This window comes from Nicotiana tabacum, chromosome 20, assembly GCF_000715075.1.
Source record: "Nicotiana tabacum cultivar K326 chromosome 20, ASM71507v2, whole genome shotgun sequence".
Lineage (NCBI taxonomy): Eukaryota > Viridiplantae > Streptophyta > Magnoliopsida > Solanales > Solanaceae > Nicotiana > Nicotiana tabacum.
The window spans coordinates 161,781,504-161,853,592 of NC_134099.1; the positions used below are offsets into that span (position 1 = coordinate 161,781,504).

At 36.5% G+C, this 72,089-nt stretch overlaps 3 protein-coding genes and 1 pseudogene across 5 annotated transcripts; 3 read left to right on the plus strand and 1 right to left on the minus strand.

Moving 5' to 3' along the window:
- Window positions 1-6,032, plus strand: part of LOC107818929 (CMP-sialic acid transporter 5-like) — a 6,533-nt pseudogene extending 501 nt beyond the window's left edge.
- Window positions 6,033-10,223: 4,191 nt separating this feature from the next.
- Window positions 10,224-13,783, plus strand: LOC107818928 (chitinase-like protein 2). Its single transcript, XM_016645012.2, has 3 exons — window positions 10,224-10,875; window positions 12,508-12,667; window positions 12,976-13,783. The coding sequence occupies exons 1-3, from the start codon at window positions 10,479-10,481 to the stop codon at window positions 13,388-13,390; spliced, it is 972 nt and encodes a 323-aa protein (XP_016500498.1). The 5' UTR covers window positions 10,224-10,478; the 3' UTR covers window positions 13,391-13,783.
- A 2,261-nt stretch (window positions 13,784-16,044) lies between these two features.
- On the plus strand, window positions 16,045-22,492 carry LOC107818926 (PTI1-like tyrosine-protein kinase 3). Of its 2 annotated transcripts, none has more exons than XM_075240978.1 (8): window positions 16,045-16,247; window positions 17,423-17,600; window positions 19,289-19,542; window positions 19,629-19,755; window positions 19,857-20,130; window positions 21,508-21,640; window positions 21,750-21,833; window positions 22,040-22,492. In XM_075240978.1, exons 2-8 carry the CDS (start codon window positions 17,507-17,509, stop codon window positions 22,160-22,162), a joined length of 1,089 nt encoding a protein of 362 aa, XP_075097079.1. In that variant the 5' UTR covers window positions 16,045-16,247; window positions 17,423-17,506; the 3' UTR covers window positions 22,163-22,492. The 2 variants fall into 2 exon arrangements, with proteins under 2 accessions (XP_075097079.1, XP_075097078.1); XM_075240977.1 differs by lacking the exon at window positions 16,045-16,247 and adding an exon at window positions 16,269-16,586.
- A 1,304-nt stretch (window positions 22,493-23,796) lies between these two features.
- Window positions 23,797-42,404, minus strand: LOC107808313 (uncharacterized). 2 transcript variants are annotated; one of them, XM_016632824.2, is made up of 17 exons: window positions 41,829-42,404; window positions 40,433-40,527; window positions 39,625-39,744; window positions 38,965-39,054; window positions 38,775-38,890; window positions 38,457-38,556; window positions 36,015-36,086; window positions 35,891-35,938; window positions 35,738-35,815; window positions 35,407-35,526; window positions 33,581-33,686; window positions 26,675-26,838; window positions 26,374-26,508; window positions 25,590-25,720; window positions 25,252-25,314; window positions 25,064-25,142; window positions 23,797-24,137 (listed from the first exon to the last, which is right to left on the minus strand). In XM_016632824.2, the coding sequence occupies exons 1-17, from the start codon at window positions 42,139-42,141 to the stop codon at window positions 24,087-24,089; spliced, it is 1,881 nt and encodes a 626-aa protein (XP_016488310.1). In that variant the 5' UTR covers window positions 42,142-42,404; the 3' UTR covers window positions 23,797-24,086. The 2 variants fall into 2 exon arrangements, with proteins under 2 accessions (XP_016488310.1, XP_016488311.1); XM_016632825.2 differs by having other exon boundaries at window positions 41,853-42,358.
- Between the last annotated feature and the right edge of the window lie 29,685 nt (window positions 42,405-72,089).

Here is a 72,089-nt window from a genome sequence, read left to right on the forward strand (position 1 = left end):
ACTCAGCTCAACTTGCCGGAGTTCTCTGGATCTCGCCGGAAAATTCTGCAATTTTTTTCCTGAAGTATTGTATTGTTAAGACGAACTTGACGACGAACGGGATGATAATGTGCAGCTCGTGTTGTTCCAATTTTGTTTCTACAACAGAAACTATTTCAAGTGCAAATGATCAACACAGAAGCAACAAATCGTCAAAGCCACTGGCTCTTAGTGTCCTTTTGGTTGTAGGTGATTGTATCCTCGTTGGTTTACAGGTAGTAGCAGTCATTTCCTGTACGTATATTGTTTGCTTGACTTATTTGAATTAATTTCAGGTATAATTACTAAATTTTACCCATTATAATAGTAAAATCATAAATCTATATCTTCTCACATTAAAGTAACACTTTATCCATTGTAACAGTAAAATCACGAAATTATTTTCGTGTCATGCGTGTTAAAGTAACTGAACAATGTATAAATGCTCGAAGGATACAAATTATTGGAAGGTCAAATTTTCTGTGTTTTTTATTTAAATATTTTTTAAGCATCCTTTGTTCTTTAAATATCATCAGTAGTCAAAATGTTTAACGGTAGATTTTTTTTTAAAATTCTGCCATTTGTATATTCTGAGCCAGAAATTTGACTGTTCCGTCATTTGTATTTTCTGAGCAATTCACACATAGTTTAGTTACTTTAATATGTCAAAAATTGACAGGGGCATAGCCAATATATAAGTACGAGTTCAGCCGAACCCGACAACTTTGATTCAGACTTTGTATTCGTCTTAAGAAATCTATTTAATATGTATAAATTATTAATTTAGATTCCAATAACCTTCTTCTTTTGTCCATAGAGCAACATGAAGAGTCAGCAATCTGAGCAATTCACACTGTTTCTTTTAAGTATATATCTATACAAATTGCTGACTGTTATTAATACCTATATTCCTTCTTTTATATGTCATTACGTCTTTTCTGTTATGTTGCTGCGATTGATTTTCCAATGGGAAAGGCTTACTCAGTGATGCTCTTTCGTTTTCCAGCCTGTTTTGATTTATATGTCAAAAGTGGATGGAAAATTCAAGTTTAATCCCCTAAGTGTCAACTTTTTGACAGAGGCAACGAGATTTCTCTTTGCAATAGTAATTATTTTATTCCAGGTACATTTATCTTTGCTTTTAGTGTTTGCCCATTACATTTTTCATTTTATAGCAAAATGAAAAAAAAGGACAGGACTAGAATAGAAGATTCATATTGCGAACTGAACTATTTGTGATTGAGGTGTAGTTGATTGATTAGTTGATATATTTTCGTTGTTGATGCTCGTGGCTTGAGGCGGAATGAAATGGTCCAAATGAATTGGAATGGATAAAGGATTTACATAGTTGACTCCAACTAGTTTGGGATTGAGACGACACGGTTGATTGATTGATTGATTTGGTATTGGCGGAATCATATGTTCATGTTGCATTCTTTCTGCAGTCCAGGTATCAAAAAGTTGGAGAAAAGCCACTTCTTTCAGCATCCACTTTTGTACAGGTAAATGTTCTTGTGGACAATGTTATTAGTGTCCAAAATCTTGGCCCTATAGAGAGGGAAATAGCATATTCTATATGTTTTTATCGATATCCTGGCTAAGCAAATTAGGAAAGTAATGACTGGTAACTTTCAGCATTTTAAATTTTTTTTCAGGGTGCGCGACACAATGTCCTTCTAGCTGTACCTGCATTACTCTATGCTATCAATACCTACATGAAATTTGTCATGCAGGTAATAATATTTCTTGAATTCTTCTTTACTTATGAGCGCCCGAAGTGATAGTTCCATTCTTTTCATGCATTTTATACCTTGCAACTTGCTATGTTAATAACTCGAATTGCACTTAGTTTCATCTAATTCCATCATAAAGAACAACAAATCTTGCATAAGCAAAGTTATGGCCAGTGTTATCAAAGGCGAAAAGCGCAAAAAAGCTCTAAGGTTTGTTGGCGCTTTACGCACAAAGTGCAAATAAAGCGTGTGCTTTAACGAAGAAAGGCACAAATGGAGAAAAATGACAAATATGTATGTATAGTCCAAAACTAGTATCTACAAGCATGAATACCAAATATATGGACAAAGAAATTGAAGAAAATTTATGATTAAATAAAATGTCAATTGTATAGTGTCGCCTCTTCAGGATTATGCTCATTGGCAAGGAAAAGTATGCTTTAGAACCTTGATCACAATATTGAAGCGCCGGTTAAGTGAAACGAAGTGCTTAACATATTGCCTCGCTGCAGCGCTTAAGCGCGCCTTCGATAACACTGGTTATGGCCCGTGGCGGAGCCAGGAAGTCTGACAATGAGCCTTAAAAGAATACTTACACAGCACATGAATACTCTTAGCAGCAATTAAGGGGATTCGACAATTTATAAGAGATTTTTTTTACCCTATTCTTACAATGTGCTTGCTATTAGTGCTGGAGGACCTCTATGTGATGCAGATTTCTCTCTCTCCTCTCAACACTAAACAAAATTTGACTAGATTTTCATTTTAGAAGACAGTGACTATATAACATCTACTATTTAATTGACTGTTCTATTACTATTAACATATATATCAGTGAGCTTATAGCATTTAAGACAGTTTCTTAGCTAATTGACAACATGCTTGGGATTTTCTTATTCGTCAAATCTTCTTGATACGCAGAATTTTCTCCTCTCATGCATTATGATCTTAACATTTTTCTGCAGTTATATTTCAATCCAGCAACAGTGAAGATGCTGAGCAATCTAAAGGTATACTACTAAATTTGAATGTTGCTATCATCATATTTATTGGCTTCAATGATCTTTCCTGTCATGTGATTGACACTTCAAGTTATTGACTTGAAAAAATGCTGTATTCCTCTGGTGGATATTATGCTATCCTGAGTGGACCTTTAATTGAGCATATATTTTTTTGCTGTTTTCCAAGTGCAGGTTCTGGTTATTGCTGTACTGCTGAAATTTATCATGAGACGTCGATTTTCCATAATTCAGGTTAGTTTCAAGTCGATGGTTAAAGTAATGATAGTGAGCAGGACGGAGCAAAAGATTCTGTACAGTTTATATAAGTTTGATATCATTATAACTGTATTGATAATGTTACAGTTGGAAGCTCTTGCTTTGTTGCTTATTGGAGTTAGCATAAATCAACTTCAATCTCATCCTGAAGGTACCACTAGTTTTGGTCTTCCAGTTACAGCAATTGCATATATCTACACACTGATTTCTGTGAGTAATTCAATGCCCCTCTTTCTTACCAACAATTGTGATGTTTTCAATTTGAGATACTTTAGTAAACACCTAGATAGTGCTTAAGCAGTTGCAGTTTCAGAGTGAGTTGTGAACTAATAGAGTGAGTGAGTGAGTTCTTGGATATATATCACACACGTGCTTGCGCGCACACACACAATAATTCAAAGCAAAAGCAATAACAGCAAGCCGTAAACAATAACACGATAGTAGACCATCCGAAGCGAAAGGAACAAGAGTAGGAATAAGACTGAGAAACCGAAACACCAGGTAACAAAAGAGAACGAAGCACAAGAAAATACAAGAGCAATATTAATACTACAAATATGGGAAAGAAATAAGCTCCACTACCAACTATCTTTCTATCCTAATCCTCGACCTCCACACCCTCCTATCAAGGGTCATGTCCTCGGTAAGCTAGAGTTGCGCCATGTCCTTCCTAATCATCTCGCCCCAATACCTCTTCGGTCTACTTCTCCCTCTCCTCCTACCCTCTAGGGCTAACCTCTCTATCCTCCCCAGATCCCACTTGTGGGATTATGCTAGATTTGTTGTTGTTGTTGTTGTTGTTGTTGTTGTTGTTGTGTGTGTGTGTGTGTGTGTGCGTGTATATATATATATATATATGGTTCGACCCTAAAGTATTTGGTTATACAACCCGCGAATGTGTTGTTGGATGTGCCATTGTTTTTTATTGGTTAAACCAGGATCTTATATATGCAGGTTATTGTGCCTTCTTTGGCCTCAGTGTACCATGAATATGCTTTGAAGAGCCAATACGACACAAGCATTTATCTTCAGGTAACTTCATCGTGCTTGATTGTAATATCTCTGTGTGCTTTATAATCAGAATATTTGTTGGCTGTCTTGGTTTTTCCATGGGACAGTTTAACTCTTTCTATTTTTATATCCTTTGCCTTATTCTATAGTTGGTTTGAACCGGTCTTTTTTACTATAGCAGCACCAATTATCAAATTATATACTTTACCTCAGTTGAACTAAAATGTCAACTGGATTTAAGTTGAACTATGCTTGATCGATCTTGTTTCTATAGCAATAAAGATTATGCAAGTTTTTCGACAGATTTCAATTCTGTTCCTGACCATTTGACAGGTTTGTTTTTAATTTGCAGAACTTATGCTTATATGGATATGGTGCTATATTCAACTTTCTTGCCATTCTAGGGATGGCTATATTCAAAGGTCAATGACTCTTGAATCATAGTTTTATCTTTCTAGTTAACCATTTTTGCAAATAAAAAAGGATAAATAGTAAACAGGTGAATAATTAGTGGCAGTATACGAGATTTAAGGTTCAAATACGTCTTATATTTTTTCAGATGGACAATTTACTAGTATAGGATCATGCCTCAGGTGTTTTATACAATTTTCTATATTTATTATTAAGTTGCTTTTTTTGACAAGATTTAAGCAGCTTCTTGAATATTTGTTCTGAAATTTTCAGGTCCGAGCAGCTTTGATATATTGCGGGCAGTCAAAAGAAACCATGCTTCTGATATTTATTAGCGCAGCTCATGGAAATCTGTCCTCTTTTTTCTACAAATATGCTGGTGAGGTTTTTTTGTCACAGTTCTTTATGTAATTGAAAGGGAGCCTTGGCGTAACTGGTAAAGTTGCTGCCATGTGACCACGAGGTCACGGGTTCAAGTCAAGATCTGTTTTCCTTCATCACATTCTACTGTATAATTTACTTACATTATTTCTCTATATGTATCAGATACAATTTTGTAGAAGTATTCCGCGATTATTGCAACGTTATTCACAGGCATTGCATCTGCTTTGTTGTTTGGTCAAACGCTGACGATAAACTTCATTCTGGGAATTTCTGTTGTGTTCATCTCAATGCACCTGGTACTGAAATTCAGAGAAATTTAATCCTTCAGTTATTGCCTTTTTATGTATTCTTCAGGTTGACTTTAAACTTTGTTTTATTCTTTAGTACATTTCACCTCTTTCACAAGTTAAAGACGACGAACAACAGGGGACATCGAAGCTAGCGGATGTCCAAGATAGCCATAGGTATTATCTTTGACATATTTCAGTATATAAAAATCTTCACATTGTCACCGGAAGGACAGCGTTGGCGTAATTGGTAAAGTTACTGCCATGTGACCAGGAGGTCACGAGTTCGACCCCTGGAAACAATCTCTTGCAGAAATGCAGGGTAAGGCTGCATACAATAGACCCTTACAGTCCGCCCCTTTGCACAGACTCCATGCATAGCGGGAGCTTAGGGCACCGGGCTGATAAAATCTTCACATTGTTACTGTATGCTTAAAAATCCAAATAAAAAGTCGTTTCAGTAACTCTTTTCCTATTGTGCTGTTTTCAGCTCTAGAGATTCATCCTCTTTAATTATTGCAGAATTAGGAACAAATTATGGGGAGGTAACAGTCCATTTATCAATATGTCAAGAAGCTACCTTTTTGGTTGTATTTTCAAATGATAATGGACTGCTTTTTTTTTTCCAGGCTAGTAATGGAGCAATACCTGATGAAAAACAACCACTTCTTCACAAATGAAGCTATTTTTATTTTAACAACATATCTGCTGATGTTTATACACTTCTTAACCAGAAATTGACAATTTGAATTAGGTACTATTTTCTTGGGATCTTTACGCAAATAGCTAGCCACATTCATTGTTTACTTTTTTTTAATCATATACATGAATTATACATAAGTATAAGCATATAATACATAAGTTCTGCGTATATTATACCTCCGCCGACTATTTTTAGTTCAAGTGGTTGGATGAGCGGCTATTTGGATTAATTCTTTAGATAGGTATTTGCTTGTTATTGCCCTTCCCTTTATTTTTCTGGAGCCGAGGGTCTACCGGAAATCATGGGCAGATCTAAAGGTATGAGTGTGGGTTCCCAGGAACCAGTAGCTTTTGGCTAGATCCCGTATTTGTATTAAAAAATTATTCAATATATAAGAATATTTAGATGGGAACGCAGTTCTTTAGTTCGGTTATTATAATATATTAATTTAAAGTCGATATAGGAACCCATAAATTTAAAAATTCTGGATCCGCCTCTGCCGGTTATAGCCTCCGCCTTCTTAAAGGTAAGGATAATATCTGCTTATACACCAGGTATGTTGTTGTTGTCTCTTTTGGTAGTACATTTTACTTGGATTGGCTTTTTCAGTTTGTTTTTAGGATAATCCAAATATTGCTTAGCGCATTTTGGCTTGTTACAAAGAAACGACAAAAAGTTTGGTTAGTGTTAAATTTGGAGAAAATGACAGGAAGTTAATACGTCATTTCTGCATCTTATATTTTGGGTCTAGCAAGTAATCTCTGGCGAAATCTAGATGCTTCTACACAGCATTTAAACAATATGAAAAAAGAAAAAGCCGAACCGACTAAAAAAGTGACAAGAAACATTGATTTGTAATTGGTTTGATTTGATGTTGAGAGGGAAAAAAATACTCCTTCCGTTTCAATTTATGTGAACCTATTTCCTTTTTAGTCCGTGCCAAAAAGAGTGACCCTTTTCCCTATTTGAAAACAATTTACCTTTATGCAATGATTTATAGTCACACAAAATATATGTGCTTCATTTTACACCACAAATTCAAAAGTCTTCTCTCTTTTCTTAAACTTCGTACCCAGTCAAATGAGTTCACATAAATTGAAACGGAGGGAGTACTATATTTGACTTAGGTTGATATTTATCAAGTCAAATCGAAACCAAAAGAATCTTACCGAAGGAAGCTTTTTCTTTATTTTAATGGCATGAACCTTAGATTTTAATTAAGGATCGAAATATTTTGTGAAAATAGCACGGCCTAGTCAATTTTTGGGTTGATAATTAAAAAATAGTCAGCGTTTGTAAAATCATAACTAACAACTATTTTACTGCACCACAAAAAGTTCTCGCATAATATACTGAAGATTGGTGCACCTGTGTATGAACTTCCAGCATATTATACTGGAATTGCAGCACACGATAAGTTCTAGCATAATATAGTGGAGATTGGAGCACCTGTGTATGAATTTCTAGCATATAAATCTGGCTATTTTTAAAATTCATTATTGCACCATATTTAGAAATAGGGAAATTTTCGTTTCTATACCATATAGGAAACTATATTACCAACTATGTTCATAGTTTGCATATTACCCTTCATGCTAATAGTATTTCTACAAAATATAGACCATGCATTAAATAAGAAATCATTGTAGCTGTAGGCTTCCTTATTTAGGCGCGCTAAAATTGGGGGATTAAATATTCTTCCAGATCTTCCAAACGCAAATCATGCATATTAATCTTCTTCATCAGTTTCGTTTCAAATTTAGTATCTCTACATCAAACACAATTATTCTTCTACAATTCAAAAAACGAATTGATTATTCTTCTACAATTCACAAATAAAAAACGACTAAATCCTCTACAATTCTTCTACAACAAACGCAATTATGTCCAAATTTCAGTAATACAAAGCAAAGAAAAAGAGAGCAGCAATTCCACCATTGACAGCCATTAAAAAGCTTGAAAGCTTTGAATTCAAATTTGGGTTTTCAAAAATCATTATTTGTTTGGATTGAGTATTGTTGAAAATAATTGGGAATATGGTTTGGAGTTTATATCTCAATTTTGAGGGGTTTTGGTGAAGATTAGACTTGGTTTTGACTGAATTTCAGATTGAAACTCGCCGAAGAAGAAGAAGACGTATATTGCAGAAATTGTAGATAAATTGAATAAAAATTGTAGACTGTTCTTTATTTATTTTTCTTTTATTCATTTACCTATTGTATGAAAGTTGAATAACATTGTATAAAAAATATATTGAAGTGGATGATTTAGTATTGTTTTGGACAAAAATATATATAAAAAATGTGAAACATACATTTCAGGAGAAGTATGTCGAGTCCAAATATGTACCCAGTTTGTAGATATTTTGTAGATAAATTTTAGATTATTTGTATTCTGATTGTAGATGCTTTATTTTCTGTTTTCACAAATAAAAAAAATGACTAAAACTTCTACAAATTTTCTGAAAAACGCAATTATGTCAAAAATCCCAATTATGCTACAATTGAATAGGAATTGAGATATTAAAATTCAATGTACCCAGTTTATAGATATTTTGTAGATAAATAGTAGATTATTGTATTCTGATTGTAGATGATTTGTTTTCTGTTTTCACAAATCAAAAACAACTAAAACTTCTACAAATCTTCTGCAAAAAACGCAATTATGTCGAAAATCTCAATTATGCTACAATTGAATGGGAATTAGGATATTAAAATTCAGCGTACCCAGTTTGTAGATATTTTATCGATAAATTGTATATTATTTGTATTCTGATTGTAGATGCTTTGTTTTCTATTTTCATAAATAAAAAACGACTAAAACTTCTACAAATCTTCTGCAAAAAATGCAATTATGTCGAAAATACTGTTTATGCTACAATTCTGTAATTCTCCTATATGCTCTTGCAACTCCTTACGAAATTGCTATGCTAAATATGGAATCCAAAAAAATATTTCTGCAATTTTTCTTCAAGAAAAATAAATAAACAACAGTCTACAATTTTTCTTCAATTTATCTACAATTTTTCTACAATTTTTGCAATATACGTCTTCTTCTTCTTCTTCGAATTTCAATCTGAAATTCAGCCAAAATCAAATCTAATCTTCATCAAAATCCTTCAAAATTGAGATATAAACTCCAAACCATATTCTCAGTTATTTAAAACAACACCCAATCCAAACAAATAATGATTTTTGAAAACCCAAATTTGAATTCAAAGCTTCAAGCTTTTTAATGACTGTCAATAGTGGAATTGCTGCTCTCTTTTCCTTTCTTCTTATATTACTGAAGGAACCTGAAATCATAACCATCAAAAGTTATTGTTGTGTATGAAACTTTGAAGATTTGACTTCAATTTTGACTGGTTGTAGAAGAAAAAACATTGATTTTGGACGTTAATGGTAGAGGGTTTCAATTGTTTTTCTGGATTTAGCATAGGGTTTCAATTGTTTTTCTGGGTGTGTGGTGATACTTAGGTGAGAGTGTGGGGTTGGGAGAGAGAAACGTGGGGGAGGGAGGAGGGATTTGGAAGAATATACAGTACCATAAATGTAGGAGTGATATAAGGTACAATTAATGTACAGTTAAAAAACTTTATAGTATAGAATTAGTAATTAGGTATACTAAATGTAATTATATCAAACCTTAAATATTGAGGGTAATATAGTTTCCTATATGGTATATGAATGTAAAAATTCTTTCTCGATAACACAAGTATGGACAGGTCAGCAGCGTAAAAAATAAAATTGGAAATGCCAACTGTGCCATAAAAATTGTTGTGGCACCAAATATGAAATGGTGAGCTGTCATGTCGGTGAAGAGGTGATCTCAGCTTTGCTTTGTTCCAAGTCTAGAACGTTCCTCCTCAAAGAAAAATGATTTTTTTTCTTCTTATACTTCCTAATATAATATTATAAAAAAGTAGTTTTTTCATAAATAGTCTAATTTTTATACATTTCCACTTGCTTCAGTTAAAATAAGACTATCACTAAACTTTGATATTAAAAAATAATATTTGCCTTCATTTTCTGCGTTATTGTTAATTCATGGAGAAAATAGAACATAGAGAAACAAAATATTCATACAAGCCATGTTTTTTAATAGATTAAGACTTCGCTATATTCTTGCCTATATTTAGAGTGTTTATCAATAATTAATTATTATAAATTTTTGTGTTAAAAAATTATTAGTACCACCAAAGATTGTAGTGGAGTGATAATACTTTTTTATTCTTAACCGGGATTTTTGAATTCCAGTATTGGAACAAATTTTTTGGTTGAAGTGTGGATCGTAATTACTGCAACAAAAAGTGGTAAAATAATAGAATGTGTAAATATTATTGAATACATTAAAATAAAACAATCTAAAATAAAGCAAAATAAATACTTGGAAATTGGAATTGATGTTGTTAGTACTGCTTCTTTCCCGATAGAGATACTCCATCTAACAGCTTTTTCTTTCACTGGTTTCTCTTCCCTTGCAAGAAAAACTTCACCAAAAACCCAAGAAAATGTATAAATACCCAAAAAGTTTCAATTTTGAATCACACCCACATCTCAAAATTCAATTAACTTGCCCTTAAATTTCTCTTCACACATTTCCCCATTTCAATTCTCTTTAAAATCCCACCATTTTCTTATCCTAAGTCATAAAAATGGTAGCTTTAAAAATGAAGGTTTTAGGATTTATGTTAATAATGCTATCAATTGCTGCATTTGCAAAAGGGGATGAAAATGAATCATCTAAACCACCAACAATAGTTAAAATAGTAAAGGGTAAAAAAATGTGTGTTAAAGATTGGGAATGTAATAAGTTATCAAGATTTTGTTGTAATTTAACAATTTCAGATTATTTTGAGACTTACCAATTTGAGAATTTGTTTGCTAAGAGGAATTCACCTGTAGCTCATGCTGTTGGATTTTGGGATTATAAATCTTTTATTACTGCTTCAGCTCTTTATCAGCCTCTTGGATTTGGTACTACTGGTGGTAAGCAAATGCAGATGAAAGAAATTGCTGCTTTTCTTGGCCATGTTGGTAGCAAAACTTCTTGTAAGTTCTCTTCTTCTTTTTCTTTTAATTAAGCTCAAAGTATATCTTCTTTCTTTTTCTCTCGAGCATCTAGTTCTCAATGTGTGTGTGTGTGTGTGTGTGTGTGTGTGTGTTGCATAATATTGACCTGAGATGAGGTTAAATGGAGTAACGTGGTAAGCGAGAATTTTATATAGCCGAACCCAATTTGTTGGGGACTGAGCCGTGGTTGTTGTTGAAGCATCTAGTTCTCACTGGCCAGGGTAATTAGGATTCGTGCCAGAGAAATCACGTGACGGGGTTTTCTATTGCTCCCGATCCGATAGAATTTCATTCCTAAGAAAGTAGGTATATGTGAATAAATTCATTAAGCTCGAACTGGAGACCTTTGGTTAAGGGTGATGAAAAGTTTATCATCCCACCACACCCATCAGTGATGAGCTCAAAATATGTCAATGCATGGATAAATGTCAGATTTAGAGAACTTCTAATTTTATAGAACTCCTAGTTTCTTTTTAAAGACAAATTATTGAGTGTTATGCTGAAACGTGTTGTAGATTGAGTGGAAGGGGCGTAGATTCATATATCTGGCCCCGACTAGATTGGGGGTCATTGTTGATTGTTTGCCTGTTATTCATTCATTTCAATCGTATTTTATAGGTCTATGTTTTTCTCTTTTTTTTCTTTCTTTGATGCCCTTTTTTATGCTTTTGATGCTCAGAAAATGCTTAAAAGATGAATGAAGAAATGCTTAAAATGTGGAGATATTTGATTCCCTTCAGATTTGAAAGTAATATTAAGAAGGTTAACTAATGAAACTCAAGGAGTTGAGAATATTTTTGAAAATAAGAGAAGGTCATGGCAAGTTTTTATCTTATAAGGATTTAGATGTATATGGGTCATGATTAAAACTTTATTTGATCGAACGTAACAGTACTTAGAAAAGAACAATTGCTTGTGGAAAATCACCGATTGAAACCATCTTGTTTGAGGCTAGCTTGTGTCTTGAGTCTCGAGCAATGTGATTACTGATTAGGGCCTTGAGAATCTGGTGTAATTAACTTCTGTTGAGCTAATTCTACAGATGTCTGAGCAATTTAGTTTGCCTAGTCCACACTATGAGATCCAAAAATGGGGCACCAATTCTTTTGCTGTTCCAACAGATTAGCTTTCTGTTTTGATAATCTGACTAGTCTATGTTCAATTCGAGACAGTCACTTAAGATTGTCTCCGCCAAAAAATCATTTAGCTTGTTGCTTGATCTGTATCTCTCTGTGTGTTTGGACGTGTGTGTAATAGCAATTGTCGAGAAGTGCAAGTGATATGGTTCGTTAGTACTTTACCAGTTCAGACAAAAAAGTGATAAGGTTAGTTAGTTGGTAGAGTTATATTTACCTCGAAGCAGATGATATTTGAATTTTTTTTTTCTTGAGAATTATGATCTTTGAATTTACTTCTTGTCATGATCATGATTGCTTAAGTTGTTTTCAGGAGTCTGTTCGATGTTTTTTCGGTTGTATCACCATATGTTACTTCTAGTGGGTTCAATAACAGTATATTAAGTTTTAATAACCCTCTAGTTTATTCAGCGGTGCTTGCCCTTGTATTGAACTCTCTTCTCTTTCTGCCAATTTACGGACTTTATGTAAACAGGTGGTTATGGAGTCGCCACTGGCGGACCATTCGCTTGGGGGCTGTGCTATAACAAGGAAATGAGTCCTAGCCAAGATTACTGTGATGACTTCTTCAAGTTAACCTACCCATGCTCTCCTGGGGTCCAATATTATGGCCGTGGTGCCCTGCCTATATACTGGTAAACGTTGCATTACCAATTTAGATTACCTATTATTTCTTCTTTGGTATCAACACACCACTCAATCTCATTGGGTTCTCTTCTCTGTTATGGTGTTGTTCTTGTGTGCGATTTCACATCAACTTTAGCTGATCTACCAATATAGAACTTAGTTACAGGAGAAAGAAAAAGCCATTTAGCTCATCTGGTCCTTGTCACAGTATCTGCTCGAGCTGATGCCTGTTTCTTTATTTGATTAGGAATTTATTTCATTCGTCTAGCATATACAAGCACTAATGATATGTTTTTCCTTGGGTACTTCTACCTAGGAACTACAACTACGGAACTATAGGTGAAGCACTGAAGGTAGATCTGTTGAATCATCCCGAGTACATTGAACAAAACGCGACCTTGGCATTCCAAGCTGCGATTTGGCAGTGGATGAATCCAGTTAAAAAGGGTCAGCCGTCAGCACACGATGCCTTTGTTGGCAATTGGAAGCCTACAAAGAACGATACTTTGTCTAAACGAGTTCCCGGTTTTGGCACCACAATGAACATCCTATACGGTGACAATGTCTGTAACCAAGGTGATGTCGACTCCATGAACAACATCATATCCCACTACCTTTATTACCTCGATTTGATGGGCGTTGGTCGGGAGGAAGCAGGGCCTCATGATATACTCACCTGCGCGGAACAAAAACCTTTCAATCCATCCTCCACCTCAACTGCTTCTTCTTGAGACTTAACTTGGATTTTCGACAGTCTGCATTTGCTGCTTTATCCTCAACGTTTTTCGCAAAAGAAGCATAATCCAATAAGTGGAGCAAGATCGGCTTGTCCTGCTCCCGGTGTAAACTATGTGTTTGGGAGTCGTATATAAGGATTAAGGATGTCGCGCTTTCTTGTTGTGTCTTATTGAAGTGAATTTTGATCATGTAGTTTGTGCAGTGTTCGGGTTGAGGGTCTATCGGAAACAACCTCTCTACCCCATCAGGATAGGGATAAGGTCTGCATACACACTACCCTCCCCAGATCCTACTTGCGGGATTATACTGAATTGTTGTTGTTGTTGTTTGTGCAGTGTACTTTTAACAGTCTTGATATATAATATGCAATGTGAAAACTTACTCTATTATCTTTTGAACTGTTAAAATGAATATGCAAACAACAAAGGAAAAGAAGATGAGGAAAAAGAGAAGGTTTATTAGAGAGGAAGGAAGTTGTTGACAATAACATACAACTGTCCCTTTCTTTTACCAAGTTAAGACAATTCTAAAAGTATTGTCAAGACATTTTATCCACTCACTGTCCTTTTCTTTTACCAAGTTAAGACATTCAAAAAGGTTGTCAAGACATTTCTTCCACTCTCTGAGTTTTAATTGTTTATGCCACTTTTTTTTGGTGGTTTCTCACTCGGTATGGGGCCTGATTAAATTCGGATTCGCGCTGGGAAGTCTCAAATTGGAGGGTAAAACGCTCCCTAACAAAGGCGATTCCATATCCAGGGATTCAAACCTGGTTAAGTTGTTTATGCCACTTTAGTAATAACTGTGTTGGGATCAACTTGTACACACATTTTTATACTATACTTACTATCTTTAATTTTTCTTTGATTATTTCACCTATTTTTCTCGGACATTTCATTTTTATATTGTTATTATTTATGCATAGGACTGTGTTAAAATTTTTGGTCATTCTATGTCATGAACAATGAGATTATCACCCTAGAGACTTGTTCAAAGTAAATAATGTCACGAGTTTGAATCGCAATTTGCCAAATTAATAGCTTGTTTGGCCTAGCTTTAAAAATCAGCTTATTTTAAGAAGTGTTTTTTTTTCTTCAAAAGTATTTTGGTGAGAAGTAGTTTGTGTTTGGCTAATTAATTTGAAAAGTATTTCTGAGCAGCAATTAGTATTTGGCCATGCTTTTAAAAATTGTTTGTAAGTGTATTTTTTTCAAAATTGCTTTTCAAAAAAGTGCTTCTGGGGAGAAGCTACTTTTTTTGTTTCTCCAAAACTGTTTCTGCTTCCACTCAAAAGCACTTTTTTCCTCTAAAAGCTTGGCCAAACACCTCAACTTTAAAAAAAAAATACTTCTGGCTTTGAAGAAGCTTGGCCAAACAGGCTATAAGTCATTTTTCCTTATTAACTACTACTATCCTATGTTTCAATTATGTGTCTTTTTTTTTTCTTTTGAAAAAAAGAATACCACACAATTATTCATATCTTATGACTTATGGTATGATAGTCTTGTTCAAGCGTGCACTATATTTTATCAGTACACGTGCGTGGTAATTATGTCCACTAAGGCTTAGACGTATTAAAAAGAATGTATTTTTGATTTAAGACCACGCAATTTTTTAATATTCCTAAACTTTGTGTCTTGTCAAATTAATAAAACACATAAAAATCATGGACGTATATTTTAATAGAAAAAAATTATCTAAGAAGCACCTTCAACGACAGCTATATATTGACATAAAATGTAAAAATATTGTGTCTTTATATTCTTAAAATTTATCTAGTCAAACTAAGAGACATGAAATCGATAAACTATATCATAATAGGTAGTTTATGTTATAAGAAATAGATATCTAATAAAATAGTGGACCTGCACGCTCGACGCCACCACTACCCCAACAATAATAACTAATCCTCAATTCCAACGATATATATATGTATATATATTCGATTATTATTTTTACATCGGATATATAGTATCTTTTTTTCAAGAAATAAGTATTGGCCCATAAGTTGACCCGACACTACCGTCATAAATGAATAAATAAATAAATAAATAAATAAAAGAGAGAGAATAATAAAATAACTTTCACTGACAGCTAAATATACAAAAATATTTCGTAAAAATAGCACGGTATAGTCAGTTTTCGGATTGGTCATTCAAAAATAGCCAACGTTTACGAAGTCAATGAAAAATACCAACATTTTGCTGCAACAGAGACCGGTCCAGCATAATATACTGGAGTTCGGTGCACCTGTGTATGAACTCCAGCATATTATGCTGGACCGGTATACTTTGCGAACTCTAGTATAATATACTAGAGACTGGAGCACCGATGCTCCAAACTCCAGTATATTATACTGGACAATTATACTTGCTGAAACTCCAGTATATTATGCTGGAGTTCTAATGTACTTATGCTGGAACTCCATCATATTCCGACATACTTATTCTGGAACTCCAGTATAATATACTGCCGTCTTTTCCGGGTTTGAATAGTGTTATCGCTCAGATTTATCTTTATATAAAAAGTGGCTAAATTTCGATTACTTTTAAAACTGGTTTATTTTTGAACGACCAATTGTAAATATGGTTATTTTTGAATTTCTCCCAATATTTCCTATATTCTCAATCATAACCCTCGGCCCCCTGGAGCTCCCTTTCCTCTATCCTCATTCTCAACGTAACAAAACAAACAACAGACTAAAACAAATCATAACCTTCTCTCTCTCTCACACACACACACACATTGTTCTCTGTCATTACCTGTCTGCTTAACTGTATCTTCACTTTATTTCCTCATTACCCAAGAAGAAGAAAGAAGCCGAAGAAATTTTCGTTATTTATTTATCAGGTAAATGGAATAAATAAAAATAAGTCCTTTAATTTCGGTTGGTTTGTATGGCTATAATTATTCCTAATGAGTTGTTTTGTACCTCACCCTTTTGCCCTCTTTTCAATTCTCAGGGTTTCATTTTTATTTTTTGGGGGATCAATTTGAATTTGACTAAATTTCATTTTTATTTTTTCTCTCATTTTCAACTTTCCCAATTCATTTTTGGACCCTCTGGATCTAACCCTTGTCTGAGAAATTTTCAAGATTTGATTCTTTTTGTTCATTTTGTATTGTGGATTGTAATATTTGTTTAATTTGATTGCTATGGATGATAATTTTCACAGGCAAGGGCTAGTGGTAAGATTATATAAATTCCCTTTTTGGGTTTCTTGAAAATATCTGTTTATCTAATTTAATAAAGCTTCATGCTATAAAAGAGGGATTTTATTTTGTATTGGGATCGAGGTGTTGTTGATTGATTGTGTGGTTGATCTCTGGCTATGTGTGAGTTTGCCTTGAAATGTGAATTGTATGTTTGGTTTGATGGAAATGGAATTAACTTCAAGATTCTATTTTTAGTGCTTTGATTTAATGATGGTTTTGTCTAGGTTTAAATTTTGTTTCATTTTTGCCCAATGTGGAGGAATGTAACATTTAAGGGGATTCCTTAGAAGAAAATTAAATTGGAATCATTAAATTGTGACGTATATAGTAGTCTTGCATTGATATCTTGTATCTTTTGATATTAAATTCTGTATCTTTTGCTATTAATTTCATAGTGTTTTGGTGGAGAGAGGTAGTATTTCTGGTTTCTCTGCTTTTACCCTGTTTTCCTTTTTCCGAATAGGAGCTTTTTAAGGTATTCTTTGTTGGCAAGCCTAGACATTTTCCCTTTTTTTGCTTTTTGAAATATCAATGGAGCTCCTCGTGCTTTATTTCTGTTGAAATTGATTTTTGGTTCTGCCGTTCTGGAATCTGAGGGATGCATTCTTAGAGGCATCCAGCAGATTATGTTATTGACGGGTTCATCTGTCTAATATAATTTAGATTTCAAAAATATTGCAAGTACCTTGTAAATTACCCTCCGAACAAGGAGAGAGTTGTATGCCATTTCAATCAAATTATTTGGGAAATAAAGTGGTAGTATGTGTATAATGAAGTATGTTCATTCTTACATTTGAGTTACTGAACAGGCACATGCTCCTCCTCCTGGTCACTTTTCACGGTTGGAAAACAGAAGGGCTGAAGACGATCTTTATTTGAGAAAGAGAGTGAGGATGAGAAGGTGGCTGTGCTGCACCTGTCAAGTAGAGGAATCCTACCCATCAAATGAAACTGAGCACCTTAAAAACCCTGCAACTCATGCTGATGGTACATTATTGCATTTTGTGCTTAAGCTATCTTTATTGGAAAAACCAAATTGCTTTTCTCCTTTGTTGTCTGAAGATGAGTCTTTGCCTCGTCGGTGCCATTTGATTTAGCTGATTGATGTGATCATTTTGTCATTGCATCCCCGATTCCCTGTCACACACTAGAGTACAAATTTAGGATACTTTGGAAATTTTAAGAAGAAATTGAACTTCTCATGGTGATATCTGATTGTGCTCCCTTTATATATATGTATGTGTAATATTGTCTTACAAATCTTTTCTGAGGCATTACGTTTGCCTATTATATAAAAGGGTTGAAATCAATCTTAGTTCGGCTTCCAGAATTTTTGTTTGCATTCAATTTGAGTGAGTGGAGTTAATGAGGATCCTCTTAAATTCAAATCCAACTATTTTAGACATCATAGAATCCTTGTAAGAAGAACAAGGATAGGTTTTTGCTTCTTTTGGAATCTGTAAATGGTTACCAGCACAACCTTTGTGCTGGGTTTCTTTTTTTATAATACATAACTGTTACCTTTGTCAAAAAAAAAATATGAATGACATCAGCTCACACAGCTAACTGCCGCTTTCAATATTCATAAGTTTTGTCCCAGACTACAATACAAAATCTTGAAATGATACCAGACTGGCTACACTAAGATATGCTGAAATTAAGATCTACTCAAAATTTTAATGAAAAAGGAGTAGCCGAAGATTCTGATTACAGCTAAATCCTGATGTTTCCTAGCAAGATTAAAAATTTGATCAGATCAGCTTTGATCCAACTTTTGTAATTTGTCCTAAGTAACCTTGTTTATTTATTTTATTGATATTCCAAATTGTGGTATCAGAAACATTTGCTTGAGAATTGTTTATAATGAATATCAGTGGTAGGCCTCTTGATTTGTTTTGTTAATCCCTGTCTCCGAGGAAGTCAGAGGGGATACGCTCGCAATGCAGAAGGAAGATTTCATCGCTTTCCTAACAGATTTAATTTTAAAAAAGAAAAATCTAAAGGACCTAGTGTCAACTTCAAATATGAAATTTGACTCTATGTGCGCGTCTATTTTGGATTCTTTTTGGTTATAAAATACTTTCTTGATATCCTTGGAAAGTATTTCGGACGGTTCCCATGTGCTTGTTTGCTAAGGAAATATCATGTCAAAAGTGAATGCATCCTTACAAAGAACATTTCCCAACTGTTCTATTTCCCAACTGTTCCACTTCCAACCAAGAGGTTGTGAGTTCAAGTCTACCCAAAAGCAAGGTGGGAAGTTCTTGGAGGGAAGGATGCCGAGGGTCTATTTGGAAACAACCTCTCTACCTCAGGGTAGGGGTAAGGTCTGCGTACACACTACCCTCCCCAGACCCCATTAAGTGGGATTATACTGGGTTGTTGTTGTTGTTGTAGTTTATGGGTGACACATAGTCCCAGAAGAAACTTGTGATTAACAACAACAATATTTCTTTTAGAACACTCAAAAAGAAAAGAAGTATGGCATATCTTCCTTCAGTTGAGTACATATATGTTCATGCCACATTGAATCTATTTGTCTGGATCGTTTTAGGACTATTATTTATGGCATGTTTGGCTGTGCTAAATTTCTAGTGCTTCTTAGACAAGTCTCAATTTTCCGATTGGCGAGATAGTTTTGGTTTTAATTAGTTTCCTTTGGTATCTGGTACCAGGATATCAGAACGGGTCAAGAGTACCAGCTCCTGCCAAGGCTGAAGCAGAAAAAGCAATACCAACTATAGAGGTCCCAGCATTGTCTTTGGATGAACTGAAAGAGGAAACTGACAATTTTGGATCAAAAGCATTAATTGGTGAAGGTTCTTACGGGAGAGTATACTATGCTAATCTAAGCAATGAAAAAGCTGTTGCCGTGAAAAAGCTTGATGTTTCATCCGAGCCTGAGACTAATGTTGACTTCTTGACTCAGGTAAAAGTGTATTTTCTTTATGTAATTCTTTTTGGCTGTAATACATGTAAATCCCTCTGATATCTGTTTCCTCTTTTCACCGTAAGCTTGCTAGAGTTTCAAGATTGAAGCATGACAATCTTGTTGAGTTGCTTGGTTACTGTGTTGAAGGAAATATTCGTGTATTAGCGTATGAATTTGCAACGATGGGGTCCTTGCATGATATTTTGCACGGTATGAAAAAAACTTCATGTCTTTGAAATTTGAATGCAAGAGAATTTATTAGCTTGATGGATAATATATTCTCTCTGTATTTTGTATGTTCTTGCTTACAGGAAGGAAAGGAGTACAAGGGGCGCAGCCGGGGCCAACACTTGATTGGATGCAGCGGGTAAAGATTGCTGTTGATGCCGCAAGGGGACTCGAGTATTTGCATGAGAAGGTCCAACCTTCAATAATACACAGGGATATAAGATCAAGCAATGTACTCCTCTTCGAAGACTACAAAGCAAAGATTGCAGATTTTAACCTGTCAAATCAGGCTCCTGATATGGCTGCTCGCCTTCATTCTACTCGAGTTTTAGGAACATTTGGCTATCATGCACCGGAGTAATGTCTCCCACCTTTCTCTTCTGACTAACCTTTTATATTTGTTCTATTGGTACTCTGTTTCTTCTTTAAATGTTGTACACATGTTTTGCGCTTTTGAGTTTTTCTGAACTCCTCGCTTCTGGTAACATATTGCTGAATCTTGTTTTCTATCTAGCCACTTGAATAACTTCCTCTTTGGTATGATACATTTTGAACTAGGAATATACAACTTAAGTGTAAAAGTGGGGAAATTGAAGCTACTAGGAATGGGTGTGATCTGCGGTAAAAGTTGGCAATAGGTTATGTAAATGACTATATAGTAACATTGAGTCTCTGATGCATCTAACTGATCTTAAAGCATATTTGGTAGAAATTATTGATGAGATTTAATGCTGTTGAAAGTTTTCTAGAATAAGGGCCCGATGAGACAAAGCATCAGTAAGAAAAAGTAAGTTTTAGCCACTGAAATAATATTTGTAGTTGCTAAATGACGCATATACCACGCCTCAACAGGCATAGGAAAATGGTAATGCAGCAGATTTTCCGGGTTTCTTCACTTTATGTGACAAAAGAGTCTACTGGGGCTAAGGAAAGATTTAAATAAGTAAGGTGCTTCTTCGCTTCTGGGGTAAAAAGCTAAATACAACTCAAAAAGGCCAAAGATACTTTAAAATTAAGTTTTGAATATTAAGGTGTAAAAGGCGAAGAGGCTTTCTTGGAAATCCGAAAGCTCATCTTTGCTTTTGTGTTGGTTTCCCTTTTTTATTGTGGATGTTATATTTTTACGTCTATCAAGAGATAATTTGCCACTAAGTTAGCTTGTTATGGGAAAGGAGCTGGTGAAGACAACAGTGTAGCTGATATTTCGAAGTTTTCCAAATATAAACTACTTGTACTGGTGAATTTCATTTTCATGAATTATGGCATCTTTTCTTCCCCACCATACCTATAGTAACATTTAGCATTTGGATATGTTTAGACGGCAAAAACAACTAACCACTTTTGTATATGGGATGGAATGGTAGGATCTCTTGTTATAAAATGTACAAAGATAGTTTGCTGATTTGCTCCTTTACATATTTTCATTTATTGGTATAAATTATAGAACCAGTTTTCTACTCAAGGTTTTGTCTTCTCGCGAATAACCAAATGTTTAAGCTTTTGAGTGAAGGTAGTTTTGTTCTCTCTGAGTGATTCTAGTTGATAATTAAGGTCTTTCTACAAAGTTAGATAACAAAGTTGTGAGATATTTGCTGGAGTTGTTTCGCTGCCGGTTGTTTAACCCGTTGGCATCTCCGTCACCTGCTTTGCTCCTTTATTGGTGTAAAATGCTCCAAAAAAGTTGTTTTGTTTCAGGAGTATTATCTAACCCAAGTATCGTAAAAATAATTACAGATACGCTATGACTGGACAACTGACACAGAAGAGTGATGTGTATAGCTTTGGGGTGGTCTTGCTTGAACTTTTGACCGGAAGAAAACCCGTAGACCATACAATGCCTCGAGGACAGCAGAGCCTTGTTACTTGGGTGAGCATAGCTTCACATTTTTTTCGTGCATTTTTATTCCTTATGTGCTCTTCTCTGCTATATGTTTAGATCCTATCCTTGATGTATAATTGCTTCTTTAAATTTGTAGGCTACCCCGAGACTGAGCGAAGATAAAGTCCAGCAATGTGTCGATCCAAAGCTGAAAGGATATCCTCAGAAAGCAGTGGCTAAGGTCTCTTCTTCTCCCTTTCTCCAATATCTGCTCCCCCCCCCCCCACCCACCCACACACACACAAAAAAAAAAAAGAAGGCCCCCAACACAACCAAAAAGAGGGAAAAAACTGTGATTAACTAGTCTTGATTGGAAAAAGGTGCTGCAAAAGTTCCTTACAATTTCTGATTGTTGATGTTCTTTTTCTTATTTTCCGGCTCATTCAGATGGCAGCTGTGGCAGCGCTGTGCGTGCAATACGAGTCTGAGTTCCGTCCGAATATGAGTATTGTTGTCAAAGCTCTCCAACCACTGTTGAAGGCTCCTCCTGCACCTGCTCCAGAAATATAGGGAGCATATTGTCACTTCGCTTGTTTTGGATTCTCTACTGATAATTTGCACTGTTTTGGTATATCATGACAGGATTTCATTTGTAACATGACAAAAAAATAAGACTTCTCCAAAATTTTCCCCGTATTTGAAAGTGGCGTGTATGATTGATTGCTTAACTTCCATGGTGAGATTGTTGAGGATTTCCTGAGACTGAGGGTTGTCTATAATTTTTTTATTAAAAAAAAAAACCGGATTCCGTCCTGTCAATTTGTGTATTATATTTGTACTCATTGGTATTGTATTGTATTTATAACGATATGATTTATACTATCCAGATTGGACCTCTAATTTTGGAACCTTATCATTGAGAAGACTAATTACACACGCACACAATCGCTGTTTGCCATAACCTGTCTACTACCATGTTAGTTTATAATACTTCCGTACGTGAACTTATTTGATTGGGCACAAAGTTTAAGAAAAAAAAGAATACTTTCTAACTTGTGGTATAAAATGAGGTACATAAGTTGTTTCTAAATATGGAAAGAGGTTATTCTTTTTCGTACGGACTAAAAAGAAATAAGTACATAAATTGAAACAGAGGGAGTAACAAATAACATTTCTTATCGGCTTTCACATCTATGATTTGTCAAACTATATGGATACAAGAGCAAGAAAATGATTTAAACAACAAAGGTTTGTTAAGAAAGGGGTTGCTATTCTAGAAAGGTGGAGCTGGTAAAGTAAGATACCATCATTTTGGATGTTCACAGTAAGAGATTAAACCCTCTGTCTCTGAATTACTGCTTTATTTAATTCAAAGAGAGTAGGATAATCCAAGATCTTGACTGCAATTACCAGACAAAAATCACTTGACTTCTACTCCAGAGTCGTAAAGATAGCTGAGTTTGCTCAATCATTAAACTGGTCTTTGTGGAGGGGATGACACAATTAATCCTGTTGTTTAAGACACTACAACTCATTTAACTAATCTAAGTCTAGCATAAGCGGACAACTTTAGCCACCTATGCTGGATGGATTTGGATTATAATCATCCTCAGGGCTTGGAATTGGTAGGCTGTACTGGCACACTCGACTAATCCGCCAACATAGACACAATTCTTCAGCAGATAGAGGAATGAATTTAGAAAGATAACCAGAATCACACAAACTCTTGGGAACAGAAAGGATCCATGGCTCGGGAGATATACTGCTGCACATCTTGGAAGCCTATTAAAGGCTGGCTCATTACAACATAAAATTAAAAAAAATAAAAACCAGTGTACTCGCATAAATGGGGTCTGGGGAGGATAGTGTGTACGCAGACCTTACCTCCTACCTTATAGAGATAGGGAGGTTTGTTTCCAATAGACCCTCGACTCAAGGAACAGTGAAAATAAAGCAACCAAGCAACAAACAATAGTAACAACAATGTAATATGGTAACGGACGCGAATGGCATAGCATGTAATAATAAAGAACCATGAATAAGAAATTAGAAGAATATTGGTGGAGTTGGGGGGGGGGGGGGGGGTTCTCCATAACTCCATGCTGTTCCACAATATCCAACAAAGTCGCCATTGATATCAATATAAAATCTGGCAAGTTCTCAAATCCAAAAAGTCTTCTGAATAGTAAAAACAGATGCAGTGAGAATGTCAAAGAGAGCTACATTTCACTAAAACATAAGTCAATACAATGAACTGGCAGGACGGCTTTGATGACTTAGGTTTTTCTAGTGATTATTATGAACTGTCTCAGTTGTTTACTTGTACAATAACATAGCTATGCCATTGGATAGCAGATACTGGATTCCTGCAACAGCACGTTGAAGCAGGTGTGGGGTTGGAGTACAAGGGTGGAGGAGAGACGATGCCAAATTTAACATCTAATATACAACTGAGAACTAGCCATAGAGCTACAATGAGATTCCACCACTCCTGTTAATTATCACGCCGTAGATGGTCAAATGTGTATGAATCATGGGCGAGATTCTGCATGAAGAAAGAAGTACATTAGAAAGAGAGAAAATGTTGGTCCAAATGTCAAGAGACTACAGTGATTAGCAGAGAATACTCAATCTGAACTGTAACCACAAGCTCACTGTCCAACAAACAAGAAAAGATTGAAAAGAAAAAGCCACTAAATGGAGCTAGAGCTGCCACAAATGGAAGATGCATTTTAATTTACAGAACAATATTAGTGCTGCTCGATGAAATAGTCCAGCCATTATCCCAAGGGATTAGTTTGTTCCAGAACTAGCTATGTTGCAGGCATTCTATTACACCAGAACTTCAAAAAGGTTATTTTATTTTTTTGGTAAAGTAAAGAGCTTACCTTCAAAGAGAGTAATTTTATCCATCAAAAAATAAATTCTGTAACTTATTGGTGTGTCTTATCATTATATCAAAGAAAAGAAAACACATCTCAAAAAGTAATAACTATCCAAAATTTCTGGGTGACAAGACGTAGAGAAACAGGAAATGCAAACTCTCATACAAGTGAGCCTTTACTATAGTGACCACTAGAAGGCCAAGGTTTTGTTGGACAACTCTGGATTACCCCTGGATCAAATCTTCTGAGGCATGACCAAGAATTGGAAATAGATAAATACAACCAGCCAACTAGATGTAAGCATTTTGAAAGCAAACTAGGACTTGATATAAGGGGCAACCACTTATTATTTAAAATACAGATTTCCTAGCATGAATGAGACGTGCTCTAGGAAAGCAGAAAAAAGTTTCACCTCAAACCCAATTTTTTAGTTTCAAATATTCATGAACATTCCAAAACGGAAGGAGTGTCGTATTAATTCGGGCCGGAGGGAGTAATAGGTTTCAAAAGAAATCAATCTTGCTTGATGTTATTTACTAGAGAGCACTCATAATTTCATGCACAGTTACCAGCAACCCTTGAATACCTGTTCTTGGGCACGGAAATACATGAAAGGTGTATAGTGGAGGAAGTTTGAAACTCTGGAAGTATAAATATCAGCATATCTGCAGTTTCAAGTTAAAAAGATGTAAAAACAGTCCAGATACTTACAAAAATATTTTACCATCAATTAATAGGGGAAATGACATAAATTTTCACAGCACATTGACATACTTCTCAATTTGACGCATCAAGTGGCTTTTATCCCACAGACCTGCACGCGAAAGATAACCCCACCTGAAAGAGAAAATAAGGCAGATAGATTACCCTCAAGTCCAAATTCGTAAATTGAAAAAGAAACCATTCCTGTGAGCTCATCGAGAAAACATGCAGATCTGCAAGTAAACATTCCTTCAACCTTTATACGTTAAACTTGGTCGAGGTGATGTTGACTCACTCTGAACATTAAAATATCAACTAAGAGCTAATGAAACCATAAATAAAACTACTGTAAGAAATCTGAGGCTGAATTGAAGAGACAGGTAACTCCAAAAGAAAAATCTCCAAATCACCTTTTATTGAAAAGCTCTCCGTCCTCATCCAACATTGGACCAATTTTCTGGTCTAGCCTCTGCATAACGACAAGTAGCTTTTGCATGCTTTCTGTGAGTTCATTATCTTCCATATGTGTGGCAGCAAGGGTCTGATGCATAATAAGGCAATACATCTTTAAATTGGTTACATCAAGTAACAAAATGATAGGACAAAGGAACCTACATAAGTTACTAAGACATTGCAAATAGCCTTGTTAGAGAGCCAGACCTTTTTCTTCCTTTTTTGTCTTTTTCCAGATACTGGTTAAAGACTATAGCAAAACAGAACTATAACAACAGCATAAAAAAGTATATTCCCACACAACATACATCCAGTTCAATATTTTCCCCCCGAAGAATAATCCACCAGAAAAGTGAGAAAGAACTATAGAAGGGAAATTCTCAAACAAACTGCTTATGATCTGACAGAGTGTTGTACTCTGTTTCAAAGCTACATTGTAATACAATTTGCAGGCATCCATTTTCCTTTCGATGGTTTCCAGAAAAATAAGGATTAACTCTTTCTACCAACTTGTAATCCTGTAGGTTCAGCTTGCCATTGCAGTAAACACCTTCAATGAGATACGTAATACAATATCAAGAGTTAACAGGTGATACTTTGCATTTGATTTGCATAGTTCCAAGCAACATGTAAAATTGAATTTTGAAGACATTACTTGCAAACATGAAACGGGAGGAAGAATATTTAAGGTTAATCTACAAAAGAGCAAGAATATATATATGGTAGATATAGCAAACTTACCTGTGCAGGACGTCCCATGGTTCTCCTCTGAAGAGCAAGCCTAAGTTGGTTAAAAAGATCACCTAGAACCTCCTTTTGATTGATAAGATCAATCAAAGTAGCTCGATGTTGTTGACTATGAATTAAGGCATTATACTGCAGAATAAGAATTAAAAGCTTGTAAGATACTGAATAACACTGAAATAGAAAGCAAGTAAGATACTAAACTCCAAAAGATTCCACCAAATGGAACCCCCAAATCCAACTAATGGAGCCAAAAGGGAAAGACCCAATCCCAAAGATCTAACGAAGATTAACTAACCTCCTCTTCTAGTTCTCGACAAATCAAAGCAGTTCTCCACCGGAGATGGACCTTGGATACGCTTACATCCGTATATATATGATCACCAACATATAAGATTTCATCTCCATGGACATTGAGAGAACTCTCAATCATCTGAGCGCTTCCTCCAGAGTACAACCCACCTATAAGAAAATTATTAACTCCAGCAAATTAGCTGCGGCTTGTAGGAAGGACAAGTCCTGTCCATGTTCAATAGCAACTATGAAATATTATCAATGGCCAAATGTTATGGTGATCGCCGGAGAAAACTCCTGACAAGTGAAAACTCAAAGAAGCCTAACACCTACAAAATTCAGATCCTAAATCAAAAGCAAGAAACTTTTTAGAGGTATTTCAAGCACAAAGAGAATCCTACATCCAGAAATAACATCATTTTTGCATGACGAGATCGGAGGATAATCAATTTCTATTTTCTTCCTACCCTTTTTTCTGGGTCAAAATACATTGTTAGGGTCATGCTGTTGGGCTACTGTGCCAGTTCTTATGGGCCCTACGCAGTCCTTTAGTAGTTTTAATGACAGCCCATTATCGAAAACTCGGTCAGCTGTCACCATGCTTCTCCCACAACAGGATAACTACACTAGGAACATAGCTTAAACTCCAAGCGAATCTTTAGCAGCAGAATTTCTCTAACTCAAAGTTTCCCAAGGCAATTAAGTTTCCGTCATCTGCAAGCTGCTTTATTTCATCGCCGTAAAAGCAGTATGTACTCCTCAGGTATAAACAGATAAATATGAAGAATAATTTCAACAATGAGATTATCCGTTCCCCTTTCGGCCTTTCCTTCTCTAAATATCCATCTTCTGTTTCTCTTTTAATATATGTAACAATTACATTTAAGCATTGTTAAAATTAGCTACCACCCCATTAATCAGTTAGCTTGTTTCATCCTTCTTTTTCTTTCTGTTTCGGATACTTACTCCTTGAAAATCCTGAAGCCCTGAACTAAGCTAAGATGTTTGTAGGCTTTACTGGAACTTAAGAAACTAAATTTGACAAGTCTAATCCAATTATTCAAGTCTTACTCCATGGTATGCCATCCGAGGATATGGTGACCTTTAAAATCCAACTACTTTCATAATTGAAATGTATCAATAAGAAGCAAATTTCATTGAGAAATAAAACAAAAGTTACACATTAAGCCAACCATATACAACAACAACAAACTTAGTGTAATCCCACAAGTAGAGTCTGGGGAGTATAATATGTATGCAGACCTTACCCCTACCTTGTGAAGGTAGAGAGGCAGTTATCGATAGACCCTCGGCTCAAGGAATAGTGAAAAAGAAGCAACAAACCATAGCAACAACAAAGTAATAAGATAACGGAAGCGAACGGCAAAACGAGTAACAATAAACATCTAAGAATAAGAAAATAGAAAAATAGTACTAATACTACATGTAAGACTACGAGAAACTCTTGACTACCTATCAACCTGCAACCCTAATACTCGACCACTACATCTTCCTATCGAGGGACATATCCTCGGTAAGCTGAAGCAATGCCATGTCCTACCTAATTACCTATCCCTAAGTACTTCTTCGACCCTACCTCTACCTGTACTCAACCCGCCATGATCAACCTCTCGCACCTCCTAACCGGGGCATCTACGTCTCTCATTTTCACATGCTTGAACCATCTCACCCTTGATTCCCGCAATTTGTCCTCCACAGGTGCCACTTTCACCCTGTCCCTAATAACTTCATTCATATTCCTATCTTTCCTTGTATGCCACGCATCCATCTCAACATCCTCATTTCTGCTACTTTCATCTTCTGGATATGGGATTTCTTGATTGGTCAACGCTCGGTGCCATATAACATGGTCGGTCTAACCACCACTCTGTAGAACTTTCCTTTTAAGTTGATAAGAATGGACCTTAGGCCTAACTCAACCCCAAAAGCTAGTTTATGAGGTGAGGATTGCCCAAGTCATATAAGGAGACCAAAATACTCATAACCCACCGATGTGGGATACAACTCAACACCCCCTCCCCCTCCACGCCCTGGCCTGCAACTGGAGCGTGGACAATATGAATGGGGCCCAACATCGGTAACAATAAATTGGGATGGGTCTGGCTCTGATCCTTATATATATGGTCTTGGGCAATCCTCACCTCATAAGCTAGCTTTTGGGGTTGAGTTAGGCCCAAGGTCCATTCTTATCATAAACTATACGTCTTTTGCTTCTTGGCTTGGGTTATTAAAAGCGCTCGCTTCTCGCTTTAAGCGACGAAGCGAGGCGAGGCGCAGGGGTTACGCTTTTCTAGAAAAAAAGCGACTCACACTAGAAAAGCGTGCTTAAGCGAGAAGCGACGCGTTAAGAAAAGCGATAAAAAGCTCGCTTAACTGAAGCTAGGGCTTTTTTAAAAATTTTGGGCAAATAAACATACGCTCCAAAGGCATCTGTTACCAAAACATTCGCTGGTCTTCTTCTCCAGCCCAGCGAACTCCAGCGACACTGCGACAGACCACTGTTGCTGCAAAACAGGTAAGTTTCTTCTTCTTCTTCTAGTCTTCTTCTTCAATTCTTCTTCTTCTAGTCTGCGACAGACCACTCCTGCTCCAAAACAGGTAAGTTTCTTCTTCTTCTTCTTCGTCTCTTCTTCTTCTTCTTCTTCTTCTTCTTCTTCTTCTTCTTCTTCTTCTTCTTCTTCTTCTTCTTCTTCTTCTTCTTCTGTTCTTCTAGTCTTCTTCTTTTGTTCTTCTGTTCTTCTTCTTCATGCTATGTTTTCTGTATTCTTCTGTTATTCTTCTTCTCTTCTGTTTTTCTTTCAATTTTTTTCTCCAGATTAAGCGCTCATATGTTGCCCTAAATGACTTCTTTTTGTTCTGTTATTAAAAGTGTTCTTTATGCTCTGTTTTCTGTTATTAAAAGTGCCCTTTATGCTCTGTTTTCTGTTTTGTTCTGTGAATTAATTATAATTTTTTTTGGTTGTTGATTGTAGTAAATTTAATTTGATTATTCAATGGCATCAAGCCAAAAAAGAGATCCAGCTTGGGCGTATGGAGTTGCAGTTGGCAATAATAACTCAAGAGTGCAATGTATCTTTTGTCAAAAAATTTATAACGGTGGAATACATCGTCAGAAGAGACATCTAATCAGTGGTTTTAGAGATGTCAAAGAATGTCCAAGTGTTCCGGTTACTGTTAAGAAAGAAATGAGAGATTATGTTGAGAAAAAAATGAGTTAAAAAATCCAATGAGCCATGGAGCATCTATGATTAATCTTCTTGGCGAAGATAGTCAAATGGATGAGGATGACGATGAAGTCAATGATATAATGAGGCCACCTCCCTCTAAATCTCAAAGAAAGAATTCAACAAGTGGAAGTGGATCATCTACCACCAGTAGCAATGTGAAAGGTCCTCTTAATTTTTTTTCTCACAAAAACCAAATGAAAAGAGAAAGGGTGAAGATGTTGACTTAGAATCTTGTAGGAAGAGTTTGAGGGAGCGTGATGTAGATGCTTTTGCAAGGTGGATGTATGATGCGGGGCTCCCTTTTAATTGTGTGAATTACACCGATAGTTTTGGTGAATTCATTGAGTCCGTTGGCCAATATGGCCCGAGAATGAAGCCCCCTACAAATCACGAAGTAAGAGTTCCTTGTCTAAAAAAGGAGGTGGAGAAGACAGACAAGATTGTCGAGGAGCATAAGGCGCAATGAAAAGTTTATGGTTGTTCCATTATGATGGACAAATGGACTGCAAAAAATGGAAAAATGGTCATTAATGTTTTGGTGAATTCTCCGAGGGGTAGTGTGTTTCTTGAATCTTATGATGCTAGTGACTCCTCAACCAATTCCAATAAAATGTTCAACTTGTTTGAGAAGACAATATTGAATGTTGGACCGGAAAATGTGGTTCAAGTTGTCACTGATAACGCAAGTGAGAATAAAAAAGCGGGTGACATGTTGAAAGGAGTTTTCCCAAATATTTATTAGACTCCTTGTGCTGCACATTGTATCAACTTGATGTTTGGTGACATTTTCAAGTTAGCCCCATATGCTACAGGTGAACAAGCGGTTCTTATTTTCTATTTTAAATTTTTAACCTTAATGTTAATAGCTTATACTTATTAACTATGAAATTTGACTTCGTACAGTTTTTGCTAAGGCGATCAAGATACATTCTTACATTAGTCAAAGGCCGTTGTTGTTGAACATGATGAAGAGATACACAAAACAAAGAAATTTGGTGAAACCGGCTAAGACAAGATTCGCAACAGCTATCTTGACCTTGCATACCTTTTACCTGCAAAAGCAAAATTTGCGAACGTTGGTCTTGTCAACCGAATGGAGTGAGAGTATCTATGCAAAGGAAGCTCTTGGGAAAGAAGTTGCGAGATTTATTATTGGTCCATATTTTTGGAATGACACTGTTCAAGCACTTAAAGTTGGTAATTTTTTGGTTAGTGTACTTCGTTTGGTGGATGGGGAGAAAAACCACCAATGGGATACATTTATGAAGCCATGGATAGGGCTAAAGAAGCTATTGAGAAGGCATGTGATCATGATAGGAGGAAATATGAGAGAGTGTTTGAAATCATTGATAAAAGGTGGGATGATCAGCTTCATCAACCTTTACATGCAGCAGGGCATATTTTGAACCCCGGATTGTTTTACACAAACAATGAGAACAAGATTTTAGATTTAAACATTTGGAAGGGGTACCATGCATGTGTTGCGAAGTTGGTGCCAGATGAAGCGATGCAAGACAAAATAGGGCAAGAGCTTGGTGTGTATATGCAAGCCGATGGAATTCTTGGATTAGCTTCGACCATTAGAGGCAGAACCAAATTGGCACAGGGTGAGCAATTTTTTTCAATTGTTTTACTCTTTAGAGCTTTAACTTTCAAGTTATTAACTTCTAAAATAATACTTCTACAGTTGAATGGTGGATGCAATTTGGTTATGATATTCCTAACTTGCAACAATTTGCTATTAGAGTTCAAAGCTTAGCTAGTAGCTCATCCGGATGCGAGAGAAATTGGAGTGTTTATGAACATGTGAGAAGCTATATTACATTATTACTAAATTAAAGTTTATCTCAATTGTCCTAAGTACTCCTCTTAGTTACTTTCTACATCTGCAGATTCATACTAAGAAGAGGAACAGACTTGAGCTAAAGAAACTCAATGATCTCGTGTTCGTAAAATATAATAGAACATTGATCCAATTTTATTGGATAACATTGATGAAGCAAATGAATGGTTAACCGGAGGCCCCGAAAATCATGAAGAAGAAGAAGTGTTTGAAGGAGAAGGTCTCACTTTTGGTCATGTTGCTATGGCAAGTGGAGTTGAAGAGAATGTTTATGGTTTTAGGGGAAGTACTTTAAGGAGCAAAGAAAGAGTATCTACAAGTAAAAGTACATGTACAAGTAGAACCTTAATTAATGAAGCTCCGATGAAGAAGAAGATGATGATGACCAATATAATAACTCGAACATGATGACGCTTCAAGAGTTTGGAGATCTTGTTGAAGAATAGGATGTTGCTCCTTTTGTGATTTTGTTTTGCACTTGCTTAATATGTTATGACTTTTGAGGATTATTCACTATCTAGCTTTAGCATCTATTATTTGCTTCTTGATTCAAGAATTGAAACATTTGCTTAATGTGTTATTTTTAATGAGTTCTTAGCCATTTATCTATGCCTATTTTTTTTATTTATGTGTTAAATTGCGCTTCACAGCAAAAAAGCGTGCGCTTCGCTTCTCGCTTCTGTGAAGCGAGGCCTCGTCGCTTTTTTGCGCTTAACGCTTTCCAAAACACTGCACAAAACACCATAAGCGAGCATTCATTTCATCCACCCTGCTCCAGTACGATGTGTAACATTCTCGTCAATCTCCCGGTTGCCTTGGAATACAAACCCAAGATATTTGAAACTATCTCTCTTAGGGATGACTTGTGTATCAAGCTTCACTTCCATTTCGGCGTCATGCATCCCATCATTGAACTTGCACTCCAATACTCTGTTTTCTTCCTACTCAACTAGAAACTTTTAAACTCCAGAGTCTGTCTCCAAACCTCCAGCCTACCGTTAACCCCGCCTCACGTCTCGTCAATCAACACTATTTATCTGCAAATAACATACACCATGACACCTTCCCTTGAAAGTGTCGCATCAGCACATCCATCGCTAGGGCGAATAAAAATGGGCTAAGAGCAGAGCTCTGATGCAACCCTATTACCACTGGAAAATGTTCATAGTCTCCTCCCACAGTCCACACTCGGTCTTAGCTCTATCGTACCTGTCCTTAATCACCCTAGTGTATGCTACCGGAACACCGCTAACCTCCAAATATCTCCATAGAACCTCCCTCGAAACTTTTTCATAAGTTCTTTCTAGGTCAATGAACACCATATGCAAGTCCTTCTTCCTCGTACTGCTCCATCAATCCCCTCACAAGATGAATGGCTTATGTAGTCGACCGCCCCGGCATGAATCCGAACTAGTTCTCAGAAATAGACACTCTCCTCCGCACCCTCCTCTCTACCACCCTCTCCCAAATTTTCATACTATGACTCAGCAGCTTGATACCCCTAAAGTTGTTGCAATTCTGGACTTCACCTTTGTTCTTGTACAACGGAATCATCAAGTTCCACCTTATTCTTTGGGCATCCTCTTCGTCCTAAAAATGATATTAAACAATCCAGTAAGCCACTCCAAGGCTGTTCCGGCCGCGTCCTTTCAAAATTCCACTGGGATCTCATCTGGCTCATTTGCCAACCATATACAGAGATGGCGAAAAATGTTAGAAAAAGAAATTGTGCTAGAATGAGACATAAGGAGGAGATGATTTCATTTACTTATCAAAATAAGGGATGATTTTCGTATCATTAATTAGAAGAATTAATCACCTGGGCGAGCCTTAAAACAAGGACGCATTAGACCTTCACCAGTCACAACTTCATACATTGGGTGGGACATTTGGAAGAATTCCGGCTTCCTAGATGAGACTATAACCTGCAAATGATAAAGAAGGAAAATAGATTTAGTTACAGAACCATTTAATGTTTCAATAAATTAATCACTGGACAGAGAAAACAAGACCTCATAAATGCAATATTACCAGACTAGAAAAAATTCTTACTAATAAAAGGATTTCAAAAAAGACTAGCTCCAACCCCACACAATTTTTGACATTTTTCCCTTCTAGAGTTTCTTTCAATGATAACAATCATTCTGCTAATTGTCCTCAAGAATCAATCCATAAAGACCATCCAACTTGTGGATTGTCATTTTCTACCCAAACAAATATCTAGGCCACCCAGTGTAATTAAAAACAATTGGTTCGTCACTTAAAAAGATGAAACAATGCGAAGCAAGGGGTTATCGGCTTATCGCTTCATGGGTGAAGCCATGCGCTTCAGAGAAGTGTGTCCGCCAAATAATGATGCAAAACGTGATCCAAACGAGATTGTTTGGTTCTTTTTGTTGAATATCAATGTTAGGAGGTCGGTTTAATAATAAAGTTAGTTATTTTAATTGCAAGGTCCATGGAGGTTGACACAAAGAGCGAGAATTGAAGAGCATGCTTCTTTGAAGTAAAGCGTACAATTAACAAAAAATTGAAAAGTATCAAACATATATGAATTTAGCAAGGAAACCCAACCACCACCACCACCCCACCACCACCCCCAAAACAAAGAGGAAAAAGGAAAGGCAGTTAAGCAAGTACTTTCTATGACTTATTACAGAGATGAAGGGGGAACGAAAAAGAAGCTTTTGCCAAACTGTTAAGTGTCCCACATAGGCTAAGCTAATGAGTTATTGTTTCCTTACATACTATTGGACAATCCTCGTTCATGAACTAGTTTTGTGGATGAGTTAGACCCAGGTCCAAAAGAATAGCTGCTAAGAAATATTTTGTACTTGCCCATCGCCAAAGAAAAAATTACTGAAAAAGAAAATAAAAATACAAATAAAGGTGATCGTTCTCTCCTTTATGTCAGAGTTACATGGTTTCCTTTTTTTGTTCTTTCTTTCTCTTTTCTTGTAATTTGCAAGTTGCAACACCATTCTTTCCAAGTAGGATATGGTAAGAGTTATTAATAATCATTTAGTTTATGTCATCCAATTTAACTGTTGAGTATCCCAAATTCAATGAGGAAACAAGTTGTTGTCTCCTTATGGTCTTGGACAATCCTTACCTTGCAGTTGGCTTATGCCCCTGCTACATTTTCATAACGTGACATCAGAGCCAGACCCATCCTTATTCTTGATGTATGAAATGTTGGGTCCCTATGTCATGTTGTCCACGCTCTGGATTGTCAACACTAGGCGTGCGTGGTATTGGGGTGGCCTGTATTGGTTGAAGGAATGGATTGAATACGGGGTAATCCTCGTATCATGAGTTAACTTTTGAGTTGGGTTAGACCAAAGTTCTTTTTTTAAAATTAACAACATAAGAGGAGCTCAACAACAAGGAGAACTTATGCATTGATTGTCCAGAACTCAATATGAGCAGAACGATTGGGAAATGGAAAGAGGACTTTAATTTGTAGCACACAATAAAAGAGTCAAAATAGTTAGCCCTCAAATTCTAACTATGACATTTGGCAAGACAAAATTATCTTTTATATAATCTTCTCTTCAATGCATTAATACTATGAGATCAAGACTTAAGTGGCTAACTGTTGGAGATAAAGTAAATTAGCTATTATCGTGATCTTGTTCTACTTACCATCTCAAATAGATCTCGCCAGCTCATATCATTGGGAAGATACCGATTAAACGAATGCTGCATCATTTTGTCTGTGTAATGATAATCTGAATTTGTAATCAGCAAGAGCCTCTTCCCAGCCTGACGAAACATGAAATGTTAGATGCTAAATCAACCATCTTTTTTTGTTAGGAGCTCAAATAAATATTAAATATGAAATTGGACAACTTAATCTCACCCTTGATTGTCTTATTGTACCTTTACAGACTTGCTAGGCTAAAATCATTAAGTTTATTCATGCAAGGCTCTAAAATAGAACAATGATATTTAATTCAAATGGATAGAGTTACACCTCCTTTTGATCCAATAATGCCAAAGGTAGCTCAGGATCAGGCTCTACAAATAGTTCAGGTTTGGACATTATCTCACTCTGCATGGGTGACACAGATTAGAGTGATATTTCCAGCTCCCAACATGTGAAACTATGGATCAACGAAACACATACCTTCAGTTGACCTTCTACATGTGCCCTGAAGAGTGCCTTACCAACAGCCTAAATAGAATAGAAAAGAGTTGGCAAACTCAAGGTTCAGATCACAATCCATTCACGCACAGCATCCAAATCATACCTTGTAAAGCCCTTTATAATCAAGTGGACAGAGATCTGGTCCTATAACTCCTTCATCCAGCCTATCTACCATCTGCAAAAGAGATGTGTCTAGGACATAGGGCTAAAGTGCTGAAGAAGCAATACTTAGAGCTAGATACATTCTTCTTTGTTAAAACCCCTGATGTTCAAGAAATTTATGCAATTCGAATATAACATCGTTAAGCAGAAACAAGCAACTGGATGAAACTTTACCCAAATATAGTTTAGCAAAATATCAGCCTCTACCGAAAGGAGTAGTACTACGAGTATCGTAGAATTTGTTTATCAAAAGAGAGAACCACTTCAGTAAACATTACTTATTAGACTGATCTCATCTTTTGCAGGTTCAACAACAAATTAACTGAATGCGGAACAAAAACTTAAAATGAAAATTTAAAGCAACCATTTGCGAACAATCAAACTTCAGCATACATATCTAGCATCTTATGGAGCAAAACTCTGCAAGATTCTCTTTCCAGCTTGTTTATAACTTGTTTAACAAAGGAAAATATTCTTTCTGTAGAAAAGGGGATGAGAAATGAATATTTTTTGAAGACGGAGTTCGCTTCTTTGATCAATTTGGGCAATGGCAAAGACCAAAATCTTTTGCAAACTATATCAAGGCACCTCTAAGAGACTGCAATTGACCTTCTCTTCACTTCTGCATAGGTTGCCCTCTCGAGCCTGAGAAGCTTATAAGTAGGATGAGTAATAGTTTAGGTCAAACAGAGATTTTTATCCTCTTACCACAGTTTGTGGAGACGTCCTTTCTATCTAGGTATCAATCTCTTTTGGCAAATACGTGGTAGATGAGTGTATTCCATTTCTATAAAAAAAGGAAATATAACTACAGAAAGGATAAACCATCTTTTAGGAGAAGTTCTCCTCTATGAAAGGATTAAAAACAAGTAGCTTCATGAACAAAGCTAGAAAAATACTTTGCAAATCACATATGAATAAACCAATAAACAATCAATATCCATACCCTATGCCGCCTCCAGGGCTTTGGTTTAACAGTAGAGCGCAACACGTGATGTGTTGATTAGGCGTACGGCACGGGTTCGAACCTTGCCGTAGACAAAAGCGCAGTCTTTTAGTGGAGAAGGATAAAGGGGCGAGCCCATCATCATCCGAGTTTCGGACTGTGCGATACTAGCCCTCGAGAGTTATCGGAAAAAAATATCCATGCCATGCCAACTATAGAATATCCACTTTTGAACTGCAAAAGCACCAATAACAAACCTCGTGTTCACCACAATCTGACGCCCAAAGTCAAGAGATCATCTAAAGTAAGCACCTACTTAAGGAAGATATTCCACAATACCTAAATCAGCCTCCAGCTCAACCAGGCACCTATAGTCCACAAGCCCTCAGTTGTGCTTATTCCAACAATCATTTTCTTAGGATTGCAAGCCTGAGGAGACAAGCTACACATGGAATTAATCATGAGACTATCTTAGGTCTTTTCCTTAATCTTTCTCCCTCATCAATCGCATTACAACTTTTCAAACTAAACATTCTCTGAACATGTCCCTACATAGTATTGCCAACACTAGCCTACAACTTTACAGTCTTCTACTCCGCCAGAAATGCATTATGCACTACTCTTGGAAAAAGAATAAAGAGATTTATTATACAAAATCGCTATCGTATCTTCTTCCTAATAACTTACCCGCCCACTTTCACCATATTTTACTATAATTCACCACCATACTTAGCTGGCGCTTCCTTAAGAAGCTTTGTCTTGACATCCCTCGTCTTCCAATCTTTTTTTAAAATCAAGAAATCTCATAAATCTTTGCTTGATTCAGAAGTTTATAAGGCGGTGGAATGACAGAAATACCTTCAAGAAAAATTGGTTTAAGAAAGTTCCTAAAAAGAACTCAAGGATCAATGACACTTTCGTTAATAAGTTGTTGGAACAGAGCTAGCTGGAATCCTCTGTGGAGAAGGAAACGTAAAACAGAGAGCAGTAACGAAGCGACCTTTCAGGAATGAAGAGTGTCCATCCCCTTCATGGTCAAGCGTTTATAGAGGACACCAAGATATAAACCAGGGCAATAAAACAGGCCATACAACCTCTGATCCTAGCAAACTAGAACATTAAATTATTATCAATCAATAAATAGCTCAAAAAGAAACCAAACTCAAGAAGATCCCTAAAACAATTACAAAACAGATAATCAAATCACCTCAACCAAAAAGAAAGAAACATAACAAATAAAACAATGATTAATGAAAACCCTCAACCTACAATGATCTTTTTTTTAATAGGAAAGTAACTGCATAAAGAACAGATGGAAGTCATACAAATCCTTTCACAATAAAAAAACCTAACAAATGTATATGACAAACATGAAAAAATAAAGTCATTTAGTAGGCAGTCATGGCATGGTATATTGAGGGAGGCCAAGTGATCTACCTGCATATAAGCCACTGCTTCTGAAACTGAGAATAGTGTATTGAGGAACTCCCATCTGCTCTCCTTACGCAGATCAACCAGTTCTCTCCCGTAAATCTCACTTCCATACATAGAAAATATGAGATGCTACCCAAAATGTTACCCAATTTTCCACAGAGCACATAAAATGTGGAACATTCATTCAGATTTTCATGGAGCAAATAAATTTGAAACTTTCCCAATTTGCAAAACAACATTTGTGGACCATCTTTGCTATAAAAATGGATATATGGATCGATATTTGGAACTGATTAGCAGGCACAAAATCCCAAGCCATACCTCACTTCTCGAGTTGAGAGCATTCTCGTTCCATGCATTGCCCTCTTAATATACCCAAATCTATCTGCTTTAACCAGGTTACCTTTCTCTTTGTCTATTACAAGACCTCTAATCACCTGTTTTCCAATGAAATGTCCTCAAATGGGTATTAAAGACAAACCATTAACATGATCACATGGTCAGACTATACCAGTTCAGGGTCAAATGCAAGCCCATCCACAGGGAAACCCACACTTCTCAGATTTTCCATGCAGTAATCATAAGCCCTTCCTTCCCAGGCCTGTACATTATTGGACTTCGTCATACTATACCAGTAACCAATGACAAAAACAAGACAATTTAAAGCTCCTCAAGGGACAAAAAAAAAAGAATATACATGACAGCAATGTATTAAAACTTTTATAGTCTAAATGCTAATCAATGGCACTTCCAACAACAACCTAAGAGAATAAAATTGAAAAAAAGTGCAACTCAAACAAGCAACGTCAATGAAATTAGGGCAAACAGAGCACTTTTTCTTTTTTTTGATAACACACAAAGCATTTTTTCCTTTTCATCAGAATTCAATAGCCTCTAACACCTAAAAGAAGTATAAACCTCACAAGGCACCAAGATAAAAGAATTAGTAACAAATAAAACAGATATATGGATAAAAACTGCCTACGATGCCTTATAGGACTAGTTCCCTGCATAGCATTGGCATATCATTGTCCTATGCAAGTCAGAAATCAAGAAAATAACAGATGCGGGGTGGTAAATAAAAGAAATAAATGTACATGCAACGAACCATTTGCCTGCATTTGTAAAAAGGAAACCACAAACTAATATGTCACACGAAACAAGAACTTACCATCACGTTATAGTGCATCAGTGTATAGTCCATATCGTAACCAATTACACTTATTGATCGTAGATTTAATGTGCGTGTGCAGAATATGCCACGGGGGGAATGTCGAGCAGAATGCGGAACCTGCACATTTCATGAGTCAGATATTGCAAAGATCAACATGCCAATGCTACAGCTGCTTCCAAAATAAGAGGTGACAAATCTTCAGTGGATTTAAACATCAGAGATGTCACGTAAACACTGCAAGCAGTTAGCAAAATAAGATGCTAAGATACAATGCCTTTTTTTAGTTCATGCTGTAAAAGCATTTCAATGAATATAACATGCAGAAAAGCCCACAAGAATCACATGTCCCTCTCTCAACACTGAGATATACATAAGCTTAATTTTTCCCTAGTTGAGAGGGGGAAAAGCTAAATCTCATATTTAACGATAAGATAAGAAACATAAGAATCTACTACTATAGCTTCAGCCAATTAAGAGACTAAATCGGTCATTCACTTAAAAAAAACTTCAAGTAATTATATGATTATCACAAGATGAAGCTTTGTACATAATCATACAAGATCATTTACACACAAAAAATTGATTAGCATATAAATTTTGAGCGCAGTTAAATGGACCATTGTCTAGTTGCAATTTCACATCCAATTGACATCCAAAAAAAGAACGGTACTGTTCATAGCAAACAGTAAGCACATGACACGGAGCAAAAGTGTTTGCTCATTGTAAGAAATTTCAGCAAGTGATACGCACAACAAAATGCTAACTTGATAAATGCAATACAAAGACAAGGTCAGTATTACAGCACCGGAATGCCCAAGTGTTTAAGCAGGTTCTCTGCTTCTTGAGCTTCCATTTTTGCCACCTCCTCAATAGGGCCTTGCAGTGCCTGGCCATCAATTCCTGCATCATTCGAAGGTAAAATGATAAGGAAAACACCCTACTATATACACCAAAAGTTGTATCTTCTTTTCTTTTGCTTTTCTATTTAAAGCTCTGTTTAATTTGAATAATCAATTTCATTCATTATAATTAAAACTTCAGTTATCATTACAAAGCCACCTTTTATTATTATTATTATTATCAAATGCAAGTGATCAATAAAACTTTCATTTTTCCGATGCAGGTCATTACAAAATCTTCCATTTTATGATGCTTTTGCCTCGACACAAAGTTTGGATTGTTAATTTGACTTGCGTATTATATAAGTGTGTAGTGAAATAGTGGTTAAAACATTAGTTTGATCAAGAAAACCCAAATCAAATTTAGAATTTGAATAGTTCATTGAAGTTAAATTCTTGATAGTCACCTTTATTATAATTAGCGGAAACCAAAATACCAAGAGTATCATATAAACTGGAACAAAGGGCTAAAGGAGGATTTGAATAACCATAAGCAATTTAAAAGCTACAGCTTTTTTGTGAATTAAGCGATTAGTAGAAGGGGAACCTTGGGACAACACTTGTTGAGTGTGTGTGAACAAAGTCCCACGTGGAAAGCAGCAAAGAAAAATGATCTACTTATAAGGAATTGGATACTATTAATGTTGTAAGGCCTTTTAGGGAAAACCGTGCGGGCTTTGCCCAAAACAGACAATATCACACCATGTTAACAGTGTCTTTGGGCCGTTTAGTCCAATAACTGATATAAGAGCCAACGGTTTGGCGGGACTATGGAGATGGCAGAGTGTGGCGTGGGGCCCGACTTAGTACCTTTGCCCGTCTACGAGGTTTACGACTTTGAAGATGCATATACAGCCTTTGGGCTTCGATGACCGTAAATACTTAAGATCATGTGGGTGACACACAATTACTTCCAAATTAGCCCATGAATGGTGATGAGCCATGTGTAACTTACTTCAAGGGGAAGATTGTTGGGTGTGAACAAAGTACCACATGGAAGTAAAAAAGAAAAGAAAAATGGTTTACTTATTAATGGTATGAAGACCTTTTGGGAAAAGGCGTGCACGTTTGCCCAAAACGGACAATATTACACCGTGTTAAAGAGTATTTTTGGACCGTTGCATACAAGACCCAATGTATGGTCCAATCCCCACCCCAACCCAACCAAACCCAAAAAAAATGTGGAAGCTTAGTGCATCAAACTGGCATTTTTAAGCAATGAGCAACACATACTTAACTAATCAGAATCAATTCAAAAGCTCAACCAAAGAGGCCAAAATCCTCTTCTTTTTTTGAGCTTACTTGTAGAGATGTATGGAATAGTACCAAAATTGAGGTTCAAATCGCCTTTGGTGCTTTGACCAAGGTAATCCACTTCAGACTTTGTGTTAGAAGTAACAACTGAGAACACATCTTCGCCAGGTGGCACCGACGTAGTGGCGCAGCGGCAAGAGAACCCATTTACATGAGCATACGAACTAGGCGAGCGTAACACCAATGCACTGTTAGAGAATTTAACGGGTTTTGGCAGAAGATAAGGACTTCCAGTAGTACTATTTGGTATATTCATGCAGCTTGCTACAGATTGGCAAACTGTCGAACACCTCATGTGCATAAATTTGCGGCTGAATTCCAACACCCAAACCCAAAAAGAGAAATGTTCGATTGGGTGTAGTTAGGATTTGGAAGTCGCCGCTACTTCAACAATGGAGAGTGACGTTTATACTTTACTAATTTCGTAGTGCCAATGATCGTGAAAGTTGCTACTTTTTCCCCCTTTCTCTACTTGTCAACTATTGTAAGGAAGTTGACACTATTTTTTTATACTCTATTTTAAAATATAATATATTTTGTAAAATAAAAAAAGTAGACAAAGCCAAATATCACCTAGGGTTTGAATTTGATTTTATATTATTTGATGGGGTAATAGCATTTTTGGTCCCTGGATTATTGGTAAATGCTAATTGAGGTCCTTTATCATATATGAGTCAATACATTTAATCTCAGTTAATTGAAAAGTGTGATTTTGCTCCCTTTATATAGGAAAAATGTATTTGAACTATTTTTTGAAGTATAATATAATATCCTCAAATGTAAAGTAACAGTACAAGATTAACATAACAGTACAAGATTATCCTCAAATGTATTGGTACTTTTTTCTTTCTTCTTTATTCAGGAGAGGGACTTTGAAGTGGTTGAATTAGTCATCTGCTGATTTATCTCTTTCTTTAAATTTGACTAATAGTTAGGTGGTGTGCAATGCAAATCAGTGTTATTAATACCTTTGAAGCACATTTAACATATAAATCTTACTTTTAGACAAAAGCTATAGTCAAATAAAATATTGATTGTTCTAGAGGAATAAGAAAAATGGAAGTGACTAACAAATATATATATATAATCGGCAAAAGGATTAATCACTTGTTAATAAAAAGATGCTTGGTGCAAGGTGCAATTTAGGCTTGTATTCCTATATCTATTAGCATGTTCTGTCTCTCAGAATGAGCTTAAAATCGCTCTAGTGTACTTCTCTAGCAAGTGAAAAGTGAAAACCAACAGCCAATTAAAAGATACTGGCACTGGTTATAATATCTGCAATATATTGTAAGGGTTCAAGATAAGTTGGAAACTAAAGAAAGGAGAAGTTAATCTACAAGTTGGAAATTGTGCAAAAATTACGATCGTAGCTGTAGGATCAATTTCTTTAATAATGCCTACGGGCAAAGTACTTATGTTGGATGATTGTTATTACGTTCCTAAATTTATTTCGAACATAATTTCAGCTTCTATATTAGACAAACATGGTTTTCGCATTATTATAGGTAATGATATTTGCTCTATAATTATGGTGATAATTTATATGTGAATGACTATCTCCAACATGATGTATATGTCTTACCTAATGTGAATGTTAATTCGATTATGCATGTTTCAAGTCTTAAGAGGAAAAGAGATGATCATGTAAATCATACATACCTTTGGCATTGCAGGCTTGGTTAACAAGTTGTACAAGGAAGGGTACCTTGACAAGTATGATTTTGAATCATATCCAACTTGTGAATCTTGTCTCAAAGGAAAAATGACCAAATCTCCATTTACTGAAAGTGGAGAAAGAGTTTCTGAATTATTGGGACTAATTCATACAGATGTTTGTGAGCCCATGAAAATTCAAGCTAGAGGCGGATATTCTTACTTCATCACCTTCACTGATGATATGTCAAGATATGGATTTGTGTATTTTATGAAACACAAGTCTGAATCTTTTGAAATGTTCAAAAGGTTCCGTAGTGAAGTTGAGAAGCAGGCTGGTAAAAGTATCAAAGTACTAAGGTCTGATAGAGGTGGAGAATATCTTAGTGAAGATTTTACCAGATATCTCAAAGAGAATGAGATTCTCTCACAGTAGACACCTCCAGGAATACCACAACACAATGGTATGTCTGAAAGGAGAAATCGAACCTTATTAGATATGGTGAGATCTATGATGGGGTTCACTGATCTTCCAATAAATTTATGGGGATATGCTTTGGAAGCAGCAACATACTTACTTTGGTATATTATTTCTATCACCCTTCTGACCATAAAGTGTTTGTGGCCAGAGGAGCAACCTTTTTGGAAAGGGAATTTCTTTTAGAAGGAAATTACTAATGGATAAATAGAACTTGATGAAGTTCAAGAAACTAATGAATCAACACAATATAAAGATCAAGAGACTCAAGTTGAAGAACCTTTATTGGATGTTTTAAAGTTGCCAAGGAAGTTGCCATCTTCAACGGTTGAAGTTCAAGAACTAAATGAAGTTCAAGAACAGGTTAATGAACCAATTCCAAACCAAATTGAACAACAGCCAAATCTAGCACAAGGTGAACGGGTTGTACAAGTACCTCTTCGAAGATCTACACGAGAACGTCATGTACCAACTAGATTAAATTTAATGGTACACGATGATGTATCAAACGAGGTTGATCATAATGATGATGACCCTAAGACCTATGAAGAGGCTATCCAAAGTTCTGATTATAAGGAGTGGCAAAAGGCCATGGAATCCGAAATGGAATCCATGAAGGAAAATAAAGTATGGACTTTAGTTGAACCTTCGAATGATATAAAACCTATAGGTTCTAAATGAGTTTTTAAGAAAAAGATTGGAGCAAACGAAAAGGTGGAGACCTACAAAGCCCGTCTTGTTGCCAACGGATATCGTCAGAAAGAAGGAGTCGACTACGACGAGACGTTCTCTACCGTGGCAATGCTCAAATCTATTCGGATTTTGCTTGCTATAGCAGCATACTATGATTATGAAATATGGCAAATGGATGTGAAAACAGCTTTCCTTAATGGTGAGCTAGAAGAGGATGTGTACCTGACACAACCTGAAGGTTTCACATCTTCGTCTGATCATAATAAAATTTGCAAGCTACAAAGATCCATTTTATGGACTAAAGCAAGCTTCTCGAAGTTGGAACATTCGCTTTAACAAGACAATTGAAAAGTTCAATTTTGTTAGATGCGAAGAAGAACCTTGCGTGTATAAAAAGGTTAGTGGGAGCACAATTATATTCTTACTGTTGTATGTTAATGATATATTGCTCATAGGGAATGACATACCGGCATTGCAAAGTACCAAGATTTGGCTATCTGAATTGTTCTCCATGAAAGACTTGGGAGAAACATCTTATATATTAGGAATAAAGATCTATAGAGATAGATCTAGGAAGCTGCTTGGACTTTCCCAGACTTTGTACATTGATACCATCTTAAGGAGGTATAATATGGATAATTCCAAAAGTGTCTGTCTACCGATAGGCACAGGAATTACTCTCAGTAGGGAGGATTGTCCTAAAACACCTGAAGAGAGAGAACGCATGAGTAAGATCCCATATGCTAGTGTAGTGGGAGCTATCATGTATACCATGACATGTACACGTCCTGATATGGCTAATGCGCTTGGAGTGACTAGCCGATATCATGCAAATCTTGGTGAGAAGATGGTGAAGACCATTCTTAAGTACTTAAGAAGGACTAAAGACCAATTCCTCGTCTATGGAGATTCTGAGTTGAAACTTGAAGGTTATACTGATGCAAGTTTCTCTTCAGATAAAGATGATAGCAAATCTATTTCTGGTTATGTATTTATCTTAAATGGTAGTGCAGTGAGTTGGAAAAGTTCCAAACAAGCTACAGTAGTTGATTCAATGACTGAATTAGAATATATAGTAGCTAGTGAAGCTGCTAAGTAAGTTGTATGGATGCAAACGTCCTTAACTGAACTTGGTGTGGTTCCTTCAATAAAAGGTACAATTCCATTGTTGTGTGACAACACCAGAGCCATTGTTCAAGTAAAAGAACCAAAATCACACCAAAAATTCAAACACGTTCTGACAATGGATCACTTGATAAGAGAAATCATTGGACGTGGAGACGTCTAGATTTAAAAGGTTGATGAAAAGGAAAATGCTCCATACCCATTCACTAAAGCTCTTGGTGCAAAGGAGTTTGACAAGCACAAGTAAAAATTGGGAATGAAGTATAAGAGCGATTGGCTCTAGTGCAAGTGGGAGATTGTTAGGAATATAGTAGATATGCCCTAGATCCAATCTCATATTTGATGATTTGAACATATTTTTGTAAACGTTATTCGATATAAAAATATAAGGCATTCTTTTATCATAGTTATTATTAATTGTTTGATTAATTTGATAAGGTCCTTGATTAAATTTTGAGACTTGTCATCGTGATAGAGATCATGATAATGAGAGCAAAGTCTCTTACAATTTAATCTAAATTTGTTCTTGATCGTAGGATTATTAATTTGGACATTAGTAATCCGGTTAGATCAATATTTATGTGATCGTCTTTATGAGATAAAGATTAGTTGATCTCATTAACTAAATCACATAGATAGATGATGCATATAGAGATATGATCATTGAACCGACTCATTGGATAATTCCTAATGGTTAAAATTACCATAAACTGTCAATATGATATTCTCTTGAAGAATGTGATGTAAGAGTTTCTTTTGACCTGAGATCGTCATAGTAATTGACAAGTTATTTATTGTGCTTTGATACTAGACACCTATGGCCCTAGGGCGATAGTTGAAAAGGATATTGGGTATGATTAAATACTTGTAAAATTAGTGATAGATCAAGATGGAATCTGTCAATTTTTGGTAATGAGTTTAAGCTCCATGTTGTCATGAATTATAAACGATCAAATTAAGACCTTGGCCATGGCAATTGAATGAAAGAAGAAAAGAGTTTCTTAGGTTATTCAATGGTCGATTATACTTGACATGAACATATAGTTGGTCGCCTATTAGGATTTGACAGTTGAACCATATCCTAGGGTGATCCGGAGCTATAAGGACAGAAGGAATTACTACATTATTCTTCTACTGGTTCTTGAGAGTAAATTTTATACTTCATGATACCCGGTCGTTAAGTAGTGTTGCTAGACGCCACCCTTGATTAGTATATTGATGTGATCAATTTACTACCGGTTTAGTATTGAACCTATGGGGTCACACACTTACGAGTGTTCTGATCTTTGCTAAAGGATTAATTAACTTATTATTTGATAATTAAATTAAGGAATTTAATTAGTCAAATAGATTCAGTTATTAGTCCAAATGAAATATTATTATATTCTTTGCTAGCACTGAGGATATAATAAATATTGTTAACAAATTGAAGTTTTTTATTTGGAATAGAAAATTAAATTGTATCTCTTGGTTGAAATATACATGTGATATATACAAAATAAATTAGTATTAATTTATATAAAGGTTATGTATATAATATTAATTTATTCTCCAATTTGGAATTGGAATTGTAAATTCCATAAGGACGTGAAAGTCCAATGTTGAATTGGACGAACAGGCGTGAAAGTCCAATTGGACTTAACATAAGTACCTTCACTAACGTTACCCTTGGGAACGTGATTCGATTTCTTCCATAAAGTTTATTTTTGAATTAAACTTTTACCCTAAGTAAATTATTACCTCAACCAAATAGGAAAAAGGTTTATAGGTGATGTTATATAAAGGATGATGTAGGAAATTTGCCTATTATTAATTCTTGAGAAGAAAAACATTTTGTGAAAGTGAGAGTACAATACAAAGCCAAGAGAGAAAATACAATTACAAGAAAAGTGTTTCTTGTTCTTCTAACTTTGAGTTGAGATTTTTGAGAAAAATTTCAACACAATATTTTTCGTTCAATTTGTACGCGGGTTTCGTTGATCAAAGAGTTGATAGCAAGGATCGGTTTCGGTATGGATACGCATAGAGTCTTTGCACTATCGAAGAAAATTTGAAACGAGACTCTCTTCACCAAGTACGTTTTAGATCCGATCTTTGACATGTAAATAATTTTTAAACACGAAAAGATCAGCCTAGAATTGTTATTGTCTTCCGCTGCGTGTTACGAACACCTATACGCAATCCTTCACTTTTTAGGATTAAAGAAATATTTTAAGCACAAGTTATATGTTTTGTGCTACGAAAATTTTACCGAAAACCCCCGAATAACCCGAAAACCTGAGAAAACCCAAGATTAAAAAACTCGAGTTTATTGGTTTGGTTTGATCTGTAAATTTAATAACCCGACACAATTGGTTTGATTTGATAATTGTTAAACTCGAATCAACCCGACTTATGTACACTCCTATTTATATAATAGACCAAGTACCTACTGTAATGAATCTGCAATTACTCTAGTTCAACAAAAATAAAAACAAAATATATAATTAAACTTAGCAATTAGTCTAGTTCGAGTCTAAGCGATTAGTCTGCTTGCATATGTTTGAAAAAAATAAGTCACATACATATCCTTCTCAGTAAAAATAAAGTAGTTTTTGACACAATAAATAGAGGAAATAATTCTTAATTGCTGGTACCAAAAATAAAACAGTTGATTCATTATATTGGGCTACAATAAGAGCCCCGTGTAGAAATATACTTTCAGCCATTGTTGTTCAAGTAAAAATTGAAATCGCTAGAAAAGACTAAGAGCCTTCTAACTTATGCTTATCGATAAGATAATGTCAAACTAATAGATGTCACAAGAGTTTATATAGTTAAGCTTGTGATTTTTAACAAAAAAAAAAACTTTTAACTGTAGAGGCTTGCCACTAAAAACGGTTGGACTCCTAATAAATATGTTTTCATTCATCAAGGAAATTACCAAATATTTTGTATAACTATAAAATATTATTTGATTCATTACTTAATTGAGAGACAAATTAATTATTTAATTACCAAAAATGTCGACCAAATTAAAAGTTCCCAAAATGTTCATTTCCAAAATGCTGTGATTAGAAGGAATCTATGTTATTTAGAAGATAAAGTGGTTGTATCTAATTACAAAAGGATGATAAAGAACAGAGCTTTTAGCAAAAGTATTGACAATTAAGCCTAGCTGTTTTATATAAATTGGTAAAAAATAGATGCTTTGGATTCCCTCACAAGGTAGTAGAGAGTCCACGAAAACACCTTAATATGGGATTTACGTATTGTTATCCTAATTAATATATTAAGTACAATATGGTTAGATCAGATTCTTGAAATCTTTATCAAGATCAAGTCGAAACACTACTTATTTTTTCAATAAGGAGGAGCGGAAGGGGGTTTGAAAAGGTATGCAAAATTGTTGCATGAAGGAGGTCAATTTTTTTAATGTATATATAATAGATGATGAGTTTTTTGATGAAAATTTTGTGTCCGACTCTGCCACAGTATGTTATGAATTCAATGATCTTATGATAAAATTGTAATACTTCGTAAATTCAGACTAGGTGTGAACATGTTAAATGAGTGTTAATGTGACATCTTAGACATATGAAGTTCTATCGGGATGAGTATGGGCGGAAATAGTTATTTGGAATCAAGACGAAGAGAGATGGATAAGATTCGATAAAATCGACTAAGTTTATGGAAGGTCTGTCTTTTAGAAGAATTTCATAAAAATATGTTAGGAGTTTGAGAAAACGTAAAACATAAAAGTTGTAGCACGTTGAAATACCTTTGCCAATAATATACTAAGGATCTCGAATGAACCTATGTGAAAAACGTTATGCGCGTTTTACTGGATAATGCACAGTATGCGCGTCCAATTGGTCCCGTGCGCGGCCGCACACTTGTGGCAGTGTTACTGCCTTTGATGTGCGTTCAGGTGCGCGGTTGGGCCTTCAGCTGCGTGGGGGCACACCCAAGAAGCCATTCTTAAACGCCTTACTTCGTTACCCACACCCCGAGAATACAAAAACTTGCTCTAGAAAGGGAATCTCTCAAGAACCTAACTCCTCCAAGATCCCTCCTCATCCAAGGTAAGTTCTAATGATGATTCTAAGTTCATGAGATATAAGTTGACGGGTTTGATTGAAAATCATGAACGATTATAGGTTTGCGTTGTTGATTGTTGATTATTGATTAATGGTGTTGTTTATCTTATGGATGATGGAGGATGGTATTGAATATAGCAAGATGAGATTTTAAATTTTCTAGGAGTAAGAAAATAGGATGTTGGGTGTAGAAACATCATTAATGAGGGCTATGGGGATTTACGCCCATAAGGTGTTTGATAAAATTCCTAAGTGACCAAAACATTAGTATTATTGCTAATATGGAATTCCTTTGACTTATATTGGTATAGATTAAAGTTGAAAGGGTTGGCGAATGTTGTATTACGCTAAAGAGTAGGAATTTAAGGTATGTAAGGCTAACTCTCTATGTCTAGGAATATTAATGCTTCTCCCTACATTACGTTTCTTATTCACTGTTACTAATGGTCTCAAAAATATAGTTAAGCTTAGTTCCTTGAATAGTCGCAGAATTTGTATTCTCTAGCTTTGTAATTCGTTCATGACTTTTATTTCGAACATTATGAGCTTAGGTCATAATCAATATAGACTTGTGATTGATTCTCACGAGTCGTAGTCTAGATTACTCAATAATGTCATAAATAGTTGAAGCTTCAGTTCTCATAATCAGTTCATGAATATATGTCTCAGTCTAGTCCTATTCACAATTCCAGTATCACGTAACTCAATATGATTCGGTATTTCAGCATCATGTATTGCAATATGATTTTCAGTTCCTTAATTTAAATTCCTGAATATTGAACACCTTTATTTTGGCCTGAGGCCGTAGTTTATACTTTATACATGTTTGGGTCTGAAGCCGTAGTTTATGCTTTATGCATATTTGGGCCTGAGACCGTAGTTTATGTTTTATATATTTTGAGCCTGAGGTCGTAGTAATGTATACATATACTTGGGCCTGAAGTCGTATCTTGTGCACATATTGGGCCCGAAGCCTTAGTTTATTCACCTAAACATGTGGTTAGTCATTCAAAAGAGGGAGTATTCATATCCTTACTTCCTTTGTTCAGTTATCAGTTATCATTTCAGTTTCAGTTTCAACCGTTATCATTTCAGTTATCAGTCCTCAGTTATCAGCTCAGTTTCAGTTTCAACATTTGTAGTTCTTTATTTTAGTTACTTTACATACCAGTGCAATTCAAATATATTGATGTTCCTTTTGCCCGGGACCTACATCTCACAATGCAGGTAATGATTTACAGGTTGACTATCCAGAGTGCTTGGATTCTCGTACCAGCTATTTGGTGAGCCCCAATTTTTTCAGGGCATTATCATTACTTTACAGTCTTTCAGTATTTATAGACAACTAGTATTTTCAGTACTTCATTAGAGGCTTCATAGATTAGACACTAAAGTTACAGTTAGACAGAGTCACAGACTTTTCATGTTAAGCAATGATGGCTACAAATATATTTCAAAATTGTATTAGTATTTCCGCACTTTGATTTATATCATTCAGACTTTTAGTATATTAGCATGTGTTAGTTTATCTTCTGCATTCAATATGTTATGATATCACATGTTGATTCAGTCAGCCAGTTGGTTCGCTCGGTCGCATGTAATCAGGTACTGGGTGTCGTATTACGTCCAGGCCCAAATTCGGGGCGTGAAAATAATCCCCTCTAAAATAGAATTATATAAGGAATTTAGTTTTTTAGGAGTAAAATTAATATTTTGAAATAATGGAGCTCTTTTCTTGTTGTTGCTAGAGAAAGAATGGTGTATTTTGTAAATTTTACAGCATGAAGTGAGATAAAATATTATAGAGCTGAACATAAATGGATTGTTTGGTACGATGGATAAGCAAAAATAATTCTGGAATAAAAATTTTGTATTGCTTTATCCCTTTTTGGTTACTAATTCTTAGATAAATTAGTATAAGGATAACTTATACGTGCCAGAGAGTGAAATAGTAATCCGAGGTTAATTTATCTCATAATAAAGTAGTAACGTTGATAATTTCAGGATTAACACAACATACCAAACAGTCAGTAAGAAATAATACCAGTATAACTAATCCTAGCATAATTAATCCCATCATAATTTAGCCTTCAAACCAAACTACCCCGAAGAGATGTTAAGGTAATTTACCCTAAAAATTTGATACTCCCAAATTCCATTTTAACAAGGATGTCAATAGTTGTAAATAAACACAACAAAGATTAAACTGTTATGAATAGTTTGTACATTGGATGCTACATTGGATGTCCATGTTGTGAATAACTTAAAGATTAAATCTCCTACTTTATGTCCATCATCTTTACTTTTTATGCCTATAAAGGCCATGTAATTGCAATGGAAAGATACACCAAAGTGAAAGAAGAAAACACTTATCCCTTCTTTTTATCTCTTCTTATTTACATTTTACTGCATTGCTTTTATTTTATAACACGTTATCAGCACGAAGTTCTATTTTTATTCTTAACTCCCGCTAAGTGTCACACCTCCTTTTTCCGCACCCGCGAGGGGGCAATGGAGTTTTTTCCAATTAAAGGACAATCGAAAGGGGATTTATTTATTTATTTCAGAGTCGCCAGTTGGGAGATTTAGGGTGTCCCAAGTCACCAATTTTAATCCCGAATCGAGGAAAAGAATGACTCCATATTACAGTCTGCGTACCAGAAATCCGGATAAGGAATTCTGTTAGCCCAGGAGAAGGTGTTAGGCATTCCCGAGTTCCGTGGTTCTAGCACGGTCGCTCAACTGTTATATTCGGCTTGATTATCTGATTTTATACAAGTGTGAACTTATGTGCAAAATTTAACTTTTAACCGCTTTTATCATTTATTTTAAGGAATGTGAACATCGCTTAAAACATGTCTTTGGACTGCGTCACATGAAATGCACCCGCAATCCGGAACATATTTTATTTGACGTTTTGGGATTTGGATTTGGGTCGCATGAAATGCACACCCAAGTTTAAGAAAGTAGATTATTAAACACGCGCCTAAAGAGACTATCGTGTTATTATTTTGGGAAGGCCACGAAATTCGCTAAGCGGCCCTCCTGAATTCTAAGTAATTCAAAACAAGTTTTTACTGAGGGCCCCGCAATTTGTATTTTTTATTCGGCGAGGCTCATCTCATTCTTATTTTTTAAAGGAATTTGCAACGTCGTGGACATGCATCTCGAACCACGTTACAATCAATGTACCCGCGATTTAGAGACACATTTCAACTCCGCTGAGATTTGGATTTGGGTCACATAAATGTGCACCCGAGTTAGGGAGAATAAATTACTAAAGGCGCGCCTAAAGCAACTAGCGCATTATTATTTTGGGTAGGGCCGTAAAATTTGCTAATCGGCCCGTCCCGGAATCTAAATATTTAATACATATATTTTGTGAGGGCCCCGCAATCTGTGCGTTTTCATTTGGCGAGGCTCGTCTCATTTATATTATTGTTTTTTTTATATATATATAGAAGGTAAGCTTAAGCCAACTACAATTCTCTAATTTGCTTGTCTCTAAAAAGGAAATACTAATTTATTAATCTAACAATGGATGGCTAGTAGAATGTATGGCTAATAGAGAGTATCTCAAGCTTGACGAATTACAATTAAACATGAACTTACAGTTAGCACTAAACCGCATGGTAAACAACAGAATAATGACTAACAAAATTATGATAGAACTTATTAAATCAATCCGACTACCAATTCGGCAAGCTAGTCGCGAACATGAAAACTTTTGTACAACTTTCGTCTAGCATGCCAATTTGAGATAGCAATAACATAAGCACAAAACTAAAACTCAGATAGATTTAGACAAGATCTTCAACATAACATGTATTCAAACTCGGACACGATAGTAACCGATAGCAACTCAAACAAAGATTAGAAAAACGAACCTCTAATGATAAACACTGCTGAGGGTTTTACAACTCATTCGTCAAACCGGAATAGAGCCATAGTCGGCGAAATGAAACAACGAGACCAACGAACTGGAACCTCACATCGGCACTCGAACGGACTTCAAACAGGAAACCATGGAAACAGTCATCACAACTCAAACGGAATAGCTCGCGCTAGAAAACTCGAACTCGAACGAACTGAGCATGAACCATGGCTGCTACTGGTTTTTCCAGGTGATCCTTTGAACGCGAGGGGGGGGGGATGAACGGAGGTTACTGTTTGGTTGTGGCGTTTGGACGTGAGGGAGTGGGGTCGAGGACAGTGACGACGGAGGGAACTGGTGGCGAGACTACGAGCTGGGCAGCAGCAGTGGGTCGTCGGAGCAGGTGGATGGAGATGGGCGATGGAGGGGGTTGTTCGGACAGTGGTTTGGGGTGAGGGTTTTTGGACTGGTTGGTTTGGTTATGGTGGTTTCACGGTGGTGGGGAAGTTCGGAGGTGGTAACGACGATGGTGAATGTTCGGAGGAGCTGGGCGTCGTTTGTCGTGGTGGGTTTGGACGTGGTGTTTGGGTCTATTTATGGTGGTTCCGGCAGCTGGGGCGACGAATGGAGCTGGTGGTTATGGTGGTGAGGCAGACAAGGGTTATGAGGTTGGTCACGGTGGTTGATGAAGAAGAACGTGAAGCTGTCGCTGCTACTCGACGGGGAAGTTTGGAAAGGTGGAGGTTACAGGTAGTGTCGTTTGGGTGGTGACGACGTCGGGGTTGTTGATGGAGGTGGTACGATGGTGGTTTTTGTGGTGGGAAGGGTCTGTTTGGTGGTGGTTTGTTGGTGGACAGTGACGACGAGGGGGGGGGGAAGCCGGTGGTTGACGTAGGTGATTTTGGGGTCGTCGAGGGGGGGCAGTCCGGGGCGGTTTGAAGGTGGTGGACGCAGCAGGGTCTGTTTATGGTTGTTTGACGGAGGTGGTGGTTTTTGGGTGGTGATGATGGCGGGGTAGCGGGCAGATGGGACGATGGCTGTGGGCTTGTAGGGTTTTTTTTTGCCTTCGTTCTCCTTCAGGAAGAAGGAGATAAATAGTGCAAAGTTCAAAAAAAAATTTAAAAAAAAATCCCCCCTTTTGCCTTGGCCTTGTACGTGTATTTGACACACAATGCCAAGAAAAATGAGCCCCACGCGTGGTGGGGTTCAAAGTTTGTGTCCCCCACGCGTGGTGGGGTTCCCCATGTGTCGTGGACTCGGTTTATTATGGGCTAGGTCCAAAAATTAGGCCTAAAACCAAGTAATTTGAACCCGAATATTATTCTTTTGCCCGGACCCGAGAAATAGGAACACGACGTTGCTCAACTAGTCCTATGTAAGCAAAATAACTAACAAAAATAAGACTAATATTTAAACAAAACTATATCTATTTTTTAAGTATATTTTCCAAGATTTAAAATAGCTACAAAATATTAATAAAACTATTTTTGTAATTTTCGTTTTTTATATAAAGATAAAATATAAAGTAATATTTTTTGTATTTTTCAAAAATTATAATGACTACAAAACATTAATAGAACTATATTTTTTGGTTATTTTCGAAATTATATAAAGTACAAAAATAAAGTGCAATTTTTGTATTTTTTCAAGTTTATGAGAAATACATAAACTAAAATTTATATATATATTTTTTGTAATTTTTCCTTTTGCAACGAAATAAAGTAAAAATAGTTAAAATGGCTATATTAGACCCAATTTCACATATTCACGCTAAAAATGTAAAAATTCTCGGGGAGGGTCAAAAATCAGGTGTCTACAGCTGCCCCTCTTTGACTGGAAACACGAAGAGTTTTCCGACAAAGAACGACTAGACATGTTTTTGACCCGACCATTACTTGGACGGACTACACTAAGGAGAGGAAGGGAATGTGACCGAGCCCTGGTATCTGAGCTGCCCACATATCCTTGGTTTTACAGGAATCAGGCCACGTGTAGTTCGGAAATGAGAGAGATGGTAGAGTGTACCGAGGTGAAGAGCCGATCGAGGTGCCGTTCCGTTGAGGTTCCGGTCCGCGGTCCTGTCATTACAACAAAAATAAAAACTGAAAAAGACTAACTAAGCCTATCAGCTACTAGTTACAAGTGTGAGCACGTGATTTTTGTTTCGCGCGACAATCGCTCCAAAAGAAATAAAAAATAATAACAATTGGTCCTGCTGTACAATTTTTGGATTTTTACATGGCACTTTGTTAATTATTTATGATTTTTTGCCCATTTTATTTTTATTAAAAACAAAATACAAAAAATGTATGTGTCATGCATAATTTGAACCGTAATCCGGTTGTTAAATAGAAAATCATAAATAGGCATCTTTGTCCGTGATTTTGTTCTTGCTTGATTTTACCTGTTTTAAAATATTTTAAGGTGTGTGCAAACAATTGTATTAAGTGTTTATTTAATTTTAATTTGATTTACTTAGGTTTTTGTTTTTAAAATAGAGAAGAAAATAAAATAATAATAAAAAAAAGAAATCTTTTCGGACTTGGGCCAATTTTAAACAAATTGGCCCAAACAAACTCAGCCCAAAACCCCTGTGCAACCCAGTCCAGTCCAGCTGACACCAAGGACGTCCAAACGACGTCGTAATGGTTGAGTCTGATCTGAGCCGTTGATCTCTGAATGATCAACGGCCAAGATCACCCCCCCATAACCCACTGATGACCCCGACCCGTTTCCACCCAGACTGACCCAAACCCTCTGAAGATGAAACGACACCGTCCCCTATCAGCCAAGAGATCCTGACCCTTCATCGCACCCCATCCAACGGTTAGGAATCAACCCCTCACTAACTATATAAACTCATAACCTTACCCTGCCCCCCCTATCCGAACCCCAGCTTTAGGTCGCCTTCGTCCTCATCCCCTTCCCCTTCCAAAAACCCTAGCCGCCCCTGTATCCTTCACCATGAAAACCGGCAGCACGGACGCCGGTGACCCCACCCTTAACACCATAGAACCCCCTTGCCATCCGGAACACGGATCTGTTAACCACGTAACTCGAATCCCTTCCCACCTTCTCGAATCTTCGTTTGAAGATTCGAGTCGGAACTTGACTTACACCGTTTAACCCCAGTTTCACACCAGACACTCCCCAGACCCCCCTCGTGACCAAACCATGCTTGGTTTGGTCCGAATCTGATCAGGGAAGCATGAATCCCAGATCTGATTTTTGGAACCTTAGGGTTCCTCGTCACTGGTCCATATCCGTTCAAGCCGAAGAGATTAAGGTCTAATGGACCTTAATCGAAGTGTTTCTCATCTGAGAAACACTTCGATTAAAGTCCGTTCAGCCTTAAGAAAGGTCTGTTCGAATCCAAGTAAGATTTTGATTTTTCGGGGTTTAAGGTAAGTTTTGCTTTCTTTTCTTTATTTGTGTTGGTTCATCTGATTGTTTTAAAGGTCTGTTCATGTTTTGTTTGTGTCCTTGAATTTTATCAACTGTGCCCTGTCCACTTTGCCTGAACCTCTGTTGTTTGATTGAGTCTTTCTATTGGTTCTGATAATGTGTATGTAAGTGTTGTGCAATTAGCTGATTTTCAAATTTGAACTGACTAATTGATTCCTCGAATACCACTTTGTTTAGTCAGTATAATTCAAATCATGTGTCGATACTGTTAACTGTCTGATTTTTGGCTACGATTGTGCATGTTATGATTAATATAGTCGAGTCGACATGTGTCGTCAATTAGTTTCAATTGCCTGAACAATAACAAATCGATTTACTTCTGGACACATTTGTTTGAATCGATTAGGAGCTGAGTTTGTTTACTTATAGTTGTTAATTTGAATCAGAAATGTAAAAAAGAATGTTTGTTTAACTTCTGAATTGGAGGGCATGTGCACTTTCTGCACAACATGTGCATTTGTGCACCACAGGTGCATTTGTGCACAGCCTGTGCCCTGCATAAGGGCTTTTGAATAAAATAATCGACAGCACATGCTGTCAGATATATTCTGCTGCCCATTACCCTGCTTTAGTTAAGAAGTATTAAACCTCTTTCAAAAGGGCAAGTCTGTCAGGGAATATGATGGGTTTCTAATACTTAAATAGCTAAGTGGAACTGAAAAGGGGAGCACATGGGAGGGGTATCTGATTAATCTAACAAGTTGTAAAAGGGGTGATGTTAAGGCTTATAAAAGGGAGGCACATTGAGAGATAAGGGGATATACATAGACAGAGGGAATTGTGAAGAAAAAAAAAAGAGAGAGAGATCAGATATAAGAGGGAGAGGAGAGAGCTGAAATACATAGATATTAATACACACAGAACAGATAGAGAGAGGTTAAGAGATAGAAAGCATACAATCCACAATCAGAAACTGTTTCTTCCTATTGTTGTTTGGGTTTTATTTGTTTAATCTGTTCAAATCAATTCTGATTCTTTGAAGTTCCAATTGAGTCTACTAGTCGAGTATTTTCATTGGTTTACTACTGGTTTTGGTCTGCCTGGAGTTCTGATTCTACTCTATTGTGTGCTGCTGTCATTTGGCCACTCTCTCTTCAACTATAGTTCCATCCCTTGCAATAGAATCTGCTCTGCTGTGTTGTTTTGATTGCTGTTGTTACTCTGATTCCTGCTGTTGCTGATCTTCCCTGTTATTCTCTTCTTGCTCTTTGCATTTCAGCATTCCAGGTACACATTTCAAGTCCCATATTGATGTAACTGAAACAGTTTGAAAGCATGAAATGAAAAAGGTTGAAGAAGTTCAAGTATTAGTTGTAATATTCATGGTACATTAACGAGTCTATAAAAAAATTGATTAGTTTATAATTCAATAGTGTGAAAGTATGTATTGATACTCGGTTGAGTTTAGCCCTTCATGTTAGTTCGTCAGTTGTTTGTTAGTACGGGGTACGTATACTCCGACCTTATACAATGCTGTTTCTGTTTCCTTTAGTTTTTTTTTGGGGTTCCATTAGGCAGTACATAGGGTCACATTCAAAGTCCCATTGGTAACAATATCTAGTAGCTAAATCCTTTAATCTAGCCTAAATAAGTTTAGTTAAGTTCAACTCAAGAAATGTTCGGATTAAGTGTTATATTTCGTTAGCTCGTATGCGATTTCTTGTCAGATTAAAGCATTTTTCTATTAAAGTATAACGTTTTCTTAACTTTGTAAATAATTAATCATAAGAATCCGGATCAGGTCAAAGCATATAATTAAATTAGCATGTACCTTTTCTTTTTAATTTTAGGGACAAATGTATTAGAAATGTAGCCACTTTAGGATATCCTTTCTAAAATAGAGACGAGCCTCGCCAAATAAAAAATGCAAAATTGCGGGGGCCCTCGTTAAATAATCATAATAAATATTTAGAATGCAGGCTAGGCCGTTTAGTGAATCTCATGGCCTTCTCAAAAAATAATAACGCGTTAGGCTCTTTAGGCACGATTAATTAAATCATATTCTTAAATTCGGGTGCACATTGATGTGACCCAAATCCAAATCTCAACGAAGTCAAAATGTGTTGACAATCACGGGCGCATTGATTGTGACGTGGTTCGAGATGCATTTTCACGACGTTGCAATTCTATAAAATAAGTGATAATGATAAAAACGGTTTAAACTTAATAAAAGCATGTAAGTCATAACATTGTATTTAAGTCAGATATTTAGCCATTATAACAATTTAAGCGACTGTTCTAGAACCACGGGATTCGAGGGTGCCTAACACCTTCCCTCGGGTCAACAGAATTCCTTACTTAGAATTTCTGGTTCGCAGACTTCATTTGGAAAAGTCGAAAATTTCCTCGATTCGGGATTCAAGATAAACCGGTGACTTGGGACACCAAAAGCCAAACCTTTCCCAAGTGGCGACTCTGAATTAAATAAATAATCCCATTTCGAATATTGTCACTTAAATTGGAAAAAATTCCCCTCGCGCATTTAACCCTTCGGGTCCGGGCGCGCAAAAAGGAGGTGTGACAACAAGGATTCCTATCTTTAAGTCTTCTGAAACTTGATCTTGAGTCTTGAATGGTGCTTCATACAGACTTTGGATTTGAACCTTGATACTTGCTAGTTGTAGGTGCTAGTCCTTGAGCAGACCACCTCTGTTCTCCACTTCCGTGCTTTGGATTCATTTTTCTCTTTTTTTCTTTTTTTTTTCTTTTTGTTGTTGTGACCAGCTTTTGTTGACCATCTCAGCCTGTTGACTCGCATTCTTGAGGCGAGCTTCTGCTATTTATAACTTGGTTGAATGCTGGGGATTTTTGTTGTCGCCTTCTGCTTCCCGGAGCTGGGGATTCCTGTTGTAACCTTCTACCTTCCGGTGGGGTTACTGATTTCCAAAATCTGCAGTATAAGACTAAAAAGTATTCCTCTTGTTATACAGGTGGGCGCCTGAAACATGAAATGTAAAGACTAAAATGTATTCCTCTCGTTATACAGGTGGGCGCCTGGCTTCAACACTAGAAATCTAAAGACTGAATGTATGCCTCTGTTATATGGGCGGGCTCCCAACTTCAACACTTGAAAGTAAAGACTTAATGTATTCCTCTGTTATTATGGGCGGGCTCCCAATTTCAACACTTGAAAGTAAAGACTGAATGTATTCCTCTGTTATTATGGGCGGGCTCCCAATTTCAACACTTGAAAAGTAAAGACTGGAATGTATTCCTCTCATTATACAGGTGGGCGCCTGGGTTCAACACTTGAAATGAAAAAGACTGAAATGTATTCCTCTCGTTATACAGGTGGGCGCCTGGGTTCAACACTTGAAATGAAAAAGACTGAAATGTATTCCTCTCGTTATACAGGTGGGCGCCTGGGTTTAGGAAAATGACTCTTTTGTTTCAAACGTTTTTTTTAGCATCTTAGGAGAAAGATTCATCAGACTAAGATTTTGGTCCTAGGAGAAGGTTCGTCAGACTAGGTCTCTATCTTAGGAAAAAAATTCATCGGACTAAGATTTTGATCCTAGGAGAAGGTTCATCAAACTAGGTCTTGTTTTTTTTTGGTATCTTAGGAGAAAAATTCATCAGACTAAGATTTGATCCTAGGAGAAGGTTCATCAGACTAGGTCATTTTTTGTTTTTTGGTTATCTTAGGAGAAAGATTCATCAGACTAAGATTTTGATCCTAGGAGAAGGTTCGTCAGACTAGGTCTCTATCTTAGGAGAAAAATTCGTCAGACTAAGATTTTGATCCTAGGAGAAGGTTCATCAGACTAGGTCATTTTTTGTTTTTTGGTTATCTTAGGAGAAAGATTCATCGGACTAAGATTTTGATCCTAGGAGAAGGTTCGTCAGACTAGGTCTCTATCTTAGGAGAAAATTCGTCAGACTAAGATTTTGATCCTAGGAGAAGGTTCATCAGACTATATCTCTATCTTAGGAGAAAGATTCATCAGACTAAGATTTTGATCCTAGGAGAAGGTTCATCAGACTAGGTCTTGTTTTTTTTTTCAAAAACAACTTAGGAGGAAATGCATCTCCTATGGGTAAAACTTAACTTAGGAGGAAATGCGTCTCCTATGGGTAAAACATAAACTTAGGAGGAAATGCGTCTCCTATGGGTAAAAACTAAACTTAGGAGGAAATGCATCTCCTATGGGTGAATCTAAAACAAACTTAGGAGGAAATGCATCTCCTATGGGTAAAACTAGACTTAGGAGGAAATGCGTCTCCTATGGGTAAAACATAAACTTAGGAGGAAATGCGTCTCCTATGGGTAAAACATAAACTTAGGAGGAAATGCGTCTCCTATGGGTAAAAGTGAAACAAACTTAGGAGGAAATGCATCTCCTATGGGTAAAAACTTTAATGATTTCAAATTAGGAAGTGCGTCTCCTATTAATGACATATTCATTTAGGAAGTGCGTCTCCTATGCGTGAACCATTTCCTTTTTTTTTTTTGAATTATTTACTTACATGTGTTGTCTTCCCTCGAAACTGTTGGGGATTATTTTGATGGGGATGACTTCCCCCTTTTTTTCTCTTTTTTTTCATTATTATCTTTTTTTTTTTTTATTATTATTCTTTTTTTTGTTTTATTTTTTTTTCCATAGCTTCTTCCTTCGAAGACTACCTCCCTTGAGAGTCGTTTTGCCTTTCCCCGAAAGGAACTGCTGAGGATACCGACTTTCCAACCTTGTGTTGGACTCCTCGCAACTGCTAGGGATAACGCTGTTGGGAAATTATTTACTTACCTGTTGGGGGTAAAATGTTATCAGCTGGGGGTACTTGACTTCCAGAAAATTTTCTAAATGGAAGGAAAATTTTCTGCCCCAGTTTGATAATATCCCTTGTGGCATGCAGTTCTGGCATCAATGCCATCTCTTCTACCTGCTTCAATTCAAACAAAATTCGTTAGTTTAAAACGCGGTGGTTGGTTGTGATACTCCTGCTGGGATGGTTTTCCCTTTCTCCTTCCTTGCGCTGTGTTCCACAGCTTGCTGGGGACGATATTATTCGCTGGGGATAATCCCTTTCTGCTGGGGCTATCCCTCTTCTTTTGTGGCATAGCTCGGAAACTGGCATTTCCCTGACCTTTTAGTCTAGTATGAATTTCGCCAAATCATGCTCACTGCTCTCCTTGCTCTGTTCATGGGCCTTGGCCTTGAGGTTTATAACCTTGGTTTTGGCAAGGATATCCCTCTTGACACTCGTCAATCCTTTGTCAATTCCCTTTTGCTGGGGATATCTTTCTTGACACTGGCCTCGCGCTTGTTCCTTGCTGACTATACCATTTGGATGTATTAGTCAGATCTCATCTTGCATAATTGGAAAGCTGATGGCATATTTTGAAGTCAATTCACACTTGTTTTGACCAAACAGACTCTATTGGGGATTTTTCTATGAAAGGAAAAAGATAAAAGGGGACATGATAAAAAGACAAAGGAAAAGATGACTCTTTAGCAAAAGAAACTATAAATAAAAACCTTATCAAATGCAGATATCGACTCTAATGGTCATGACATGCACATGTGGCCTATCATCTGCCATCAATCGTACTTCAAGACCTTCCCTTGACGATTCCCCATCTGATTCTCAATCTTATTCGACTTGTAGTGCCCGAAGGGTTTTCACTATCAAGTCTCTCTCATTTTTGGTTTTTCTCTCAGCTTTCATCGCCTTATGGTGCATGTGAAGGTTTTCACCGATAAGACTCTCTCATTTGTATCTCTCTCCAGCTGGGGATTTGGAGTGTTGCCGGTACGACTCTTTCTGTTGGGGATTAGAGTCCTTTCTGTTATGGAACAGAATGTTATGTCCGCCGGTAAGACTCTTCATTTGTCTGACTTGGCATCTTTTGAAGACTGATCAGAAGGTCTTTCTTTGGACCGTAATGTGGGTTTTGGATAGGCTAGAAAGAAAGGGTAAAAGGCTCAAAAATGCATTAATTTTGGGTTATTAGTTACAACCTTCGGAATTAGATTTATTTACAACAAACGCAACATTCGCCCCAGTTTCTTGCTTGGGGATATTTTACTTGATTTTTTATTTTTTTATTTTTCAAAACTATGACCGAGCCGTGAAGCGCCTACGTATCCTCTTTGAGGAATCAGGTCAAACGTAGTTCCCAATTCCTCCCTTTTTTCATTTGACTTTTTTTTTGTTATCATTTTTCTCTTCTTTTCTTTTTTTTCATTTTGTTGTTTTCTTTTCTTTTTTTTTTCTTCGTTGCTACTGATTCCGAACGAGGGGTATGAAAGAAAATAAATAAGGCTCAAAAGGGGTAACGAAGGATAAAGTGTTTAGGTAGCAGAACAAAATGCCTTCGTCATTCCAATCTTCAAAACATGCCAAGTGCAAACAACACAATTTAAATTTGTAGTCTCTTCTGATGGTGCTTGACTTGACAATTATATTCAACATCTGTTTGTTCATTTGTCACTTCTAAAGCACCGTTGGGCGACACTCTTATTATCATGAATGACCCTCATGCCAATTTGGCGAATCTTGCTTTTAACGGTTTTCTTTGTGTTTAACTTGCCTCAGTTCCACATGACTCGGGCTTCAAATAATCCAAAACCGTTCTTATTTCCTTTGAATGCTTTGATCACCTTCCTATGGTTTTATGATTAACTTTTAAGATTAGGCCCAAACTGGGTGCGCATGTCATGTCCCTAGAATCGGCATTGAACGAAATGATAGAAGGACTAAACAAAAGACGACTGGAAATAACAAAAGACCGATTTTGTATTAGACTACCGGTGAAATGGTTTGAATAATAAAATAGACAAAACAACCAGAATAAAATCCTAACACCAACTGGACAAACTTTAAACAAACTGCTATGACAAAAATGGAAAGATATGAAAGTTTGACACAGGACAAAATCCGAATTACAATCCTAATAATCCGAACAAAAGAAATGACAACAAAATAAGCCACCAATGCCTCTTTCTTGTTAACCAAGGAACAGAGCGTCCTCCCACTTTATCAAAACTGGCATCTTAGCCACTGAGCTTTGCATCAATACTGCCAAGACCATTACCAGCTTCAATATCATCAACCTCCGTCAACAAGTTCCCACTAGGATTCACGTGCTTTTGTTATCAGGCCTGATCCCCGCAGAGTGTGTATCATGAGGTGCAAGTAAAGGATTCTGAGTGTCATTGTCCGACTTACAACAAACCAACCACCTTAACTTTATTTGTGAAACAAACAGGTTAGAATGGACTCAGTCGGTCCTCATTATTAACAACATCTTTTTTCTTTTTCTTTTTCTTTTTTTGGATGATGTTTTTTTTTCTTTTTTCTTTTTTTTCTCTTTTTCCGTTTTTTCTTTCTCTTTTTTTTTCGATTTTTTTCATTTTTCCTTTTTGATTTTTTTTTCATTTTTTTTTGTTGTGGTCGAATCTTATGGAGATTGCCTACGTATCATGACCCCGCATGAATCAGACCTTGCGTAGTTCGGACCGCTGAAAGATAAACAATACTAAACATTTTTCATATTAGAACAAACTGAGTTTCAAAGGTTTGAATATGACCTACAAACTCAAAAATCAAACAACCCACATATTTTAATCAAAAGCTTTACAAACTCAAAAACAAAAGGCTAGCTCCCTTTCTCTGTTCGACAAATGCAACCAAACGGTTATTTTTGCAAATGTGGCCCCTTCCAAATTTCACATGAATTTTGAGGTCGGGGAGGATTATTTATGACACTTTACAAACTTGTCCGTTCTTTTATGAAAATAGCCTTTCGACAACTGAAAGATACTCTAAGGCTATTTCGGCAAGAACGGTTTAAGACGCGGCCGAAGCTGGCTCGGCTTATTTTATTTTTTCATTTTTTTTTTACTAAACATCCAAACGGCATTCACCTGACCGTTTACTCTTTGTTTTTTTTCAAATTACGATAAAAACCTTGGGTTGCAAACACGACCTTTCGACGTCTCGGGGACGAAGCTTTTTAAGGCTGTGTGGGTCAACTGGACCAAACTCCTAGACATGACCCAAAAGGTGGCTGTTTACGCAAAGTCAGCCTTCCGGCGTCCCTTTCGGGAACATTCGGCTATTTATGACAAACAACATCTCCTGACTTAGTTATGACTCTTTTATTGTTTTTTCAAAAATAGGAAACTCAATATTGCAAACACGGCCTGTCAACGTCTCGGGGATGAAGATTTTTATGGCTGTGTGGGTCAACTGGACCAAATCTTAAAATGACCCAAAGGTGGCTGTTTATGCAAAGTCAGCCTTCCGGCGGCCCTTTTCGGGAACATTCGGCTATGTCTTGATAAAACAGCGTCACCCGACTTCTTTATGACAAAAACTAAAATTTGACATGTATTTTTTTTATTATTATTATTATTTGTTTTTTGGCTTTTTTAGCAAAAGGTGGGGTTGGACCCGATGAGGGTTGCCTACGTATCTCACATCCGGTGAGAATCAAACCCGCGTAGTTCGGGCAAATAAACTATTTTTGAGAAGACCCTTTTCCATTTTCTATTCTTTTTTTCACAACAATCAAATAGACTATTATTTTCATTCATAACAAACAAACAAATTAACGAAAAACATAAAACATTATTCCCTCTTTTTTTCATTTGTTTTCTTATTCTAAAGAAAAAAAAATGTTTTTTTGGAATTTTTACCTTTAATAAAAGAAATGCTTAAAAAAAATATTTTTTTTGAATTTTGAATTTTTAAAGAAGAATCAAAATATTTTTGAATTTGCTTTTGAACTTTTTTTTTTGGATTATATATATATTTATTTTGGAACAGATAATAAAATCACGTTCAACGCCCGACTCTTTATATTTGTATTTGGCATTTTCATAGACAGCCAAAATAAGATAAAAAAAACATTTTAAACAACCAGACTCTTTTTGATTTGCATTTAATGGCACAACAAACTATTTTCTTTTCAATATTTTTGAAAAAAAAAACAAGACAGAACAATGATGATTTTTTTTTCTATTTTTCCTTTACTTTTAATATAACAAACTAATAAGACATTTTTTTTCATTTTCTCAAAATTTCGGCAGAGTTTCGATACTACTCGGACATTGGTTTCTTTTTCTAATAAGTAGCCACATCTCTACACTGTTATTTTCTCCTCTTTTCCACTATTTTCTAATTTGTGGATGACGAAAACATACGCAATCCTTTTTTTTGAATTTCCAATGCTTCTTTCTATATATATACATATATATTTTATTTTTTATATTTTTTATATTTTCAAAAATGTGGCATGGGGGACATAGGGAATTTTAAGACTTCTTGGATTCCGCAAATGTTCCCCATGTGCTTTTCTAAAATGAAGCGTGGGGGACATAGGGGAATTCCAAGGCTTCTTGGATTCCACAAATGTTCCCCATGTGCTTTCTCAAAAAGCAAGCGTGGGGGACATAGGGAATTCCAAGGCTTCTTGGATTCCACAAATGTTCCCCATGCTTTGATTAAAATAACACCATGTTGAAAATGACCCAATGACTCATTCGCCCTTGACTAAATACAACATGTAGCACATAGGATGCCGAAAGATGGTCTATTATTTTCAGGTTGCTTGTCCTAGACGGACCCAACCCCTATGTTGAGTCTCCTAAGTCAAATGCACATGATGCAAATAAACGTTCCTACTAGGGATCCAGCATGTGGCTTTGTTATACTAGGTTCAAAACCTGGGTCGGTGTTCTAGACGGTGTACCCGAGCGGACAACTCGAGCTGAGGAAGGAGCTCCTTTCCGGGAACCAGAAGTCCAGCCGGCTTAGAAACTTTCCGAGCCTCTTTTATTCAGGGTATGACACTAACAGAATAGGGAGTCTCAACCAGTAAGCACATCCCCGGAGGTAAGAAGAGAAAGGTTTCGGCACAGTTTATATACAGTTCAAATAATATCAAAGCGGTAAAAGCAGCATTTAGCACATTAGGCTCAAAACATGTAATAATCAGATAATAAATAAAGCCAAATAATAACAATTATTCTAAGCTCGAATTCTTAACCCTGAACCAGTGGTTCTGGGTGTAATCCCCAGCAGAGTCGCCAGAGCTGTCACACCTCCTTTTTCCGCACCCGCGAGGAGGTAAGGGAGTTTTTTCCAATTAAAGGACAATCGAAAGGGGATTTATTTATTTATTTCAGAGTCGCCACTTGGGAGATTTAGGGTGTCCCAAGTCACCAATTTTAATCCCGAATCGAGGAAAAGAATGACTCCATATTACAGTCTGCGTACCAGAAATCCGGATAAGGAATTCTGTTAACCCGGGAGAAGGTGTTAGGCATTCTCGAGTTCCGTGGTTCTAGCACGGTCGATCAACTGTTATATTCGGCTTGATTATCTGATTTTATACAAGTGTGAACTTATGTGCAAAATTTAACTTTTAACCGCTTTTATCATTTATTTTAAGGAATGTGAACATCGCTTAAAATATGTCTTTGGACTGCGTCACATAAAATGCACCCGCAATCCGGAACATATTTTATTTGACGTTTTGGGATTTGGATTTGGGTCGCATGAAATGCACACCCAAGTTTAAGAAAGTAGATTATTAAACACGCGCCTAAAGAGACTATCGTGTTATTATTTTGGGAAGGCCACGAAATTCGCTAAGCGGCCCTCCTGAATTCTAAGTAATTCAAAACAAGTTTTTACTGAGGGCCCCGCAATTTGTACTTTTTATTCGGCGAGGCTCATCTCATTCTTATTTTTAAAGGAATTTGCAACGTCGTGGACATGCATCTCGAACCACGTTACAATCAATGTACCCGCGATTTAGAGACACATTTCAACTCCGCTGAGATTTGGATTTGGGTCACATAAATGTGCACCCGAGTTAGGGAGAATAAATTACTAAAGGCGCGCCTAAAGCAACTAGCGCATTATTATTTTGGGTAGGGCCGTGAAATTTGCTAATCGACCCGTCCCGGAATCTAAATATTTAATACATATATTTTGTGAGGGCCCCGCAATCTGTGCGTTTTCATTTGGCGAGGCTTGTCTCATTTATATTATTGTTTTTATATATATATATAGAAGGTAAGCTTAAGCCAACTACAATTCTCTAATTTGCTTGTCTCTAAAAAGGAAATACTAATTTATTAATCTAACGATGGATGGCTAGTAGGATGTATGGCTAATAGAGAGTATCTCAAGCTTGACGAATTACAATTAAACATGAACTTACAGTTAGCACTAAACCGCATGGTAAACAACAGAATAATGACTAACAAAATTATGATAGAACTTATTAAATCAATCCGACTACCAATTCGGCAAGCTAGTCACGAACATGAAAACTTTTGTACAACTTTCGTCTAGCATGCCAATTTGAGATAGCAATAACATAAGCACAAAACTAAAACTCAGATAGATTTAGACAAGATCTTCAACATAACATGTATTCAAACTCGGACACGATAGTAACCGATAGCAACTCAAACAAAGATTAGAAAAACGAACCTCTAATGATAAACACTGCTGAGGGTTTTACAACTCATTCGTCAAACCGGAATGGAGCCATAGTCGGCGAAATGAAGCAACGAGACCAACGAACTGGAACCTCACATCGGCACTCGAACGGACTTCAAACAGGAAACCATGGAAACAGTCATCACAACTCAAACGGAATAGCTCGCGCTAGAAAACTCGAACTCGAACGGACTGAGCATGAACCATGGCTGCTACTGGTTTTTCCAGGTGATCCTTTGAACGCGAGGGGGGGCTGAACGGAGGTTACTGTTTGGTTGTGGCGTTTGGACGTGAGGGAGTGGGGTCGAGGACAGTGACGACGGAGGGAACTGGTGGCGAGACTACGAGCTAGGCAGCAGCAGTGGGTCGTTGGAGCAGGTGGATGGAGATGGGCGATGGAGGGGGCTGTTCGGACAGTGGTTTGGGGTGAGGGTTTTTGGACTGGTTGGTTTGGTTATGGTGGTTTCATGGTGGTGGGGAAGTTCGGAGGTGGTAACGACGATGGTGAATGTTCGGAGGAGCTGGGCGTCGTTTGTCGTGGTGGGTTTGGACGTGGTGTTTGGGTCTGTTTATGGTGGTTCCGGCAGCTGGGGCGACGAATGGAGCTGGTGGTTATGGTGGTGAGGCAGACGAGGGTTATGGGGTTGGTCACGGTGGTTGATGAAGAAGAACGTGAAGCTGTCGCTGCTGCTCGACGGGGAAGTTTGGAAAGGTGGAGGTTACGGGTAGTGTCGTTTGGGTGGTGACGACGTCGGGGTTGTTGATGGAGGTGGTACGATGGTGGTTTTTGTGGTGGGAAGGGTCTGTTTGGTGGTGGTTTGTTGGTGGACAGTGACGACGAGGGGGGGGAGCCGGTGGTTGACGTAGGTGATTTTGGGGTCGTCGAGGGGGGGCAGTCCGGGGCGGTTTGAAGGTGGTGGACGCAGCAGGGTCTGTTTATGGTTGTTTGACGGAGGTGGTGGTTTTTGGGTGGTGATGATGGCGGGGTAGCGGGCAGATGGGACGATGGCTGTGGGCTTGTAGGTTTTTTTTTTGCCTTCGTTCTCCTTCAGGAAGAAGGAGATAAATAGTGCAAAGTTCAAAAAAAAATTTAAAAAAAAATCCCCCCTTTTGCCTTGGCCTTGTCCGTGTATTTAATACACAATGCCAAAAAAAATGAGCCCCACGCGTGGTGGGGTTCAAAGTTTGTGTCCCCCACGCGTGGTGGGGTTCCCCATGTGTCGTGGACTCGGTTTATTATGGGCTAGGTCCAAAAATTAGGCCTAAAACCGGGTAGTTTGAATCTGAATATTATTCTTTTGCCCGGACCCGAGAAATAGGAACACGACGTTGCTCAACTAGTCCTATGTAAGCAAAATAACTAACAAAAATAAGACTAATATTTAAACAAAACTATATCTATTTTTTAAGTATATTTTCCAAGATTTAAAATAGCTACAAAATATTAATAAAACTATTTTTGTAATTTTCGTTTTTTATATAAAGATAAAATATAAAGTAATATTTTTTGTATTTTTCAAAAATTATAATGACTACAAAACATTAATAGAACTATATTTTTTGGTTATTTTTGAAATTATATAAAGTACAAAAATAAAGTGCAATTTTTGTATTTTTTCAAGTTTATGAGAAATACATAAACTAAAATTTATATATATATTTTTTGTAATTTTTCCTTTTGCAACGAAATAAAGTAAAAATAGTTAAAATGGCTATATTAGACCCAATTTCACATATTCACGCTAAAAATGTGAAAATTCTCGGGGAGGGTCAAAAATCAGGTGTCTACACTAAGTTGAGTGATATTTTATTAAGGTATGTATCATTATAATCATTTTGTTTATGGCAGTATATATCATATGCTCACTGTTTGTAGATTACTTGTGCGCTTGGGCATCTTAAATAGTTTAAGTATATTGCAGTGATAAAATAACTATTTCCTTCCGTACTCAACTCTTAGAGGACCTCAAAGTCATCAAACTAGCTATGCACTAATGTCATACTTATAATATTCATGGACTCCTTGGATCAAAACATATCTTTAAGGCATTTTGAAGAACTGTGAGAAATGAATTGACAAGCAATAATTTTTTAGTTTAATTACTTTATATTTATTGGAACATATAAATAATGTTAGTCACGTTCGATTCTATTAACACATATATATCAATAATATAAAGTGAAATGAAACAAGTATGTAATTTCTACTTTATGGCAAGAATAAAATGAAATGGTAGATTGTTAACATGATATAACTCTATTTTCATTTCTTTTACCTTAATCGTTTTGTTTTCATTAATTGTTTATTATTATAATTATTTCTCTAACTTATTCATCTTTTATGATAGTTTTCACTATGTCAAATTTATCAAAACTTGAATTTGTGGCACTTGACATCACCGGGAGGAACTATTTATCATGGGTCCTTGATGCTGAAATTCACCTTGATGCTAAAGGTCTTGGAAATACTATTATACAAGGAAATGAAGCATCAAATCAAGATAAAGCGAATGCCATGATTTTCCTTCGTCATCATCTACATGAAGGGTTAAAAACTGAATATTTAACCGTAAAAGATCCACTTGAATTATGGATTAATTTGAAGGATCGATATGACCACCTAAAACTTACGGTATTACCGAAAGCTCGGTATGAGTGGATACATTTAAGGTTGCAAGACTTTAAAACCGTAAGTGAGTATAATTCTGCTATTTTTAAAGTAAGTTCTCTATAAAAATTATGTGGAGACACTATCACAGATGAAGACTTATTGGAAAAAATATTTTCTACTTTTCACGCTTCAAATGTGGTGCTACAACAACAATACCGTGAAAAAGGTTTTAAGAAATATTCTGAGTTAATCACATGCCTACTTGTGACTGAGTAGAATAATACTCTATTAATAAAAAAACATGATACTCGTCCCACCGGGTCAGCTCCATTTCCGGAAGTGAATGTTCTAGCAACATATGATAAGTTTGAAAGAAAACAAAATAATTACCGTGGTCGTGGACATGGTCGTAAACATGGACGTGGCAGGGGGCGAAACAATTATCGTCATTATAGTGGAAATAAATTAGAGAACAATAAGGGTTCTCAAATTAATTATTCAAAAGGTAAAGCTAGTATGTGTCACCGATGTGGTATGAGAGGTCATTGAGCACGCATTTGTCGTACGCCAGAACATTTTGTCAAACTTTATCAAGCCTCCCTCAGGAAAAAAGAAAATAATGTGGAGGCACATTTGACCTTCCAAAATAATGATGATGAAGTAGGTCTCTGAAACAAATATGATTCTAAGGCACATCTTGTATATAAAGATGATGATTTTGAAGTCCTAATAAATATTACTCATTTAGAAGTTGGAGACTTCTTTGAGAATATTGATTGAAGAACTAATCATCTTACTGGGGAATGAA

Excerpts from the sequence above, each read along its gene's own strand:
- LOC107818928 (XM_016645012.2), top strand. The coding sequence starts at position 10,479 with ATGGTAGCTTTAAAAATGAAGGTTTTAGGATTTATGTTAATAATGCTA. Across the intron at positions 10,876-12,507 it reads TGTTGGTAGCAAAACTTCTT|GTGGTTATGGAGTCGCCACT; the intron begins GTAAGTTCTCTT and ends TTATGTAAACAG. Across the intron at positions 12,668-12,975 it reads GGTGCCCTGCCTATATACTG|GAACTACAACTACGGAACTA; the intron begins GTAAACGTTGCA and ends ACTTCTACCTAG.
- LOC107818926 (XM_075240977.1), top strand. The coding sequence starts at position 16,554 with ATGGATGATAATTTTCACAGGCAAGGGCTAGTG. Across the intron at positions 17,601-19,288 it reads CCCTGCAACTCATGCTGATG|GATATCAGAACGGGTCAAGA; the intron begins GTACATTATTGC and ends ATCTGGTACCAG. Across the intron at positions 21,641-21,749 it reads AGCAGAGCCTTGTTACTTGG|GCTACCCCGAGACTGAGCGA; the intron begins GTGAGCATAGCT and ends TTAAATTTGTAG.
- LOC107808313 (XM_016632824.2), bottom strand. The coding sequence starts at position 42,141 with ATGCACATGAGGTGTTCGACAGTTTGCCAATCTGTAGCAAGCTGCATG. Across the intron at positions 35,527-35,737 it reads CATTATTGGATCAAAAGGAG|GCTGGGAAGAGGCTCTTGCT; the intron begins GTGTAACTCTAT and ends ATGTTTCGTCAG. Across the intron at positions 26,509-26,674 it reads GTCGAGAACTAGAAGAGGAG|TATAATGCCTTAATTCATAG; the intron begins GTTAGTTAATCT and ends CTTATTCTGCAG.